The sequence below is a fragment of the Grus americana genome, chromosome 5 (assembly GCF_028858705.1).
Source record: "Grus americana isolate bGruAme1 chromosome 5, bGruAme1.mat, whole genome shotgun sequence".
Taxonomy (NCBI): domain Eukaryota; kingdom Metazoa; phylum Chordata; class Aves; order Gruiformes; family Gruidae; genus Grus; species Grus americana.
The window spans coordinates 48,628,900-48,700,988 of NC_072856.1; positions in this window are offsets into that span (position 1 = coordinate 48,628,900).

Here is a 72,089-nt window from a genome sequence, read left to right on the forward strand (position 1 = left end):
TGTGTCAGGTGGGACTCTTCTCATTGCATTTAGAAAACCCTGGAGACTTCTATGTTGCGATTCCTCCTAGCCAAAACACACACACACACACACACACACACACACACACACACACACACAAAAACTAGGAGACATTGTGTTGATAATTCTCCATTCATTATAAAGACAGTCTATCAAAAGTCTTTAAATCAGAGGAAGTGAACCCTTAAACTGGGGATTAATCCTCCAAAGGAGACTGTTGCTGATATAGAAGACAGCGTTGCATTGTACAGGTTGTGGACTTGATTTGTCTTTGACTTGGGTTTTTTTTTGGTTTGTTTTTTTTTTTTTTCCCCAGCTCTACCACTGACCTCTTGTACAACTGTGGGAGACTCAGTTTACCCTGTTTACTCCTATTTCCCTGAAATTCCTTCCCATTTTCTTTAGGCTAAAATGTCTTCAGGTCTGGGATTTTTTTCTGGATTGTACAGCAGTTTCTGTAGTTGGGTCTTGTCTTCTGCTGGGCCCTCTAATTACCTAAATTGTCAACAGAGCAACCGGGGGCAAAGTGTTCCTTGCAAACCTGTTTTCCTAAGCGAGCATCTTCAGTCTTGTAGCATCTCTGGCAAAAACTGTTTGCTGGAGGTCCTAAAGGTCTTTACCACCTATTGCTTCTTCCTCTGATGGATTCTGCTCTCCAGCTCATTCTCTTGCTACAGGCAATCTGGGATTCCTGTCTCTGCCTCTCATGGACTCACAGGAGAAAACAATCTTTCTTGACAGTTTCAGGATAGCAACCTTTAAAAAACAAGCTGTGGAACCATTTGCAAATTCCTGCTCAAATGGTAGTGTTTCCCGTAAGGGGCAAACTCCCAAACCAGATAAATAAGTATGCAGTTTGTGTAGGGGACTTTGTTTCAGCAAATAATTTATGAAAACATTAATAAAGCCCAGCTACCTTCTTCACTGTGTAAAATACAAACTCTGGCTTATAACTTGCTTGCTGACTTCATAATAATGTACATTTTTGTTTCAACAAATCAAACATCCCTGGTTCTTTTTCCTTAGGTTGCATTTTCTTTATTAATGCTTCCAGATGTCAGCTGAGACAAGTTTTCAGGTAGGCACAATGACACAGTGGTGTAATACAGTAAATTCCCCAAGCTTGCACTCTGTGTCTGCAGTACAGTGGATGCAGTGAACCTTGGGGGCCTTTATTTTTATGACAGCAATAAATTCACCTAGTGAGATGACGACTTATTTTACAACTCTTCCCTTTGATGATGGTAGCACTGTATAGTGCAAAGCCAGTGAAACTAGACATGCCTAAATATTACAAAGTTTGAAAAAGGAAAAAAAAATAATACTGTGATTGCTATGGAAAAACCTAAGCTATTCAGCTGTCCAAATGCAGCACAGAGGAAAGGTGGGTTTTTCTATATACCCGCTCTTTGGGCTCTGAATCTGCCAAAGGGCATTACCAAAGGAGAGTACTCAAGTCCCACAAGCTAAAAATGTATCTCGTATGAGCTCCAGTATAACATTAGGGTTAATTTGAACACTCTCTGTCAAGGATCAAGGCCCATGATTAAAGAAAATGACAAATAAGCAAAAGTGTTTCCCAGCCTGCTTAGCAAAACGTGGCATGCAGAGACGAGACCTGAGGTCAGGTTTGCTGTCAGAACTCTTTTGTTAGTTATCCATTATGGAATTTCTTTGGGCTGGGTCAGATCAAATCTAAACCAGTTTATTGGCTTAGATCTGTATAAGAATTTCATTTTGAGCTCTCTTTTTAGCTGTGGAGTGGGTCTTCAACCGACGAAATAAAACCCATAAAAATATTAGTTCTCTTTTAATATTAAAAATATTAAATAATTTTTAAAAATTTAATTTTAAATATTAAATTTTAAAAATATTTAAAATATTAAAATTATCTTTTAATTCTGGTGGAAAAGAATACACATTCAATAAGGAGCATTTATATGCTGATTACTAGTTGATTTTCTGTCAGGTAGGTCCTCTGCCATACAGATAGTGAATACGAGTCCATGAGTGTTACCTTCATCTAATTATAGGACAGTCAGTTTGCTGTTGAAAAAATAGAAAGGATGGAATACATCAGAGAGATTAATTTATTGCTGTTTTTAAAGCTCATGGATGGGGTGAGTCCCCTCATTTTCAGAAAGCTAAGAACCAGAACTGTGATAATGGAGAGCTGCTTGTTTCTCGTTATTCTGCGGCCACAGCAGTTCATGGTCTTGCTTCCCACCAAGAGAACGTATGCAGTGCCATCCTGCTCTGCAGCAGCTGGGGCAACGGCATCTGCTGCGCCATGCCTCTGTGCTGCCTTCCTCTGAGAACACCCCTGGTCACCAAGCAAAAGGATTGGCCTTAGGTACCAGAGAAAAGCAGTAAAAATACTGTGCCGTTTTGGCAGCTCATGAAGAGTGGAAGAGAATTTTAGTTCATAGCAGTGATGTTAGCAATGTATTGTTTGCTCTCAGGAATGGCATTAAATACTGCCCACTTTGGCAATCTCGGTTAAACAGGGTAAGGACTGAAGAGTGTAAAAGGAATAACATTTTCCAATGCCTTTAGGAAGTTCCCTCTTTGGGGCATTAGACACTAGGAGATGATTGCAGAGGCTTTACAGAATTTTACACTATTTCTCGCCATTTTGTGCCAGGTCTGTGGATGTTAAATACCAAAAGGATGTTTCAGATTCCAGGATCTTTTGTATCACTAAGTGCATTTAAAGCATTCATTGAAAGAGCAGATGAGGTTTGGGAAAGGCAGGTAGCTTAGAGTACTGGAAGCGATATTGTCCTAAGCCTATTTCTCCCTAGCTTTGACTCTTAGAAAAGATTCTTAATTCTTTCATCCTTCACTTTCTACGGTCAGCTTTGATTTATGTAATGAATTGCACGATACAATATGAATGTGTTATCAGTGTTTATAACTAAAGAATTACTCCTAAAATTGCAAGCTCTGCTCTTTCACGTCTGCACAGGTTGGACATAATCATGCACATAAATAAGGCATTTGTACAGGCTTTATCTCAGAATACATGTGTAACTGAGGTAGCAGGACACATATTGTCTTCTAACATTGGTATGTTACAAGACAATTGTTTTTAAAAGATTAACTCCCCAGTTTAGACACTGTAGAAGAGAAATATTTACCAGAATAAGGTTCAAGGGATGGCAAATTCATTACAGAAAGAGCTTGAAAAGCTAGGTCTGTTTAGCCTACCCAAAAATAGACTGAGCAGAGACTTGATTACAAGACATCAGTACTTTCAAAAGTCAAAACCACTAAATAATGAAGGCCTCTTTAATCTAGCAGGGAAAGGCATGAAGAAAACTAATAGCTGAATGTTTCATCCAGACAAATTCAAATTAAGAATTGGTGCCTCATTTCTAAGAGTAAGATTGATTAACCACTGGAATAACTATTAAGGTATATGGAATCCTTATTTCTTGAAGCCTCCAAATGAGACAGGGCAATGAAAAACATATTTTTAGAAGATATATTTTAGTAAAAAGAAGAAAAAAAATTGCCAAGCTCAGTACACAGGTGATGATAAAATTTAAGGGCAGGCATTACACAGAAGGTCAGACGAGGGGATCTGATAGTCCTTTCTGGTCTTAAACATGTGAGGGAAAGGAGACCAAGGGAGAGAGCTTATTCTCAGTATTTTCAAATGCTGAATAAATTGTTAACATTTGTCACTCTGCCTGTGATTTCAGCATTATGCTTGTGAAGTGCAACACAGAAATACAGGAATCCAGAACACTCAAACTGCAATTGCATTATATTGATGGCAGGCAAAGCTTTTATCATCCAGCACTAGGCTGCTGTTGTACCCTGGAAAAAATATGTCTGCTCTAGCAAACACCGAATCTCATCTGCTTTATGCAGAAAGAACAAGAAGGAAGAAAAATATATACACATAACAGCACTTCCTATCTGACAAGAAATATGTTTGTGTCTTACCCAAAGAAAAAGAGCTGCCTGCATATTCATGAGGTAGGTACGTTCAGGCCCCTATAGACACAAAATTTATTGATTAACGTGCAGCTTGTGCATCACTCGATGGAAGCTGACATTGCCTAGAAATTAAATGTGGTAAACCATTATCAGAATACCCTGCAATTTCATATGCATTATTGAGCAAATGTGAGAGTTGGGCAGGTGGACAAGTCAGGTAGGGAAAGGAATTGTTCAAAGTTGTCCAAGGGTATGTAAGGGAAAGGAATGACATGGCATTTATGGCATGGGGTAATGAAAGGTAAGTCAAGTGGAAGTTCTAGCAAGTTGTAACCTTGCAGAGGGTACGTATGGGATGGGAGAACAGCAGCAACTTCATGGATGGATCAGTTATACTTGAGCGAGACTTTAGTAAAGTTCAGTACGACATAAAAGGAAGAACTCCTTGAAAAGGATCTAACTATATACACTATGTAATTTTGAAGATAGGATACTGGTGGGTTTGTAGTAATGAATCACATAAACAGCTGATGTAAGAAAGTGAAGTATTTGGAGGTCAGCAGAAGTGAGGCACCAGTTTGTATTAGGACTGAATTTGTAGGTATGAGTCAAACACACATTTATGTATGAGCTGATGTTTATGTGTAATACCTGGAAATCTGTAGGTAAGTACATGCTTAGCAAATAGGGATAGGCTTATGCATGTGTTTTAAATACTGAGAAATGCCTTAGTCTGACAAATAAAAGATTTAAATACTGGACTGTTTGTGTGATATAGTGAGACTTGGTTATGCCTCCTTTATAAAGCAAACCCTATATCAAACCTGAGCTCCTTCAGTGACTAAAATAATGCCAGTTACACTGCTTCTATTTTGCTTATTTGGTTTCAGTATTTTCCAGGGGAATGCAGTGAATTTTGACAATGTTGATGATGGATGGGGGATACCAACAGTTTTAGTGGAGGCTGGTCACTTCCGTAGCAGCACACTTTTTTGTGATTCACGTTCTTCTTAATGCTCACCTATCTGTGTGAATGGTTGAGTTTCAAGAATTGATGTGAAAATTGCCCTGGTTTGTTTTTCTTTCTTGTCACAGTGCCATTTTGCTAAAGACTTTGATGATGTGAAGAGCTCCATAAGCTTTTAGAAGAGAAGTAAATATGTGCTCTTTACTTGTTTTTTGCAAATGTTTTGCTCAGGATCATATCACCCTGTTAGACTGGTTTTAATTTAATGTAGCTCTGTTTACTTACACTGAAATTTTTCTGGCCCCAAAGAAGGAACTGTCTCAAATACACTGGTAGAGAGATATATCTCTTTTCATGGCGTGATCCAAAGCCTGTTAGAAAACGAATGTCTACAGCAGGTAGTGCTACGTCTATTAAAATTCACAGGTTAGGTCAGAGGGAGAGTTTAATTTTCTATTCAATTTTATAGGGTTTTTCCAATAAGGTCCTTTTCATTTGGGAGCAGCACAAGAGGGCTGGAGGGAACCCAACAGAAAGCTGGAGACTGTTCAGCCACTAATTTCAGATGTATTTCTAGAAGCAAGTAAAAATACCATGGAGGGAAATGTACCCCACTGTTAGAAATGCTGTGAACAAAGTGTGACAAAGAGATCACCGTCCAAGGCAAGCACGACACTTTAGAGCACAGGCGGCAGGTGACCGTTCCGCATGATTGAACAAATCAGTTTAATAGAGGCAAGATATAGAAAACCAAAAAAATTAACAGCTCAACTAATTGGAGACTTACTCAGCATGCAGCAATACAGCAGAAAAGACTTTAATTCTCTGCATTTACAGAGGACTCACAATACTGGTGTTAAATTGTTAAGAACCCATTAACGTCTTAGCACAGTGCAAAATGTATAGCTCCCTGAGCTAAAATTCCCAGCCATGTGCATGGATAAAATAATTTTAATCCCCTGTAAACAAAACAGAATAAAAGTCAGAAAGATTGTTCCTTTCCTCTCTCTCTGCCTCCCCCCTCTATTTTTATTTTCTCTTACTAAACAAGGAGCACATAGTGAATAACAAGAAGTGTTTAAATCATGCATATTGTTTTCTCTGTTGTCTCAAGCTTCAATTTAATAGATGCATATGGCATGAATGGCAGCAAGCGCAACTGGATGTTTTTTTCCATGAGATTTTAACCACGTTATGTTAGATGGCATTGTATTTGTGTGTACACTGTGGCTTCCAAATTGCAACCTTTCAAGCAAGAGGGCAGTCTAATGAACTGCTTTTCCACCACAGTTTTGCCTTGAGTAGTTGTTACTCTGCTGTGCTTCCCTGGCCCTGTGCGGGCTCTCCATATATGTTTGTGCAGCCATTCGGTGAACTGGGTTGGGAAACTGGTCCACTTGAACAAGAGTAACACTAATAATAGTAAAAAGATGATTTCCAACTGGGCTATCTATCAGCTGGACCAGATTCCCGCTTTGGTTTGCAACCTGATTACATAAATGTTTTTACCACCATTACCTGGAGGATGATTCAGGGACAAAGGACAAAGCAGAGGGTACTAAAGCCAGTTTAAGCAACACTGCTATTTGGATGGCAAACCCAATTCTGGAAAAGAAAACCTGCTCTTACTAGTAATCCTTTATGGAGGTATAGATCTGACTACTGGAAAATCTTTAGTGATATAGCATTAAAAAGATATTGGAAAACTTTTTGCTGAGTGCTGAGGAAGCATCATGGTAATACTGCTATGCAGCGTTTAGAGCAGGTGGGTGGCAGCTGAATTGCAATGGAGCACTGCTCATGGTAGTGGTGGTGTCGGATATTTGCAGATTCTAAAGAGGAGGACAGGTCTGTTCACCATACAGTTCTATCCTATGATCCTTGAGATCCCTTCCCACTCAAACCATTCTATGATTCTTATAATTCTATGATATTCCTGGATCGGGAATTAATCCAGGAAAGTGTTTTTATGTGCACTTTTCTTGCTTTTAGGTGCATGAGGGGTATTTTTTTTATTTTCTCTATCAAAAATAGAAATTTATCCTTTTAGTTATTTTTTTTCCTTTTAAACTTGAAAATTCTCATGTAATTACATGCTTTCAAGATGCTTCAGCTTAATGAGAAATGCTACTGGAGGCTGTGGTAAAACTGCAAGCTTTGGTAATATTAGGAACCTTGGTTTCCTGTAAAATGTTACGTTTGTGGTCAAGCTTTTCAAATAAACCTCTAAGTAACAGGATAAGATGAGGACCAGGAGGAATGGTAGCAGCTTGGTCTTGTACATTACTATGCACAAAATGAATTGAACAGATTTGGACCGATGAAGCCCTACGTCCAACTCCTGCAAGTCCTGTCAAGAAAATTTTCACAGCTTGAAAAGATCTGACCTTTGTGTGGCTATTTTGCACAGCTGCAAAAGTAGCTTCTATGTCTGTGGAGGAGGGGATCAGGTTATATGGTATTGGAACCGTAGTATACAGTCTATATTAATTTTCTTGTTTTACTTGTGTGAATAATTAATGCTTTCATTTTCACATATTCACATTACAAAATTAGAATTCCTTATTCCAATATAATAATTTCCAGCAAAATAAATATTCTGCAGGTATTTGCATAGCATTAATTTCCTGCTTGGGTTGTTATAAATATTTAGAAACTGTGTGTAGGTGGAGCTCTGTATGGTTAAAGATGTCACCAAAACCTCTCAATGGAATGATTTTCTAGTAATTCTTTGAGTCATTTGTTATGCTGTGTACACTGGCTAGCTCTGAGGATCATATGTCCTAATCTCAGTGGTAGCTTAACTGTAAAAATAGCAAAACCCGTTTCTTAAAACATCGATCTTCATTGGATGGAATTAATAATACTACAGCTCATATCTGGTATTGGTGCTGGCAACTTTCATTTGAACATCTCAGAGCAGTTAAGGAATGTTAGCTGAATCAGGCTATCCACTTTGACAGCACAGTATCTTTTCTGTTAATGTTGATTGTTATCTTGATTTTTGAGCTAACCTTCTTTTTGCAGTTGAAGCGTGGGATCAAGTGACTTAGCCTAAGGAGCAGGAGCCCAGAATATAACACAGGAATCCTAATTAATTTGATGCAGGGAACAGAAGGTCTTTAATGCTTCCTCTGATGTGAAATGCTGTTGCAGTACAGAATAGGAGTTTGGATGGTCACAGGAGGTCAGACTGATATCCCATGAAAGGAAAAATCCTTTCATTTTGCAGATTTCTCAAAAACAAAGAAAAAATACAATTAAAACTTTAAACCTAGCAGAATACTGCTTTTCCCTTTCTGCAGGAGTTACTGTAACATTTCTAGCAGCTCTGAAGTTTGATTGCATTGTGAAAATTAGTTCCATTAAAAAAAAATTGGGTTCATAGGTCATTCAATGCTAATGCAGTCAACTACTGTACGTTTGCTAGTGTTTTATCCAGGCTAGTTTTGAATACCACAAAGGAAGGGTCATATAAATAAACCTATATTAATAGAATAATTAGGTGACATTTAAAGCAGTGACCTTCAAAAGGTGTTTAATGATTTACCAGGATTAGTTTTGTTTGTGCTTGGAGTAGGAATTGCAGATCAGGATTCCTGGGTTCTTTCACGGTTTAGGCACTGGTACACCAGTGTATGTCAACTCGTGATCGTGTTCGTTGGACAGTATGTTTGTGCATATACATACAGTCGTGCATGTAATCCCCAGGGGCCAAATTGCTGTTGCTGTTTGTTAAATGGCTGCAGATGTATAGTCCTTTGAACATAGCAAACATTCATCTTATTTGAGATTTTGAAGAAAACAAAGAGAAAAGAAGTATCTAGGTGAGAACTCAGTAGTCTTAGCTTGCCTAAAACATTTTGAAAGTATTTGTCATATTTATAATTTACTAACTACAGATAATTTTGGGGAGCTTTTAATCTAATCATATATCACTGAAAAGAACAAGTTTGCTCCTGCTGAAGCTAATAGCCAAAATACTCATTCATTTGTTGGAGCACAGTCATATCAATTTTAGGTGAAATACACACAGTCATGATAGGCAGTTCCAAGGGGCTTTTCAATTTTTCCAAATCTGCCCTGACCTGATTACTCTGAAATAAATACATGCTGACATTTGAGTACTCATTTACTGCAAAATAAAAAAATGAAGTCATTGAGATGCTCTATGATTCCATATTTCTGAGATCAAACTTAGCAACGACTAAAATTTCAACTTAGTTTTTTCTTCTTGCATGCTGTTGTCTTTTTCTTAAATGATTGCACTGTCTTAACACAATGACATTGTTTAGAGAAAAAGTAGTGTCATATGTATTGCCATTTTTGTAATTCAAAAGCTTCTTAAAGTTTTCTCTAGTTCTAGAATATAGCTACAGGTGCTGGTGAATATTTAATGATTGCAGACAATGCACAAAACATTTTTTAAATCAATATATACTGCATAACAGAGTTATTACGTGTTTAAATCTTTGAATCTTCAGTGAATAGAACTGCAACCTGCCGTTGTGGTGCTCCATAGTTTATGACCTAATTTTATGTGCTTTAATATTCTTTGTTCTTCTAAGTTTGTTTACTGCACTGAGTAAAATTATATGATCCATGGAACAGATTAGGGAACAGAAAGCTCAATAATGGAAGCTTTGTGTATCTGCTATCTGAAGACATTATGATAGGGCTGAGATGATTTCAGGAAGCCTACACACCTCTTCTAAATTCTGGTAGATTTTGTGTAGTCGTTTATAAAAATGTACCATGGAGTTTTCCTGTAAGGATGTGAAATCATCCCCTGGTGGGGAGCCCACAACACCTCGGCCAGTCCAGAGCCAAAAAGGCACGTTAACTACAGTGACTGAACAATAAGCGTACTGGAGAGACTTCAGGTCCCCAGTGAGGCAGATAGAGACTACCAGGAATGGAGAAAAGGAACATCTAAGCATGGAGAGACATACATGAAGCTTGGGCAAGAAGTCAGATGAGGTTACTCAGAGTTTTTTCCAATCTGGTCTTGAAAGCTATCATGGACAGACACTGAAGAAGATTTCTGGGTAATCTGTTGCACTGCTTGACTGTCCTGTTGGTGAAAAATGACATTTTTAAGACCAGTGAATATTACTGCATTTGTGAAACAAAGAAGTCCATGAAAGATTGTTTCCTCTATCAGTAACTTCTTTTTTCCTTTTAATACCTTTGAATGTCTGAGTGGTACATGCTGCAGCAGTCCATCTCCATTCCCTGATATGTAAGTTTATGAATTCAAAGTATCTGTCTTTCTGGAAAAGGTGCCCTTAAATAGTATAAAAGCCCTGGGGGTTAGCACCTTTCTAGGTGATCTAGATAGTTTCCCATGAGAGTGCCTTGAGATTTGGCCATAGGCAGCCCCTTGACTCCATTCAGACTGAAGTACTAGGGGTTTTTAGGTCGCAGGATCTGGGAGAGCCAGCCGAGGAGCCCATGAGTACAAGGAGGTCTTCCAGAACTGAGACAGGTCTGAAAGGAAGAATGTGAATCAGCCCTACATTCATAGATTTCCCTATGATTATTCTCCCTAATAAGATTCTAAAACACATGGAAAATATTTTTAAAAAATGGGTTTCTGGTGCTGTGAAGCATTAATAAACACAATAAGCAATCATAGTACCTCAGTATATACTGTCTTTCACATGAAGAGCTTAAAGTGCTTCACAGACACTAATTAATTAAGCCTTACAACACACCTGGGATGGAAACACTTCAGGCCAGTTTATAACATCAGTTCATTTTGCATTTACGTTAAACACAGGCACAGAAAGGTTAAGTGACTAGTCCCCAGTGACACAGCACGTCAGAGCTAGAGCAAGGAGCACAAACCCAAGGCCCTACTTGGATGTCACTCTGCTGGAACAGTGGAAAATATGTTTTACAATCATACAGTTCATAGCAAAGTAAATAAGCTGTGTAAATATTTATTTACACTGCAAGTTTGGGATAACAAAGTGTTACTGTGATTTAGTGAAGTTCATATTGTACAGACTGAGGAATAAATGCAGAGTAATGCATCACAGAACTCATTTCACATTAGCAGTGCAGAGGGATGCTACCAATCCTCTGCCATCTGCTTCTGCAAACATGTTGTAGATGCAGCAGCAGGACTAATCTTGCTTTAGGAATGACTGCAGCTGGAGGGAACGGGGTCCTCTGAAGTCCAAGGAATGGTAGTAATACAAGTTCTTGGGGATATGGCTCTCCATGCTGTTCTCAGGTCTCTAGTATTTCATTTTCTTAACCTGAGTCCCCTGAGGTGAAACTCCCAAAGCAATTGTGATTAAGCTCTTTTTTTCCCCATAGCCAATGTAAGTGGCTCTTGAATATGTTGTATGGACCATAACAATAGTAGGGGACTTAATTTCTTTTGAGTTTGTTTTGGAAATTTTCTAGGGAATCCCCAGGAGATTTTTTTCTTTACAAAGCAAATAGTTAAGATTCAGCTTTTCATGTTAAATTTTGATGTTTCTCAGCTCAATCATGTTGGGAAGTTGGATGGGCACATGTATGAATACAGAAAAAAAGAAATAAGAAAGCTCAATAAAAATAGAAAGTTCAATGACTTGTTTAGTTCAACCTGTGCCTAGCAGTGTAGACTCTGCATGGGCTACCAAATTTGTATTAATTTGAAATACACTGTAAGCCTTTGAACTTTCTGGCCTTTCCCAGTGAGAAGGTGCATAATGAATTTGCATTGTTTCCTCTGAGCCGTATTTCTGGCTTTTTTACCAGCATTTATCTCTTTCTGAAGTTAATTGAATACTATCTGTCAATTAGTGGAATCAATCTGTTCCCAGCATGAGTTGCTGAGTTTTCCAAATAATGAAATAAATACATTGGTGCAAGTTCACATGCGATAATCCAGACAGTGTCATATCTTGCATGATACGAGGTCATGGCCTTTGTCATCTTAGGATCTGAGCCAGCGGGTTTTCTCAGACTGCGTTCCATGGATTGGTATTCACCCTGAAGGTTGGGTCAATATGCGTGCTATACCCAACAGAACACTCTATATCCAACAGAACCATGGTTAGGGAAGTTGTCTCAACTATGGGATGCCCAAGATCAATTCATTCTTCCTTATCTGCTCTAAAGAAGAGAACTGACGCTAGGTCTAGTTTCCTTCTAAATACCCTGATCATCAAATTTTAAGTGTTCTCAAATGGGACTTGCTTATCTTTTCCTGCTGAAGTTTAGCTTGGGCTCAATGAATACATTTATATATATATACAGACACACGTACATATAATATAACTTGTATATGGATGTAACTCACAACTTTATAGTAAACTACCAGAACTGTAGACAACATGTATTGCTTCCACATTGCATGTATGTAAAACTTTTTCTTATGCCTGTTCACCTCTTTCTCCATCTTAGATCTTGACTATCCTCTAAAGAAACATTAAATACTACCATTCTTTAAGCTGCCCTTCTTTAACATCTTGTCTTTATCAACATGCATTTGAATTGTTTTGCTTCTTGTTTGCATACGTTCATCTTGAATGCCTAATTTGGAGCTAAAAGGTGGCTCCTGGTGGCAAGGAGAGTTAGCTGGGCTAACTCCATAAAAATGAGGCTTTGACTCCTTGTTTGTAACATTTAAATACACTGAGATTGATTGCAGGGTCATTCCTGAGACCCCCTTCATAGATCTTGATTGGAAGGTCACAGGAGAAAAGTTATCAAGACTACGTAGACACCAACATACGTTTCAAGAGAAAGTTGTTGACAACTGCTATGTGTTTTTACTATGTACTTTACTATGTACTATTATTACTATGCAAGTACTTTTCAACTATGCCATAAACAAACTCATTATAATTAGTAAGAGTTTACTTCTGGGTATATTACAAATAGTATAATGGCAGGATACTTCTAATTCTGGAAATACAATCCCCCTCCCATTCAGAATATCGTGCAAATCCTCAGAAAAACTCACTTGAAGTAGGACTGGAGGCATAGGAATGATTGTGTATGCACATGCATCAAGATTACAGCTAGTTTTGCTGTTAAATGAATAGGGCTATAAATATCTATCAGTATATTTAAATGAATCTGAAAACTTCCTGTCATTTATTGCACTGTAACTTTGAGTGTTTATATCCTTAAATTGCCTGATATTAACTGACAGTGTCAAAAGCAGCACAATCTCCGAGTGTGGAGCATTTATACCGTCGTTAATGGTGCTTTTACTGAACTTACTGTTGGAAACTTCTGGCTTGACTCTGCATATGAGTTGTTCTCTTCAAGCATGGTAATATTTATGTCTTAGAGTGCATTTCATGAGTAGTTTTTGGAGCAGTTTTAGAAAGGAAGTCAACATTTTTACTGTGTTTATACAGGCATGGACCAAGCGTCACTGAAGTGACTTGACATCTAGGAGGCTTGTGCTGTAGCCCAGGACAGAATCCAGATCTTGAAATTCGTTCAGTGCTCGACCCTCTAGGGTAAATGCAGGTATTCGTCTGGGAATGAAAGTCATGTGGGTAAAGGGCACCTGCACAGTGTCCTCACTGAGACTTGATTTGATCTAACTTCATAGAATCATAGAATGGTTTGGGTTAGGAGGGACCTTACAGATCACCTAGTTCCAACCCCCAACTTCCCTGGTAGATGTTGAAGGTGTGCAGAGAGCAGACTGGCCAAGGTCACCCTCACTTAGAGTTATGGCAGCCTCATACTGCTACTTGTTCCTCAGCAGGGGGTGTTATCCTTACTCAGCTGCTTGATCCAGGCTCTGTGTGCTTGTTAGAAACAGTTAGACTGATAGGGAAGCAGTGTGCTAATGAAAACACTGGAACCTTCCAAGAAGTAGTGGTCTGTGGTGGAATAAATTCAAACAGAGTTCAGCTTCTATTTGCAAGCATGGCAGAACAGGAGACTTCCACGTTAAGTGTTTTTAGTCCTGTTAAATTAACACACAACATTTTTGTAAGTAATTCAATCATCTTAGAAAACACTTTCTGCTTCATTGAGACCTGCATTCTAAAGTTTTTAGAGAAAGATGTCTTCCTATCCGGTTGTTAAAAAAATTTGTTTTGAAAGGGATTTGAGTGATTTCTTCCTCTTTGTGAAATGGTGGTGGGAGTGGGCATCTTTTTACGGTGCTGTTTTACTGGAACCAAACCCGACATCATCCCTTGCTTTCCAGTAGCATTTTCTACTGAATGCCATCAACCCACCAGAACACTAATTTTTCAAGTACTCATTTTGTTATCTTTTTAATTAAGACTTTATGTCCTCGCCCCCTCCCATCAGTGCAGGCAGCTCAAAGGAAAACAAGTCTTGAGATACATCCCGCTTTCTGTGCACGTGTGCTGTGCATACTTGATATCAGACCTCAGCAGGGCATTTGTAGGGTTGGGTAATGACAGGACGGGGGTTTGGGGTGAGAATACAAACCCATTGTTTTTCACGAATGATTTATTAGGCATTCGCAACTGCTAAACTCATTGTAGGCCCATAAATTTGCATACATTTTTACTGATGTGACCCAATTACAGAATGAATTGAATTTCATTAAAATGTATACGCTGGCTCTCCTTCCAGTAGAGTGCTTATTGTTGGCTGCCTTTTTGTACCTTACTGAGGGAGAGGCTTGTTTCAACGAAGTCTGTAGGCTAAAGCATTTTATGTTTAGACTCAGATCTTACCTCTCAGCTCTGTCAATGCTTTTTTTCCTCTTTGTAGTCAGCCTAGTTTTATTGCTTTCAAGTACTAAGGGTAATCCCTCTAGCTTTCACAGGCATTGTCAGCTGCTTTGATGCATGATCCACTATAACATGTGAGTTGGTGCTCATTCCAGTGTGAGAAGTTCCATAGTATACATCTTGTTCTTTATCTTCAAGGTGATGCTGGGGCATGCACTACCTTTCAGCTCCTCCTCATTGTTCCCAAATCTATGGGGTATAGTCCTCTCTTTATAATGCAGAATATATACCTTCTGGTGGTGGTGAGTTTGAAATTGGCAGAAGGATGTTGAATTGAATGCCTTGAAGATGAAAGTTCTTTCTTCACAAACGAGGAACAGCTGGAACAGTATACAAGTTCCACAAGCTCCTTCTCATAGAGCAAATTCATTTCTGCGCAAAGCAGCTACTTAAGTCTTACTTGAGACCTGCTTTAAAAATAACTTTTGAACATGTGACCTTTAAACTGTTTTTCTACCTTACCAGCATAACCCATCCCTGTTAATATATATCCCATTTCGGGGGGCAGAAGATGAAACACAGAGTGTTTGGGTTTTTTGCGTCGTATGTCTTGAGTTGGTGTATTTTAGGGGAGATGAATGCAAAAGCTGGTGAAACCTCACCAAAGCAGTTTAGTACCTAGTAATTGCTATGTACAGACACAATGGTGAAGAACGTATACACAGCAAACAACCCAAGGGAAGACTTGCGTACCGAAACCTTGTCTGCTGTTTTCTACTGTATCCGTTAGTCTGATTGAAGACGCTACCACTTGGTATGAAAATTGCCTAACTTACATCATATGACAGCCATCTTTAATTTCAGCTGGCTGTGCGCACTTTGTTAGACACCTAATAGGCAAGGTTTCATACACCAATAGCATTTGCTGAAGTCATCTGTTGCTCTGTAGTCTTCTGTCAAATACACAGACCAAATCTCATTAACTTTAAATGAAATAATATGAGGCATTCATCAAGAGATGTCTCTCCTTGAGTCTGTGCAGTGAACTGTGAGAGGGAATACTGTGATTTGTATTGCATGTTTTCCCAAGGTAATGTTGCTTTTAAGTGTTGTATATTTAGAATAATGTAAACAAACATTCATAGAGTGATGAAAGATGTATTATAAAACACTGAGGTAAATGGATAGAGACAGAATATGTACTTAAAATATGTAGCATTACTTGTTTATATCCCCAGTTGCATTACGGTGCAACTTAAAACAAGCTTTTCCATCTTTATTTCTGCATACCAGCAGCATCACCACTTCCATACCTTATAACCTCAAGAGACAGAAAAATCATCAGCCTGTTTGAATGCCTACTGATAGCTCTCCTCTCTGCAGAGATTAACAGTGAATGGGACATCCCATAAATGAACACTGATATTTCCAAGCTTTCATAGTGTTGACATGCAGCAACCTGGCTGCAATCATGAGGCACATACCTGTCCTCCAGTCTTGTTTTTGAGTGGTTTCAGTTTTAAATCCTTTCATGTTGTGTCGGGTTTGCGTGGCAAGGTTTTGGTAGCGGTGGGGCTACAGGGGTGGCTTCTGTGAGAAGCTGCTAGAAGCTCCCCCTGTGTCTGATAGAGCCAATGCCAGCCGGCTCTAAGACGGGCCCGCTGCTGGCCAAGGCCAAGCCAATCAGCACCTCTGTGATAACATATTTAAGAAGGAAAACAAAACAGTTGAAAAAAAGCTTTTGCAGCCGGAGAGAGGAGTGAGAAGATGTAAGAAACTCTGCAGACACCAAGGTCAGTGCAGATGGAGGGGGAGGAGGAGCTCCAGGCGCCGGAGCAGAGATCCCCCTGCAGCCCGTGGTGAAGGCCATGGTGAAGCAGGCTGTCCCCCTGCAGCCCATGGAGGAAGGATGAGGGGGTGTAGCGATTCCACCTGCAGCCCGTGGAGGACCCCACGCCAGAGCAGGTGGAGGCACCTGAAGGAGGCTGCGGCCCGTGGGAAGCCCACGCTGGAGCAAGTTCCTGGCCGGACCGGTGGACCCGTGAAGAGGGGAGCCCACGCCAGGGCAGGTTTGCTGGCAGGACTTGTGACCCCGTGGGGGACCCCACGCTGGAGCAGTTTGCTCCTGAAGGTCTGCACCCCGTGAGAGGGACTCCATGCTGGAGCAGGGGAACAATGAGAGGAGTCCTCCCCCTGAGGATGAAGAAGCGGCAGAAACACCGTGAGATGAACTGACCGTAACCCCCATTCCCCGTCCCCCTGTGCTGCTGAGGGGGGGGAAGGTTGAAGCCGGGAGTGAAGTTGAGCCCGGGAAGATGGGAGGGGTGGGGGGAGGTGTTTTAAGATTTGATTTTATTTCTCATTCCTCTACTCTGTTTTGCCTAGTAATAAATTAGATGAATTCCCTCTCTAAGTTGGGTCTGTTTTGCTCGTGACGATAATTAGTGAGTGATCTCTCCCTGTCCTTATCTCGACCCACAGGCGTTTCGTTATACCTTTTCTCCCCTGTTTAGTGAATGAGGGGAGTGAGAGAGCGGCTCTGGTGGGCACCTGGCCTCCAGCCAGGGTCAACCCACCACACATGTCAATGAGGGGAACCCTGAAGAGGAGAGTCATTTGTTTATAGTCAGAGTAGACAGTACAGAAAGTAGTAGAGCAAGTTATTTCTATATGCTCCGTATCTGTTGTTCATACCTTGGCTTTAGCAGGCAGCTGTATTTAGGGAGTTCAGCATTCATTCCTGCTCATTAGTTGTTCTCTTTACTAAAAGTGCCAACAAGGGAGCCAATTAGTGCTGGCTGTGACTGTGGTCTGGGTTTTTATGGAGGCACCTGTTCAACCCTCAGGAAGGCCAAGACCTACCTGCTCATTTCACACAGGGCATTGGGCTACTAGCAGATGATGATGGTAATGATGATTAGCCTCCATTGTCCTGCTCTGTACTTACAGTGAGAATGAAAAGTGTAATATTCACTACCATTTCTACACAGCCTTCAGAATTTATTGCTGGTGCAAAAGTGCCCCTCAGGGCTATAAACACTTTCATTTATTAGCCCTAGAAGAAAGACAACATGAGCAAAGACTGTATTACCACCATCCTTGTCATCAGTAAGCCTCAATCCTGCATTGAAGGGTTGAAAGTAAGAATGCTTTGATTGGAGTTCTTTCATTTTCTCGATGCATTTATTTGAGGACCTTCTGAGATTGTTGGAAAGCGAGATAATTAGCAGTCATAGTCATGGCATTTCTGTGCAGGTGGACACCTGTCCCAAGAAAATGAGCCATGACCAAGGAGCTGCTTTTATATGGGCTACTGAAATTAGCCTTGATTTTACTGTATTTAAATTATTTTTTACAAATGGCCTAAGATAGATTCATTTGTGACAACTAAATGTGAGACAATAATTACTAATGCATTTCTTTGTGTATTGTCTTAGCTTCATATTTCAGCCTTCATTGTTAGACGGACTTTATTCCTCCCCGGAAAGCTGACTGAACTTTTACTATCTTACTCTTGTGGCAAAAGCAATGTCATCGCTTTTTGTGCCTATGACCCTTCTTGTATGCATAAACTTCTTGAGATATTCCTTTTTGGTTGCTAATGATCTCTGCCTTTGAATAGTGTTATATTTGCTGAAGATGACAAGATATCTTGAAAATTTACGTATGAGTGAGAGCAGATTTGTTTTCTGTGCTTTCTTATCTCACAATTTCACACATCTAAAAAGAGGGGAACAGTTCCAAAGTGTAGGAGAAAATATATTAACCATGCTTGAACTGCAATTCTTGCAAATAAACCTGAAATAAACCATGTGAATTGAATGAGGGTTGGATAAGAGTTCATTGAAACTTCTTTCCTTCATTTATAGATCATGTTGTATCTGATACATCCTACAAACTATTCTTAGTATTCTTAAATCTCACTACCATTAATTAAAATGTGCAACAATATAGAATTCTCTGAGATGGAAGATGAGGAAAAAATGACCAATGCTCAGCACAAAATTTTGTATAGGGATTGAAGATTTTCAGAATAGTAAGAACAACAAAGAAAGTAGTCTAGAGTTTTTGTGTAGGCTATACTTTATTGAGATGCTCAAAGTAACATTATTTGCACAAATTAGGATACGATCCATGGTAGATCATCCTTCAAGTGTTTTAAGATTTTGATTTCATAACTCTTGATAAGGAATGCTTCCAACAATTCAGTGCCTCTAAAATCCAGAGTTGGTGCAGCCTCACCTTGAGTACTGTGTGCAGTTAGGGGTCCCACAAATTAAGAAAGATGTGAAGGTACTTGAATGCATCCAGAGGAGAGCAACAGAGCTGGTGAAAGGGCTGGAAGGCATGTCCTGTGAGGAGCAGCTGAGGACACTGGACTTGTCCAGTTTGGAGGAAAGGAGTCTGATGGATGACCTCATTGCTCTCCACAGCTTCCTGTGGAAAGGAAGTGGAGAGGGAAGTTCTGAGCTCTTCTTTCTGGTATCCTGTGACAGAATGTGTGGGAATGGTTCAAAGCTGCATCAGGTGAGGTTCAGACTTGACATTAGGAAACATATATTTACTGAGAGGGTAAAGATTGTTGTAGGTCTCTTCCAAATGCACTAGTCTTGTCTATGTTTCTCTATTTTGTTTTTTTTTTTTTTTAGAAAACCCACAAGGAAGACCATGGTACTTTTGGCTTCATCCATCACTGCTACTTTGTGCCAAAGCCAGATCCTCAGTGGAAATAGGAAACAGGTCAGTGAAATGCTCCTGTTTGCCTCCTAGGAGCAGACCTCGGCACAGCCACTGCATCACCGAGTTGCTGTGAGCATAGCGTGTTTGCGGCAAAGCAGTCTGGTGCACGGAGCTTGCCTCAAAGGCAGTTTCAGACTGCCTGTTGGCTGGCTGTGCTCTGACATTCCAAACTTCACAACAAATGAAGTCATTTAGAGCCTTGCCAAGTAGACAGGCTTTCAGAATAGGTAGGATTCTTTCTGCCTCAAATGAGGGTTTCTGTTTACTTGTGGTGCTCTCCTCCCTTTCTTCTTCCTTTTTTCTTTTTTTAATATTTTGTTTGGCTGTGCAGACGGATTTTGGTCTGGAGGGAAATATCAATACCTCAGCTTCATTTTCAGGCCTGGGGGGATGCAATTCAGCTCTGTTAACTAATTGTTGCAGAGTTGTAACTAAATCAGGACGTGGCTTGCCCGATATAGCTAGGACATACTATTGTTTGGCATTTACATTGCTGACTAGCAGAAAATGATGGCTGGATCAAGGCTTGTATTGCAGAGTTTTCCTGGGAGAAGGTAGTGTCAAAGATTATGACTGCGCTTTCCTCTGTCTGGAACATGGAAGAGAAATTTTCTATTAACATGGCCTCACATTCCCCACCATCAATTGCAATCAACCAAAAGAGGGTTTCACGGGTTAAGGCCGCTCTTTCCTTTGCTTCTCTCTTATATAAGTATTCTTTTTTTCACGATATACTAAGCTAAATAAGGCATAAGAAATTTCCTGCCATGTAAAAGGAGAGAAAAGCAGAAAGCAGAAGAGAAGAAAAAGCCCCTGAGCAAAAGCTCACTTATTAGAGTATTTATTTTTTCATTAAACCTTGACAGCTACTTTAAGAATTAAAATATTACTGGTTTTCAAATTTTACAACTGACTAGCCTGTGAATTTAAAAGCGTTTGGGGAGGGGTGAATAGTTCATTAGCTTGTTCCTTCAATGACACTTTCAAATGCTTTCCTTATGGTGACCTCTATTTTAAATTTATGGGAATCACTTCAGTGTCAAACAAGCTAAGTGCTGCATTTCATTAATGAAAAATTAATGGAGAAGACCTTGGGCTAGTTTGCAGTACTTGTTTACAATACATATAATTCATTAGAAGAACATCAGTCAGGCAAGGATCCTGCATGGCTGCAGTGGTGTTGTAAATGGGACTTTATTCTCTTTTTTTCTGGTTAATGAAAGTATGAGGCAGGGAAAAATACACATAAAAGAGATTTAATGAGTCTTTGGAAAAGTGTTGAAATAGGGTACACAAGTCATAAATTTCAATTACTAACTCTACTCCAACCATACTTATTAGTGTAGGAACGAGATATCAGTTCATAAAAGGATGAAAGTATTTGTGAGAGACAGGGACCAACTGACTTGCAGAAATTTGGGACTATAGTTAGAATAAGGGACTGGGGAGAAAGTTTTAATGCTCCGGTGTTGTCTCTGCCACTGAGGTGACACATGACCTTAAAGCAAGTAAGTTCTCCCCACAATGCTGCTGCTTCTCAAAAACTCACTTTCTTCAGAAGCTCCTTGGGGCAGCCTTTGGAGAGAATCTTGCTCTGTCCTTCTACAAAATGAACAGTATGGGTGACTGAAAAATCAAAGTCACGCTTTCATGCAATGTGAAAGGCATAGTTTATTATCTCAAATGAAAAGCTGTGCAAAATTGTACAGTTTAAATATATTCTCCAGCTCAAATCAGGCTGTAGCTACCCATAGGCTTTGGCTCAGAAATGAAACAAGTCTTTTCTTTAAAGCTGTAAAGTTGTTCTGGGACAAGCTGTATGATAATAGTAAAATTGCTTTGTAATAATGTCCTGGTATCAAATCCACATATCACTGTGCTGGACACAGAACTTCATTTTTTGAGTGTAGAAAGCTCCTATTGTAGGCCAGACTTGCTACAAAATACAAGACTAAGAGTGTAAGAAGCCGTGCCTCAGTTTCCCTGCCTGTAAAATAAGAATAATGGTATTTGTAAAATTGTTGTACCACCTTTTTTTTTATTCTTGGCACTGCTTACATCCAATCATTGAACCGTCATTGCGATTCTCATTGCAAAGTTATAAATGTCTTCTCTTTAGGAAAATGCTCTCAAATGCTCTGAGCACCTGACTAACTTCAGAGTGATCCTCCAGGCATGTTGGGGCTTGTTGGCTGCCAGTTTTCCAAGCAGAGCATTCAGATCAATCTGCACGAAGCAGTAAATGAGGAACAACTGTTATGGCTTTTCTGGCTTTCCATCAGTGGTGGATTAATAATGTAAAGTACTCTGCAAGACAAGTTATTTGTTTTTGCTGAGATTAAATGGAATCACTTGGAAAACTATGTGGGTTTATTACTATAATAACTTTCATACAGTGATAACAAATATGAGCACCATAATATCATCCAGATCAGTCTTTAATGGTCACAAGTGCTGTTTAATGTTCTTAAATCAGTTTTGCAATACCAGCTCTGAGGATTATTTTGTTTAATAATACTAATAAAAGCAACAAGAAAATATCCAGATGCTGGTTATATTAATCGTAAGGGGAGGAGAAGAAACCGTAGTTGTACAGTACATTGAGGCAGAACTGAGTTGATATTTGTAAGGTTTTTCCCCAACACAAACCAGTTGACTTAAAAAGCTTTTGAAAGAAGCTTTTTCTTCTCTTTCAGCAGCCTTCAAAAATTTGTTCAGAATGAACCAATATTTGGAAATCGACCAGCATGAGCTGTGCATGTTGCAAGATTGCAGTTCCCCTGTATTGTAAGCAAATTTATTTAGCTGTGGCTGTACCTGTGAAACACTACAGTATGTCCTGTTGAGAAAACCGGCTTTAAAATGGTAAAAAATTCCAGTAATTATGATATCATCTTTCTAGAGAAAGTCTGTGATTTCCTGATTGCTCATAGGCTTGGCATAGGACACGGAAGACCCTTCCCTTGACAACAAAGCTGATGGTAAAATAGCTTATATTTTTTCTTTTGAAATTCCTTAACAAGAAAATTGAATGTAACTGAATTTTTTTCATGGAGAATGTTTTCCACATTCTATGGGAAAAAATAAAAAATATACTTCCAGACTGTATTTCCTATGGCTATTTTCTCCCGTAAGGCTCTTTTTCTTCTTGAAAAGTTGAGATTGTGATACATTGTGAAAAATCTCCAGCCTTAGGAACTTGGGGTATGAAAACCAGTAAGACTTCATGACGCATTACAGCAGTATTTTCAGTGTATTCTGGGTATTTTTAGCTGTGGGGTTTGGGGGATTTTTGTAACCGTGTGTTTGCTCAGGTTTGGGTTTTGGTTTCGTTTGTTTGTTTTTGCTTTTGGTTTTGTATATCAACAAAGTAAACTTAGTTAGAAAGCTTGAAATCCTTGATTTACAGATCACCTGTATGAGGACAGCTGATCACTTGTGATCCCAAGTGGGAAATGTGTCCTTGTGACATCCAAACCTGTAGTATTGCAGTCCATGGTCTACATATGTAAATAATCACTCAAAAAGACCTTCTGTTTCCAGTGTCTTGAAAGGCAGAAATGTACTTTCATCAAAGGACTTTAGCATGTAGGTGTGATGACAGCACCGGTTCCTATCTGATTGTTTTCCATACAGCGTATCGTCCTTCAGTGCTTCCATTTTACTAATGAAGCTGTTGTCTAGAAAGGCTGTTTCACTGAATAATAAAGCTTGTAATTATTTATATTAACTTCTAGATTTCTCTAAACTTCTAGGTTACTCTACACTTATCACTGTTGTTTCTTCCCACTTCCTCTTTTGTTTTTCACATTTGAGTGAGTGCCATACTGAGATAATGAATAGTTCAGATATTTCTACAGCTGTCTTCAGGTTTGAAATTTGAGTCAGAGACTAGTAGACTGTACCTCTGAGTATGGCAGTGAAAACTGCTCCCTCGAACTGTCTCACTATTGTAAGTGAAGAAAAACCTACAAAATATACAGTCTTTGTAAAGATGTTATTCCTTTCAGTCAAAGATAAGTTTCCAGAAATAAGAGAATTGTTGAGTTAGACCATTAATTCACTTCTTAAGTTGTAACACACTCAACAAAATACCAATGAGTGACAATCAGTGCAGAATTTTCTTCACTTTGATGAAGCCATCAGGTAACCAACAGACCTTATGATAAGAAAGGCTGTTAGTTATGTGGACTGGGGAAAAAAATTCTCTAGAGCTTAAAGGCCATTCAGCCGCAAGTGATTTTGTCTCTATCATACAAGCAAGACAGTCAATAAAGCCTAGAAGCTAACATCATCGTTACTGAAGATTGGAGATATAGCTGCATCTCTTCTTGATATACCTGCTACTTGATACCACCAAGTACTGAAAAGAAACAATACTGTCTGAGTTTTTTTTAAAACTGTATTGAAAAGAGATTATTTGGCTTGCCTCTGGCTGACTGACTAGTTCACTTAATAGCTTATGTCTTGTCCTTTTTCTAGGCTCTCTGATTTTTGGCAGAGTATCAAAGTCAATTTAGAATCATCTCATTAATCTCTTAAATCAAAACACAGAGAAGAACAAAATATTTTAAGAGATTATTATCATTTATATTGATCAAAGACAGATAGGCACCTCTTGTATCAAAGACATATTAATCTGTTAAATCAAATTAACCTCTAAAATTTGCATCCTTTGACTATAATTATTAAAGAATATTTCATAAACACTGGGAATTTCCAGTTCAACACCTAAATAAGAAGTTGATATGTGAATGCAGTGTCAAAGTTCAAAAGAGCATTATAAAATGAAAGGAGAAACTATTTTGCAATCTCTCAGTGTCAGGATCTGAGATCCTTATGTAGTAAGGTAAAGTTCTGGTAAAGTCAACAGCATTTTTCACTCACTGAGGGTTTAAGAGCCTGGTACAAAAAAACCTGAAAGAGGTTTACAAAAAGAATAAAATTGCTCAGAAGTATGGGGACTAATTCTCTCTTATCTGCATTCTGGACTTTTAGAAAATATTTTGTGGGTTTGTTTTTTCCCCCTAGAATTTTCATTAGTTTCAGGAAATATATGAGAAAAAATGCAGAGTACACCACAGAGAACTGTAGGTGGTCTGTGGACATATTTCTTCTTTATTATTACATTTTGGACTGATTTGTGGAATAATATTCTTCTTAAGTGGAAAACATTTATTAAAGAAATCAATAACTATGAATACTGGTATTCTACACATGATTTATTCTAATGTTGTTCTTCTTGTTAAGCAGGAACCATATGCTAGTTAGACCTCCGTGCAGGACTGAAAAACATTTGATGACTGGCAGTTATGCTAGAGGTGAACATACAAGAATGAGAGACTGGAAGGTACATTGTGAGTGGAGGGCACCTACTGTAACTCACTCCTGTTTCAAGCGTTTATCAACTGCTTCCTAGAAGTAGCTTTTAGGGGTTTTTATGGTATTTCTGTCTTTAATATTTTTCCAGAACCTCACTGTTTTCTCTGGTGATTAGTACCCTTATGTCAGCCCACACATTTATTCAGATAAGAGAGAGAGCTGATAGGTCAAGGACAATTTGTGAAAAGCATAAAGGTCAGATTTGATGTTTTCCACAAATAATTGCCCCACTTAATTCTAGTGATTCAGCTGTGTTAGCAAACTTTCTTTGTAAAGTGCATTTAGCCAAGGAAGTGACTCTATAGCTATTTTTGTTCAGTGTGTTTCACAGATACACTTCAACATAAAAAATAGAAAAAGCACAAAAGGAAATTTTTATAGCTTTTAGATAAGGAGACAATCATTGTTCCTTTTTTGACTTCCCGTGGTCTCCTGAGATTAAAAGCAAGTCTCACCCTAATTTAAACATGTTTTGATCAGTCAGGTTTGAGAGGATTAACCTTCATTTGCAGAAGGTTTCTCCTCGTGATCTCTCTTTCCTCCTTGTGATCAATTAGGGAATATATAAAACAGTTCAAATTTGATATGAAATTTTTCTTTTGAAATTATGAGTTAGCATGAGTTATTATTTCCTGTCTAGTAGAGATAAAGTCCAGGCATTTTTTTTACTGTATATAAATATTAAAACATCTTGTGTACCTTATTGTCCTCTTGCAGTGTGTTTTATCAGTCTATTTATTAAAATAAATATTAGAAAGGAAAGCAAAGCAATAATTAAAAAGTTCACATTCCTTCTAATCAATTAGTTTTTCTATTCTGTGTCTTACACTGTGTGTGTGGTTCATTTCAGTGATAGCGCAAATGTCCTAAAAGCCAGCAGATGCTAAAGCAATCTCATGATCTCCATTTTGTATTCAAATGTGAGGGATGTGAGTGATGTAAGTAAGGGAAGATTTGGTGTAAACCATTGTTCTGCCTTGGCAGCTCTACCTTGTGTCAGTGAGTGACAAGTCTCTATGCACTTGGATATGTCGCTGTTTAGCCCCAGCAGCAACTAAGTACCATGCGGCCACTTGGTCACTCCTCCCCCTCCCCGTGACCCCTCCCTCCCCAGTGGGAGGAGGGGAGGAGAGTTGGAAGAAAAAGGTAAAACTCGTGGGTTGGGATAAGGGCAGTTTACTGGGACAGCAAAGGAAGAGGGAAATAACAAAACCAGTACTTATGAAAGAATATACAAAGTGGGTGATATACAATGCAATTTGCTCATGCCCCAGAACCTGATGCCCAGCCTGTCCCCGAGCAGTGATCTCCCCTCACCTTCTTTATATCCTGAGCAGGGTATTGACTATCCCTTTGGCTAGTTTGTATCAGCTATCCTTGCTGTGTCCCCTTCCAGCTTCCTCTTAAAATGAACTCTGTCCCAGCTGAAAACCAGGACATTACCCACCCCTTATTCTATACAATCTTCATCATGCCCAGATCCTACATTTTCCAATTAATCACCACCACTTTTCCTGTCCTCGATCTATCTATCTATCTACCCATCCATCCATCCATCTATCCACAGATATCACTCCCTTAGTTTATGGGCCATCCCTCTAAAATATCTGCTGAGTTCATTTAGTCCACGACTTTGGGCTCCATCTGTCATAACAGTCTCTCAGGGCAGGAGAGATGGTTTGTGCTGTTGGATTGTTACATGTTCAATCCGGAGCTCACGGCTGGTGTATCTGGCATAGCCCGTGCTCGCGGTCTGTGGGTTGAAGATGTCGATTTTGAGGAAGTTGCTGGGCGCTGGCTGCTGAAGCCAGTTCTAGTTCCATCATTGCTGAACTTTTCATCAAAGTTGACCCTTCATTAATTTGGGTGATTCTTACTGTGGCATATAGTAATTGTAGTGATGATATACAATAGCAGGGTTATTTAGCAATTAACATCATACAATTTAATTTATTGGGTATTCTCACCGAAAAATCAAATCCCCTTGAGGTACACATCGGACTCCTCCATTCTTCCTCGTCACCCAGCAAGTGAATCCAGGTCCTGTGGATGGGTTTGCCTTTGCTGCAGCAGGGCTAACCCAGAATGTCTTCCCTAACATATTCTTCATAAGCCCTATGGGGACTTTATCCCCTTCTACAGTATGTGGAAGTTTTGATTGGGCGGGGCCAGCTCAGTTGGCAGACCCCCTAGTGTTAACTAACCAGGTGGCCTTTGCTAGATGTGTATCCCAATGCTTGAAGGTCCCACCATCCATTGCTCTCACAGTACTCTTTAACAGTCCATTGTATCTTTCAATTTTCCCAGAGGCTGGTGCATGACAGGGGATACCCACTCAATGCCATGCTTTTTGGCCCAGGTGTCTATGAGGTTTTGGAAATGGGTCCTGCTGTCTCAATTCTTTCTGGGATGCCATGTCGCCACAGGACTTGCTTTCCAAGGCCCAGGATAGCGTTCTGGGAGGTGGCATGGGGCACAGGGTATGTTTCCAGTCACTCAGTGGTTGCTTCTGCCACTGTAAGCATATGGTGCTTGCCTTGGCAGATTTGCAGGAGTGTGATACAATCAATCTGCCAGGCCTCCTCATATTTGTATTTCAGCCATCATGCTCCATACCAGAGAGGCTTTAACTGCTTGGCTTGCTTGATCACAGTGCATGTTTCACATTTATGAATAACTTGTGCAATAGCATCCATGGTCAAGTCCACCCCTTGATCACGAGCCCATCTATATGTTGCATCCCTTCCATGGTGATTTGAGGTGTCATGGGCTCAGTGAGCTATAAATAATTCACCCTTATGTTTCCAGACCAAATCCACCTGAGCCACTTCAATCTTAGCAGACTGATCCCTCTCCCAGAGGTGATAAACAGCACCATAGGAAATACATACAACAAGTAAGGATTTACATAACACAACCACATGAACAAACAAAGCACCATTGTGATCAGCGACTATTTGACTAATATATAATAAATGCGTATAACAAATTTAACATGCTCTGGTCAGATCTGTCATTATCTCAACCCTTCAAGCCCCGTGTTGAACCCCCAAAAGGACTGTTGTAGTTTAGCCCCAGCCAGCAACTAAGCACCACACATGCTTGCTCACTCTTTCCCCCGTCGGTGGGATGAGGAGGAGAATTGGAAGAAAAAGGTGAAACTCATGGGTTGAGATAAGGTTGAGATAAGTTTAAGAGGACAGCAAAGGAAGAGGAAAATAACAACAACACTACTTATAAAAGAATATATGAAGCGGGTGATATGCAATGCAATTTGCTCACACCCCGGAACCTGATGCCCATCCCATCCCAGAGCAGCAATCTCCCCTCCCTGGCCAGTTCGCTGTCTTATATACAGAGCCTGATGTCATATGGTATCGAATATCCCTTTGGCTGGTTTGGGTCAGCTATCCTTGTTGTCTCCCCTTCTAGCTTCTTGTGAAAATTAACCCTATCCTAGCCAAAAACCAGGACAGGATACTATTGCTTGAATATATTGAATGCTCTGGCTCCATTCCCTCCCCAAAGGGATGCATTTCAACTTCCCTTTGCCCAGCTCTGGACTATAATCCGCTGGATATGGTCCATTACATGTGTATGGCTTATATCTGAATCTGAGTGATTACTGAGAAAAGCTTATGCTGTTGGACGAGATTCTTCTATAGCTGAATCACTTTTTATTGCTCTGCAGGATTTCTACAATGTTTCTCCATTAGTTCCAGATGGTCAATAAGACCAGTTTTTATGCTGTTTGTAAAAGAATCCAAACTTGGTAGTAGGATACAGACTAGACCAGTTCAGCCAGTTCTGCTAATTCTCCTGTAATAAAATGTGAGATGCTACAGGCTGGGAGAATATCTTTAACATTTGCCTTTAGTCTTAGAGGCAGTACTGCTCTGACAACCTCCCCTTCTGTCCTATGGATGGGTTGCTCCTGGAAGGAAGAGCTGTAAGAGAGAAGGTTCTGTTGACCAGAGTACAACGATGATATGTATGTTTTGAAGTTTAAAGTCACAGAGCAATGGCACATTCACATGGAAGCTTTCATATCTATTGTTTTTTGCCCATGTTCTCACCTCCAGTGATGCTCACTATTATGCGTGTCCATCAGGAACTCTATTCATGGAGGTTTCCAAAAAGCCCTCAGGTGGAAAAGACTTTCAGAACTAGTGAACTAGAAGAAAGTAAAATAGCAAACTTTTTCATGCCTGGGCCAAATTTATCCGATAACTAGTCCACAGAAATCCCACATATTTTTCTTCTTTTTTTCCTACAACACATTGTGTTCACTTTCCATTTCACAAGGGCTAGAAAAGCCTGTGATAGGCATTCAGTCTGACTTGTGGTAAAGAACTCTGCTTTCTTTTGTTTCTCTGATGTATGTTTTAGATGACTTCATATAAGTGCTTTGCAGTCAAGTGAATTTGTCTCTGTTTCTGAGAGCGCTTTTCCTCCAGAAAGGAAATCTCAACTTTTCCCGCAGGTGAACAGTGTTATCAATATTACTTAGTACAGGATGGCATAAGATTGCACAGCTACAGTAGAAAGAAATTGCTCTAGCAGGCAATTTACAATAGGAGGGTTTGAGAATGACACCAAATCACAAAGGCATGAGTAATATGGAGGAGGTGTTATCAGCTCTAGTCTCTTTTCCAGTTGGAACAATGGGAATTTTGAGGTGACCCCTGCTTGAACCAACTTAAGTTATGGAGTGCATACTCCAGTACATAACATAAAGAAGACAATTTTCTTTTACTGGCAGGAAGCATGGAAAAAATCACCTGAAAATGAGCAACTTGGGAACAGACTTTCAGAGAATGTGATTTCATGTAAAAGAGTAATAAACATATGAAAAAATGTTGAGAAGGGAGGTGACTGGAACTAGAATCAGTGATATGTTAAAAATAGAATTAGATGAGATTCTTAGCAGACACATCACAGGAAAAGAAAAAAATAGAAAATAAGAATGTGAAAATGAGGGACATAAAAAGAAAAAAAATGGAAAGACCTACGCTCCTGGATTGCCACTAATGTTTTTTTTTTCTATCCTATAATGATTGTATCATTCTTCTGTGATGATGGAAGTTTACATTGAAAGAAGTTGCACCAATGTTAACTAGCAAATCTTTCCAATAGAAGATTAGAATTGAGAAGCAAATTAAATAATTTGTATAGATTTGCATTCGGACTCAATGAGTGCAGAAAGGAATGGGGGAAATGACAGTAGGGGTCTTAGAGAATGGAGCTTGGGACATAGACTGTGAAGAAACTAGGTAGTATTTATTGAGTACCTATGGTGTTCCACTTGCCTCTTACCATTTACCCTTTTACATTGCCCTTGGTGGGAGAAGCCATGACGTGTGTTTAATCAATAAATAAAGCATATTTTCAGTTTGCTGGAACATCAGACTAGGAGTAGGAATTGCTTGGTTCTTCTCCTAGTTTAGCTACTGACTCACTATATGCCTGTCTCTCACTTACCAACCCATCTCTGTACCTTATTTTCCCCGTGTGGAAATTGGGGTTGATGATGCTTATCTACTTCACATGGTTGTAGTGAACACTAAAGTTTGTTTGGAGATACCCTGTCAGAGAGACACAAGCAAATGCAAAATGTCGTTAAGGATCATTGTCTTCTCTAGCTGATGCCAGTACTGATCTGGAAATAGATAAATTTGGGCTTGGTAGTCCTGCTGGCAAAATGTAATTGCATAATTTCTACAACAGTGTTATCTTCCTGATGCGTTTGAAGAATCCAGCTGCATTAGATGATCTTGCTGCAAGACCTTACATTAGTAAAAGTTGTTTATTTAAACATGTAATTTTCAGTAACTTGCCCAGTCCATCAGCAGATATTTTAAACTTCCATGTCATGAAAAACACATCTAAGGCCATTGGTATCCTGGGGTGCATTAAGAGGAGAGTGGCCAGCAGGTCAAGGGAGGTTATCCTCCCCCTCTACTCTGCCCTGGTGAGGCCATATCTGGTGTGTTGTGTCCAGTTCTGGGCTCCCCAGTTCAATAAAGACAGGGAACCACTGGAGAGAGTCCAGCAGAGGACTACAAAGATAATTAGGGGGCTGGGGCATCTCTCATATGAGGAAAGGCTGACAGAGCTGGGTCTGTTTAGCCTGGAGAAGACTGAGAGAGGGGATCTTATCAATGCTTATAAATATCTGAAGGGCGGGTGTCAAGAGGATGGGGCCAGACTCTTCTCTATGGTGCCCAGTGACAGGACAAGGGGCAACGGACACAAACTGGGACACAGGAATTTCCATCTGAACGTGAGAAAAACACTTCTTCACCTTGAGGGTGACCGAGCACTGGAACAGGCTGCCCAGAGAGGCTGTGGAGTCTCCCTCTCTGGAGATATTCAAAACCCACCTGGATGCAACCCTGTGCAACCTGCTCTAGGTGATCCTGCTTTAGAAGGGGGATTGGACTAGATGATCTCCAGAGGTCCCTTCCACTCCCTACCATTCTGTGATTCTGTGACTTTATAATCCAAGATGAAAAAAACATTTACAAAGAGAATTTTTCAAAATATTTTTCTAATGATTTCTGTGACTGTTGTGATTGCTGTGACTGTTTTTCAGAAATTTGCCATGATGAACATTTTTTTATTTGCCCATAAACATCTGCAGTGATTTCTTCCAGCAGCTGATTTAAACAAAGTAAACAGGTAGTAATGGATTAATTCTATCACTTTGCTAGTGCCACACTTTGAGGTTCAACTGCCAGCTAGAACTTCCCAAACCTTCATTTTTTCCTTCCCCTTATTTTCTGTTACTGGCATAGAATTTCTACCTATCACTTGTTAACATGAACATACCTTGACTGAATGTGAAATCCATTTGGTTTTCAAAAGATAGAATTTCTACAAGACTGAAAAATATTGGTTATGTAGAAGGAAAACAAGGCTGAAATGTTTATAGTAATTAGTAACGATTAAAACTTAGTTACCCATATAGGGAGGAGTTATTCATGATGTGGTTTAATACCCTTTCAGTTTTGCTTAGCTTAGATCTTCTATTTTTCTCAGCTAATATGATACAATCTAGTCAGTGAAATTCCTGCCTTACTGGTTACTGGACTGAAGCTGATTCCATTTTTCTTCATATCTGTAAAGCAAAGTGAAGGGGACTGCAGCAGATTAGTATTATAAAAGAATATACCAGCTAACATGTCCAATAAAGGGCTTAGCAAAAAACTGTGAAATACCGCAAACCTGTAGATTTCCTCTTGAATTGTGCTTTAACTTGAACTCACCTTCTGTCAGATGAATCTTTTACTTCAATTACTCCAGAAACTGTTCTCCTGATTATATTCCAGACAGAAGAAATCCCAGCTGATTCATCTCCTATCCCTGCCCATTTCAAGTCTTACAATATATATTAAAAAAAAAAAAAAAAAAAAAAGTGGGGAAAGCTCAAAAAAGTCTCTAGTGAATAACTTCTTTTTTTCCACCTTTTTCCTCAGTGGACTCTAGAAGCTTTTCTGGTAAGAGAGGTGGGACTATATATAGGTGAGGAAGTGGTGGGAAAATGCTAGTGGAAGCTTTGGAATTGGCTCTATTCTGAATTAAAACTAGCTTTCTATTCCTTATGTGGGGAACTTTGTAGCAGCCAAGAGCTGAGGTGCTGCAAATAATTAAGAGACTGCCAGAAGACCCAAAAGCAGAAGAAAAAAAGCCTTTTTCAGTCTGTTGAGTTGGCATGTCAAATCTTTTCTCTCCCACATCAAAGACCTAAGTTGTGTTCTTCAATTATTTGATTAGGTTGATTTAACCATGGATAACAAAGCTGTCTCTAGATAAAATATTCTCATTCTGATATGGCTTTAACTGCTCAGAAGAAGCTAGCATATGTTAACTCCTGCTTTGCTGTGGGTCTTGCCATATCACCCATTACTGAGGCGTATTTTCTTCTAACCTCCTCTAGGTATGGGAGACTGTATGTAATATAAGAAAAAGGACAATAGGGAGCTTGGGGAGAAGATTACATGTAGGAAGAAAAAATAAAGTTAAAATAAAAAAAATCCTTAAAGATTGAGTTTAATCCTATGTGTTTACTACTTTGCTCAGAGTACAAATGGAAGCCCTTTTATAGGCAGATTAATATCTACATCTACTGCAGGTAAACATGCAAGCCTGTGTTTTGGACTGCTACATGGATTTTTGGTTTCTATCCTTACTTGATTTTTTTTTTTTAATCGATGTATTTGCATTACTTGATTTATGATATACGGACCTTATTTTTATGGTTTGGATTCACTGCTGTACAAGCAGCATTGGAATCCTCTCATGTAATCTTGGTTTTGTTCAGATATGGTTTGGTTCAGAAAGGTTACAGTGGAGCAGCAAAGCGAGGGGCTATAATAATTGGTTCAAGAGTGAGTAACAAAGGGAACATGATATGGTGAGGTACTTAGAACATGCTGGTTTAGTAAGAGTGGATTCCACCATTTTATAGTAAAGTGTTGTTTTAGTAAGAGAACTCTTCACAGCAGGAGTTCTGGACATGTACCACTGGCTTCTCCAGTGTTTCCTCAGACTCTGTGCTTGCACCTTATGTTGTTCTCTTCTATGTACTGCAAGATGCCAGGTATGGAAAGGAGACACAGATAAAAATGATTACATAAAGAGTTACAAATAGTTCAACTACAAACATGAATACTATGAATATACAATAATCCCATTTTTTATAATTTCTATTGGTCTAAAAAAGCAGTAATTATTTTAGGTTTATGCCAACAGAAAGCTGATGTAACGTTGTGATGATCTCTTTTGCAATTTGAAATCACTAAATATTTTCCTTTTGGTCATCCAGCTCTTGTCCATATAGCCAAGATTGGGCCATTTACAAATGCTTGGCCTTTCAGCATTTACAGCTTCAGTAAATTTTAAACAGACTTCCTAGAAATCATTCCAAACAAGAAACAGACTTTCTAGACTGTGACAATGCATTTGAGTATAAGAAAGTGGGTGCAGAAGTGGTGCTTTTCCAACCACTACCTATTGGCCATAACCTGCAGTGGTCCATCTCAACCAAAACTGGCTTGTTTCTAGGGTCTTTCCTCCAGCATTTCTGGAAAAGATGCCAAGCTTATGACTGTGCCCCAAATTATATAAAATATGAGGCAATCCAGGCATTGGTTCCTAAAGACTTTTGGAAAAATGTATGTCAAAAATAAAAGCAGTGCCCTTCAAAACTGCAAAAAACCTTAGGAGGAGTATTGGCTCAATAGAAGAAATGACTTGCTCTGTAATGTTTATTTTCCTCAGTGCTTTTAAAAAGGCCTATAATGGCAATAACCTTGGCACAGAACACGGGCTTAATGATGGCTTGGCTTTCTTCAAGCCATCCTCTTTCCAGTTGGTCATTAATCTCCCACTGGTGCCAAAGGCTTTTGACTGCAGTATGTTTAATTCATGGAGGTTACACAGGCTGCTTCCTATGAAGATTTGCAAATGTAAATTCAGGACCAAATTAAATTCTTTACGTTTTTAGACAGAATTGTCCAGCTTTCTTGATATATGTGTTTATGGAGAAAAAGGACTCAAACTTTAGAGACTTTGAACGCATCTTATTGAAGGAGAAAAGACGAGAGAAGAAGGGAGTGGAAGGGAAAGGAGAGGATGGGAAGGGAGGGGAAGGGAAAGGAAAGGAAGGAAAGGGAATGGAAGGGAAGGGAAGGGAAAAGGGAAAAACCCTTGCATCTCTTTGGCACCCTGGTTTTCCTTTTATTTGCCCACACTGAGGTGGGATAGCTGTGGTTTTTTGTACCCCTGTCAGGGCTTTACCTTGTCTGTAACTGTGGTTCTCTGTGTCTCTAGTGTGGCAGGTTTAATAAATAATTTGTTTGGTTGTTTATTTGTTGGTCTTTAATTTGTCTTCAACTCTCTTGCCCTCTCCCCTGAGCTCCCCACTGAGGGCACAGGCTGGGCTCTATGAAGGAGTTGGTGCAGGTGCCATGTTGTCCTTCATGGCAGGTGACATTCTGGCCACTGGCAGCTGAATCAGAGATGAACTTATTAATGAGTGAACCTCTGGCTCCACAATATAAAGTAACAAAAAGAAAGAGAGGGAGCAGATTTTTGATCAGGAGACTGCTTTATAAAGAGTAACATAACCCTCTAGTACCAAGGTCGAGAGCTAATCTTTACCGCAGCCATAACAAGACAGCAGGAGCATGTTCCAGAGCTATTTAGCATTGCAGAGCAACACCAGATGAAATTCATGGTGTAATGCATATTATTGCAGAATTCCTTAACACTTCAGTGCTGTTTCTTTAGCAAGCACTATCAGAATTCTCACTAAACTCTTTTTCTGTTGATTTCTGTATTGCCTGCTCTTCTTTTTAAGGTTACAAAAGGTATTTAGTGTGTGTAATTAATAAAACATTTCATCCTCTTTATTTTTGAAGTGTTAACCTATAAATAAAGAAGATAAAGTATGTGACTTTCTATTGTTTCAGAGCTGAAAGTCTTTGATCTAAAGCTTGCTTTTATCATTTTCTATATATCAGTTACCATATCTCTCAGAGGAAAATGAAAATTAAAAAGCCTACATTTACCACACCCTTCCAAATCCAGTCTTACACATGAATATCAAGACTAAGTACATTAAAAATGTCTCATATGTTCAATTGACTATCTGACGAAGTCAGTCGAGGCCCTTCAGAATGTGTTGGGTTTGCGTGGCAGGGTTTTGGTGGCGGGGGGGCTACAGGGGTGGCTTCTGTGAGAAGCTGCTAGAAGCTCCCCCTGTGTCTGATAGAGCCAATGCCAGCCGGCTCTAAGACGGACCCGCCGCTGGCCAAGGCCAAGCCAATCAGCGCCTCTGTGATAACATATTTAAGAAGAAGAAAAACACTTAGAGAGCGAGCTTTTGCAGCCGGAGAGAGAAGTGAGAAGATGTAAGAAACTCTGCAGACACCAAGGTCAGTGCAGATGGAGGGGGAGGAGGAGCTCCAGGCGCCGGAGCAGAGATCCCCCTGCAGCCCGTGGTGAAGGCCATGGTGAAGCAGGCTGTCCCCCTGCAGCCCATGGAGGAAGGATGAGGGGGTGTAGCGATTCCACCTGCAGCCCGTGGAGGACCCCACGCCGGAGCAGGTGGAGACACCTGAAGGAAGCTGCGGCCCGTGGGAAGCCCACGCTGGAGCAAGTTCCTGGCCGGACCGGTGAACCCGTGAAGAGGGGAGCCCACGCCAGGGCAGGTTTGCTGGCAGGACTTGTGACCCCGTGGGGACCCCACGCTGGAGCAGTTTGCTCCTGAAGGTCTGCACCCCGTGAGAGGGACTCCATGCTGGAGCAGGGGAACGATGAGAGGAGTCCTCCCCCTGAGGATGAAGAAGCGGCAGAAACACCGTGAGATGAACTGACCGTAACCCCCATTCCCCGTCCCCCTGTGCCGCTAAGGGGGGGAAGGTTGAAGCCGGGAGTGAAGTTGAGTCCGGGAAGATGGGAGGGGTGGGGGGAAGTGTTTTAAGAGTTGATTTTATTTTCTCATTCCTCTACTCTGTTTTGCCTAGTAATAAATTAGATGAATTCCCTCTCTAAGTTTGGTCTGTTTTGCTCGTGACAACAATTAGTGAGTGATCTCTCCCTGTCCTTATCTCAACCTGCAAGCATTTCGTTATGCCTTTTCTCCCCTGTTTAGTGAATGAGGGGAGTGAGAGAGCGGCTCTGGTGGGCACCTGGCCCCCAGCCAGGCTCAACCCACCACACAGAAGAAGAAATGTGATTGATAGAATTGCATTTTCTTTCATGTTTCATTCTGCAGTTGAATCTGATTTTGTCCTAAGTGTTTAGATGCTGTGCTAATGATGAAGTACAAATTGAGATGTAGAGATTCTGCATACCTGGAATATAATTCCACAGCCACATTTGTAACCATAGAATTGCAGATGGTGTGAAAACAGTGCTGATTAAAATAATCAGTCTAGCACTTAATAGCACTTTACATTTTCAAATACAACACATTAATGGATTGATCTTTGCCACACCCCATGGGGTATTTTCCTTTGCATTTCTTATATACATAAACTGAGAAACTGCACACAGAGGAGGCAAACTCTAATTTAATTTGTTGTTATAACAGCTCTTGATCTCATTGAGTACTGCTCTATGACAGGAATAACTGCTTTCTGGTGATTTTAATTTCTTACTGAAATCAGGCAGCTCTGGGAGCCCTCAGTTACTTCATAGGCAGGTTGGATAAAGTAATAAAGGTAAAGAAGTTGGCGCTGTCATGAAATAACTCTTTTTCTAGCCCCTTTCCTCTCTGTTTCTTAGATTGTTCTCCAGTCAGCATAGCAGAGAAATATGTGCAGCATGGGCCAGTTAAATAAGGCCTAGCCAGTTTTAGCTCCTGAAGCTTCAGCTAGTGCATTGGCCACAGGCTTTACATGTTACCCTCTTCTTCTTCCTTATATTACTTTTTGTTAGGGCAGTTGGGAGTCAACAGGAGAGCAGCTGTGATGGCTGAGGCAGCTGGGTTATTTACAAGGAACAAAATAAGGGGATGTTGTGTTGCTTAGGTACCAGAATAATCTTTACTGTAGTTAGTGCCTTAGCGGGGGGAAAAAATCAAGCTGAAAACCAGACATTGTACAGTAAATGGAGGTGGCTTTTGGACTGTAAAGTGTGTTTTTATTACATCATTTATCTCAAATAAGTAATTGAGGTTCAGCATCTCATGACAGGAAATGACATGCAGACCAGCCTTGTTTTAGGCTGAAGTAGAAGCATCTATCATGTAAATTAACTCTGAACCCTGCCAGCAGGCTGCATACATTGAAGGGATAATGGGTGGATGATATATTTTGTTATCCTAGGCCTTATTTATCTAATTCAATTTATTTTTTTATTTATTTTTTTTTAACAAGCAGCTATGGTGATAATTGCCAAATGTCTATACAATAGAAGAACATGATTATCTAAAAGGCTTGAGGAAAACTGAAACCATACTCAGGTACTGAAAGATTAGATGGAGGGACAGTCTCAGGCCTGCTTATACATCTATTTTCTTCCTCATTTCTATTCAGCTTTGTTCTCCTTTTCTCTGTAAGAAAACGACACCAAATTTAGGATGTCCAAGACTAACCTAAAAGGTGCTAACACGTCTCTGTGGTCCCTGAATACTATCTTCCTTTATTTGCTATTTAAATCACCAGGAGCTGATGGTCTAGAGGACATATCTGTATGGTACAATGAAGTGTCCTGAAGAGACACCTGAAAAATTGGCATAGCTGGTACTAGAAGCAGTTTATCTGCACTTGCTGGAAATTGCTGTCACAAAACCTTATGGAAGGGAAAATTAATACTTATTTTCAGAACTCTAAATAAGTTGATATAACCGACTCCCACTCTCACACCCACATACTCACAAATACTAGGATGTGTGTGCCCAAGATCAATTTTGTGCCCCATGGCGGATGAGACATGCCAGCTATGAGTGCTCATCACATTCCAGAGTTCTTGTTTGGTGATGCCAAATGAATTTTGGGACTGGTCTTTTATATGCATTAGGAATCAAGAGTTATTATGGGGTTGCCCTCTGATTCAGAATCTTGCATAAGTCTCCATAAATCTTAGGCAAGGTTACTGCTCATTGTCCATTTTGTCTTGTTTGTAACACATATTTGGAATATATACACATCTACGTGGCTGTAGCCTGTTTTCCTTGTGGGCTAACAAGAAGAGGAATGGCATATGTAATGTACAGGCTTTCTGGTCTTGACATGAACAGAACATTTCTCATTTCTATTTCTGGGAACAGTATCCTTTGTCATCAATGCAGACTATTCTTCTAGTACTATTACTGTTTCTGGTGCTTGTTCACATTCACTTCCATTTATACTTAATTTGTGTTAATCTTAATATTTCTGTTACAAGTCTCTATACATTCATCAGGGCAGCTTAAATTTAGAGTAAGTAAACTTGGGCAGAATACCAAGCAACAGGGCCATGGATGTACATATTTGTTTATTTCCTGAGACGAACCTAGAGTTTAAGTCCTAATTAATTTGAAAGAGTTTAATGTTCCAACTCTGAAACATGAATTTTCCTGGTCCTGGTTTTGAAACTATTGTGCTTATAAGGTCAACAGAGCATCAGCAAGAGACTGGCCCGAGCTTACCTGGTCATTTTGCAGTTGCAGTGGACTAGCTTGGATGACTACCTTTGTTCTCAGGCTGTTACAGTTTGTTTTGCTGTAAGTTTTCCCTGCTGTGCATATATTCTCCAGACAGTGCATGGTTTGCAGCCTCATAGGTGCTCATCATCACTTTCACAAGTTCTCAGATGACAAATCAGCAATGAGGGCGTTTCCTCGATAGCTGAGCCGGCCTCACCGCTCACTGAATTGATGTGCAGCGTTACTGGCTGAACAGTCACTTTCTGAACTGGGTTAATGCAGCAGCTAGTTAAAGATAAGCCATCACAAATGCCAAGTTTGTTAATAACAGTACAGACCTAGTATTTTGCAGGTCCTATCAATGGTTAGTAAAAACAACACTGTATGAATCTATAATCTACAAAAACAGCTGAAACTACAGAAGCAGCTTTTGATACATAATGGTTGTAGTTATGTTAACACACTGTTAGCAGAGAGTTAAACCCCTTTACCTCTAAAACCCACTAATACAGGCATGTGCAGTGGTACAGGGTTGCATCCCAGTGAATTATGCAACATTAAGTGTATTCTCCACTTCTGTCCTCTTAAATGGCATGCTGTAGTATGTTAGAAAATTCTGTTCCAAATCCACATCTTATTTTTGCAGTAGTTCAGAAACAATAGGAGACTCTTATTCTAAGCCAAGCAAGAAATGTTGCTATCCACATTAGAAGGGAGTAAAACTCGCTGCTTTGAAACATAAGGAGAGTGAGAGAAGACAGCTGGAATTATAAACAGTCTCATTGACCCATTCATAAATTACTTGAAGGAATGTCCAGAGAGACCTTGATTTTAAGAGGTGACCGAAATGACCACAGGGAGCTATTACCAATTCTTAAAAGTGAGTAAATCTGTATTAAGTGAGTTAATAGCATCATGAGCTTGAGATCACAAGGTTGCTATTATATCCAAGAGAACTAAAGCAAATCAAAGTCAGGTCTGGTATTAAATTTAGGAGGAGTGACTTCCAGTACTAGATCAATCTGTCCTGTGTTACATCTATCTGTCTCAAGTTTATGTACAGTGCCTGCCAATGATATCTTACATAAGGTGACTGTTACTATACTGATTTCAATGGGATTGCATAGGTATGACAGTAATTGCACATGGTAAATCACGCAGAAAGATTCAAACTAACTGATACAATCTTATTCAAGCAGTACTGTATTTCTCATGGGGGTCCTTTGGTTACTGATAGCATGTAGAACCACGCGGCTTTGAGTCTGAAGTATTCAATACTAAGAGTTGGGGGATCAGAATTGGACCCTAGCAACAAATTCATTTCTGTGTCCAGATAATTTACAGTGCTTTTGGTCAATTTGCTTTATGTTGACTTTGGGGTCAGGAAATATGCATTTTCCTTGAAAAAAATAATTCGTGATTATGGTAAACAACTGAAAGAAATTTCGCATTTAAAATCAGTATCTTTAAATTATTATTGAAAACATTAATTTTACATAACTTCTTATGTGCTGATTTATTATTCTTGTTACTCCTTGCTACTCCATAGACTGCCTAGCAATTTCAGAGAAAGAATTCCAAGTTGTATTGCAAAGTATAGCCCATCAGCAGCATCTGTGAAGTGTCAGAGGATCTGACTCCCTATGTATGCAAGTACATGCATAGATACAGAGATTAATTTACTTTTGAAGAGCAGCTTCTTATTAATAGATATATATACAGCAGCTGTTAAAGTGCATCCAACTTTATTCTGTACTGATATTGGAAAAGAGAGAAAATTATTATCCAATTATAAGGCATGGGAATTCAGAGATACAGATAGTTATCTAGGCTGTGACAGAATGTAATATCTACTAGTCTTAAGTCTCTTTACAAAAAAAAGGCACTGATGATCAGTTTTCTTTTGGGCCTTGGCTGTGCAAGAACATAGCAGCTCTACCAGCCTCAAGCTCCTTGCACTGTTCTAAGGCATTGATTCACTACAGTGAGGAACAGAAATGCTTATTGAATCATCACAGCTACCTTTTGGTGCTCAAGAGAGGACTTGAAAATGCCTCAAATTTCAAAAGGAGAGGCAGACCTCTCCTTGCATGAGGGACTCTCTGGCTGCTATTGGGTCATGGTAGGAAGAGAGACAGATGACCTTTTGTAAGAAGCACTAAACCAGCCCAGCTTACATTGTCCTTTCAGAAGAAGGTGAAAGGCTTTAGTAGTTCATTGACACTGGAGAAAAAGGTCTCTCTCCCCTTTCCTACTCTTCTGTTTCTGTCTTCACCTTCACCTTCTCTGTCATGTACTCCCATCTTTCCCTCCGTCCAGTGCTTTACTGAGGTAATCCAACTTGCTAACACTTCTCTGTAGGTTTGTTGTCTTGCAGTCTTGAAAACTGAATCATCTTGTGGTGAGTCCAACAAGCACTGCTCGTGGGTGTATATGGGTGGAGAGTAGTGAGGAGGAAGAGAGGGAGCCCTCCCAGTCAGCTTGAGGCAGTTCTGTCACCCCATCTCAAGTAACTATTGTATGAGTTGCTGGTACTTCTGTGAGAGGTTCAGACTGTACAGCAGCTGCTGTGTAATCTGCCTGTTCCTCTAGAAGGTGATGCAGAAGTAGATGAGGCAGCCCTCTAGAGCTTCGGAGATCAACTGATCAGCGAAGGTCCCACCTCTATGTTTCTCACACAGTAATTCAGTTACACCCTTAAGCTGAACACTATCTTCTAGATTTCTCATCAAGTCTCATCAAGACATGACGCTTTCTTTGCTCCTTCAGGACATGTTCTCTACATAGAGATTAAAGCTGAGATAGGCTCTTCCACGAGGTCTGCTTAGAGATGACAGACAGGAGCTAGTGAACCAGAATGAGGAGGGAGTAAGAAAATATACTGTTCGGTTCATCTTATACCACAGAGGTGTAAGTGCTTGTGGCTTGAAGTGCTGAGAGATCCCCAATGAGTCCTTTCTCCACATACATTTTCAATTTTAACATAGTATGTATTACAGTTAAACGCAGTGGACAGTGATTGAAAACCTTTGAGCCTGGCAGTAAGAAAATGCAACTGATCTGCTTCCCATTTAAAATCTTGCTTCTACAGTTTGTCACTGCTCATTAAGTGTCCAGATACAGCATTTTGTTTCAATCCCCAGTCTTAAGCAGCAACTGTTGCACATCTCACTTTATGGACAACACATCTGCTTAAGGAAACGCAACTTTGTTTTTGACAAGGTTGGCTGATAAGAGGAGCTGTGCTGACATCTACCTGCACTTCTCAAAAGCATTTGACTTCATACCACATAACATACTGATTAAAAAATTAGAACTATGCAAAATTAATGTAGCGCATAATAAATAGATTATAAATGGCTGATGGATTTCAAAAAAGGAATTGTAAATTAGGAATCATCATCCACAGAGGGTATTTCCAGCAGGGTTCCACGGGGATCTTTTCAAACCTAATACAATTCAGTGGTTTTGTTAATGGTTCAGAAGTGAAGAAATCAGTGCCTGTAAAATTTGCAGAGGAGACAGTATTACTAAGAGTAAACAGTGGTAAAATTGGATCAGTTTGACAGATCAATCATCTAGTGCATTTGGGAAGTGGGTCTTGTTTAACCAGCACAAATGTTAATGTAGCCAAATGCAAGGTGGTGTGTTTGGGAACAAGGACGATAGGCTACACACGCAGAGCGGGTACTTGCTTCCAGGGAAACGGTGACCCTGAAAGGAGTTAGAAGTCAGGGTGGCTAATTGGCTGAACAAGAGCTCTCAGTGTGATGCTGTGGCTGAAAACTAATATGACCTTGGGTCAATAAGCAGAAAATTATTGAATAGGAGCAGGAAGGCAGAGACTATGACTCTACATACTGATGTGCTCTTATGGAGTCTTGAATGAGACCATTAAATGCATCGCTGATTTGGGCGTTGAGCCCATGCTGTGGGAGGTGAGAACAATGCACAGCACAGCCCCCTGAACCTGATTTGATGAAGTGAAGACACTGGAGGAACTTCTCTGTCACCAGAGACCTGTTTGAGTTGCAGCCTTCCTTAACATGATATAATCTGTGTTTAAAAGGTAACATCCAAGTTGCTCCGTGTTTTTGCTCTGAAGTGTCAGTCCTAGCTAGGGAAAAATAAACAGGACTGTCCAGCACAGAATATAATGTTGCTGAATAATAAAAGTGGTGAAATCATGACTCTTGATTTGATTCATGTTCTAGAAACCTCAAGCCAATGGCCTGCTTGAAAAAGTGGGGAAGAACATAAGAGAATGGATGAGGAAGAAAACCATTCATCACACTACATTGCTAATCAGCGACCTCAGGGGATGACAAATGTGTTGTGAGCCTTTTCCTGCTCAGCACTGACTTCAGTGGTTACTACTTCCATTCGGATGCTAGCACGTCTATTGAGTTTACAATATAGATGCTCAAGAAAACACTACAGCTAGTGACAGAACTCAAATGTTTTTCTGTACCTCTTGAGATCTCTATCCCACCCAGTGTTTTGGGACTATAGTTGCAAAACTGGAAAAAGGACACTTTCTAAAGATGTGGGCTTCCTCTTTCTCCTCCCTCCCTCTTCCTTCCTTCCTGCCTTCCTGCCTTCCTGCCTTCCTGCCTTCCTTCCCACTTTTTCTTTTCTTGTCTTGTCACACTACCTCCATCTTCTACATTAAGTAATTGTTACTTTTAATTCTCCTTAAATATTTAAGTGACCTTAATATGATCTTTGATGTTTAGATTTAGGGTGATGCTGTTGAAGCCTACACCCATGTGGACAGCCTGGCACTGAGACAGCTGTGTTACTATGTACGGCAAAGACCCGGAGAATTTCTTTTTCTCCTGTTGAAAAGAAGATTTTGAATAACCATAGCAACAGTAAAACCTGCTGTGGATCTTACAGCACAAAGTGTTGCAGATATCTACTTCTGGGGATCAAGGGGTTAGTCAAGGGTGTTTTCTGTGTGGTGGTGTTCTCCCCCGTGCCATCCCTCCCCAGTTAACACTGGAGAGATCAACATAAAACCAAGTGAACAGTTTCTGACAAATAGCTTATACTGCAATTTTCTTCTGTTCTCATTTTCTCAGATTGCTCATGCGTTGGCTGTGGATTTTTTCTATGACTTATTTAAAAAAAATCGTTATGAAATATTTAATTTTTAATGTTGAGTATTCAAAGCAAACCACACAAACGCTTGAAGAAGTGTGTGTATTTTGTGGGGGGTGAAAAGGGACATCCAGCTCATACGAAATGATTTGCCTGGCTTAATTAGATCCCCTTCAGGGAGTTCAGTGGGAATGTGACTAACCTGGTGAGGGGAAAAAAAATCACATATATGCTAAGGTTACCAAAAATCATCTGGGCTAGGTGTTCTTTTAGCCTACAGCAAACACAAAATATTTTGGTGCAACCTAAATCTTATTGACTGTGAGGTAAGTAGAGCTTTCCTGCATTTGCCTTGAGCTGAGAGACTCTGAACAGCCACTGGGATGTAGATGCTTTGTGGCAGCTTAAGTCTGAACTGACTCCGTGTCTGAGTTTTCAGATTAAACTCTTACGGCTTTTAAAATGGGAGTTGGACTGCGTATTGGAGTTGGAAAGTACCTTAGACTTTTTATTACTATTATTATTTTCTCTGTGTAGCCAACTTGTTTCAGTCTTACCCTCACCGGTGAGGGAAGAGAGCAAGTTCTACGTTCAGTTACATGTTTGTGAATTCAGATGACATCTCTTACTTGTCTCATTGCTTCAGCTGAGTTTCTCTGGTGTAAAATTTACATGATTGTATTCAGGAATTATTGGTTGTGTCCTAATAGCTATTTCTTCATTTTAAAATGTTTAATTCTGTATTCAGTATAGACTGAAAGCTGGGGGCAGGTGCTGCCTGTCTGCCTTCCAAAACAGTACTATCACATGTTGTCACATTCCTGTGGCAGTACCCACCTTGCTGAGGTTAGTGTTGCGTTGAGCATGTATATATATATGCAGCCTCTGCTTACGGCCCAGTTTGCCTTCGCTTGATTCAGTACAGAGTCAGTGCAAGCTCAGGTCTGCCAGAAAAGCCCTGGCAGAGGTGCTGAGAAATTAAAATACTTATAATTATGAATATATTAGAAATCGTCCCTCACTGTAGCAAGGAAAGCTTGCAGTCTGTTCTTGAAAAGTCATCTTGTTTGTCTGTCTGCCATATAAATGAAGCAAAACATATTACCCCCTCATGATGGACAGCTACTCCCTCTAATGGGTTGTTGGTCAACTGCTTCTGTACCCGGCAGTGAGAACTCCTTTAAAGCATCTCAGTGGCCAATACAGATGGGTTTGGATTTAGGAAAGGCTTGTGTGCTATGTGTGGTGGGTTGAGCCTGGCTGGGGGCCAGGTGCCCACCAGAGCCGCTCTCTCACTCCCCTCATTCACTAAACAGGGGAGAAAAGGCATAACGAAATGCTTGTAGGTTGAGATAAGGACAGGGAGAGATCACTCACTAATTATCGTCACGAGCAAAACAGCCTGAACTTAGAGAGGGAATTCATCTAATTTATTACTAGGCAAAACAGAGTAGAGGAATGAGAAAATAAAATCAACTCTTAAAACACTTCCCCCCACCCCCTCCCATCTTCCCGGGCTCAACTTCACTCCCGGCTTCAACCTTCCCCCCCTCAGCGGCACAGGGGGACGGGGAGTGGGGGTTACGGTCAGTTCATCTCACGGTGTTTCTGCCGCTTCTTCATCCTCAGGAGGAGGACTCCTCTCATCGTTCCCCTGCTCCAGCATGGAGTCCCTCTCACGGGGTGCAGACCTTCAGGAGCAAACTGCTCCAGCGTGGGGTCCCCCATGGGGTCACAAGTCCTGCCAGCAAACCTGCCCTGGCGTGGGCTCCCCTCTTCACGGGTCCACCGGTCCGGCCAGGAACTTGCTCCAGCGTGGGCTTCCCACGGGCCGCAGCCTCCTTCAGGTGTCTCCACCTGCTCCGGCGTGGGGTCCTCCACGGGCTGCAGGTGGAATCTCTACACCCCCTCATCCTTCCTCCATGGGCTGCAGGGGGACAGCCTGCTTCACCATGGCCTTCACCACAGGCTGCAGGGGGATCTCTGCTCCGGTGCCTGGAGCACCTCCTCCCCCTCCATCTGCACTGACCTTGGTGTCTGCAGAGTTTCTTACATCTTCTCACTCCTCTCTCCGGCTGCAAAAGCTCGCTCTCTAAGTGGGTTTTTTTTCCTTCTTAAATATGTTATCACAGAGGCGCTGATTGGCTTGGCCTTGGCCAGCGGCGGGCCCGTCTTAGAGCCGGCTGGCATTGGCTCTATCAGACACAGGGGGAGCTTCTAGCAGCTTCTCACAGAAGCCACCCCTGTAGCCCCCCCGCTACCAAAACCCTGCCACGCAAACCCAACACACTATGAAACATGGAATATTGGTGTACATGTCCAAGGTGGAAGGACATGCATGACAAGATAAGAAGAAATGGGCACAAAATGAAATACAGAAGGTTCCGTTTGAATATCAGGGAATACTTTTTTACTGTGAGGGTGACAAGCACTGACACAGGCTGCACAGAGACTTTGTGGAGTCTCCATCCTTGAAGATATTTAAAAACTGTCTGAACACAGTCCTGAGTAAGCAGCTCTAGGTGGCCCTGCTTGAGCAGGGGATTTGGACCAGATGATCTCCTCAGGTCCCTTCCAACCTCAACCATTCTGTGATTCTGTGATTCTGTGCTGATAAACCCTTCATGGTCTGCAGTTGGTGACTCAATTAGAAGAAAATCTGAGAGTCTGGTCTGTGGCTCCTGGTGTTTGCAAGTCTGGCATCACTGGTAGGAGGCAGAGACCAAAACCCAGTATTTCCTGCTGTATTTCAACTTGCACGTCTCTTAGCCTCTCTACATCTATGCCCCAGGTATATGAATATTTCCTCTACTATGATGCTCTAAACTTCATCAGAAAGCTGTGTGAAGTGTTTGGAGATCTGCAGATTACAGGCACTATGGGAGTGACTGTTCTGTGTTATGCTGTGCCAAGAGTTTTCATGCTGGTGAAACAGGCATGTGGGCATTCACTTAGAGACAAGAAAGTATTTGGGTTTTTTACTTGTGGCACCCATTTCTTTACAAAAAATGTGCTCATGTGACAGAGCAGAAAAGCCTTTGCTTTTCACAAAGCTATTAAAAATAAACACTGTTGCTGTGCTGAGAATTTTAATTGGAGTTTTATCTGCATAACTCTTCCACGGATTTTAAAATGCATATCTGTGCTTTTCTCTATATTTGCTTATGCTCCTAGACTTCATCACCTCGTGCCGACACGGAACAGAAAGGCTCGGAATTCAGCACAGCCACCCTTTTGCAGGCTGGGAGGGTGGGTGAGCATTTCATCTGCCACCAGAGAGCACTGTAACTATACGCTGCAGCCAGCCGGGCCGGTTTCCAGGGCAGGTCCTGCCTGATGCTGCCTGCTTCTTTCATCAGCTTTCCCTTCGAGCTGGCAGCGGCACAAAGGTTTTGGAAGGAGATCGGTGCGGGACGGCTCTGTGCCTGCCTTACCTCTACCCTCTTTTTTGCTCCCCGTATCCATGCTGACGGGCTGAGTCGCACCCTCACAAGTGCCGGGCGAGGAGGAACTCTGCCTTGTCACAGGGCAACCAACCACTTGCACAGCCCTTTGCATTGAGCGTGAACCCGGGGTGTACCACCTGAATGCATCTGGCTGCGGGCTGGGAAAACGGCATCGCTGTCATTCCGTCCTCGCACTGCTAGCCCTCACTGTTGCTCAAACACAAAAAGAAAGGGCAATGCAGCAGCTGCCCCAAACAAGGGAGTTTTGACACCCTGCTCGTGCTCCTCTACAAGGCCTTTACTCAAACCAACTTAATTTACACCTGAAGCAAATGTTCCTTATTTTTCAATATCTCAAAATCTTATTTCTTCTGTTTCAGACCCGAAGAAGGACTTTTGTGTTCCTGCAAACTGCCCTGTGTTTTTTCTGCCTTTATTTTGCACACAAACATAGCCTCACTTACATCCTGCAGCAACACGGCTGCAGCAAAGCTACCGATGCTTCAAGTCCTTGTGCCACGAAGGAGCAGAGCACTGCTGAGGCGTTTCGTGATCATTCATGTGGTTTGCATGCACTTTGTCTGACTGAAACCACTGCACCATGCAAGTCTAATAATTACTTTGAAATTGGATGTCTCCTTTTTTAGGGATAGCAAAGAACTTTCTAGATGGTACAGCTGTACCTGAAATAAACATACCTACAGATGTGAAGACAGCATTTAGGTACTCCTTCTGGGAAGGCTGCCAGACCAAATTATATTCATGCTTAGTTTTATGCCTAATTGCTGTGGGATATTTACCACTGGATGAAAGTAGTGTTGGAGATTCCAAAGACACCGCATCAGAGCATCATTCTTTGTCCATTTTCTGACTGAGTCTTTCTCATAGTTACAGGCAGCGTCAGAAGGCTTCCTCCATCTCCTCAGTAGCAGGCTAGCAAAGGGCTAAAGTGTAAGGATTCCTCAGAGAATGTGGCAGAGAGGTGAGCTGGCTGACTAGACCTCCTTTTTCTGCAGTAACTCCAGTGCTGTTTCTGAGCAATGCTGGCTCAGCTTCTCAGAGCAGTGACCTACAGCCTTGTGGAGATGAGCTGTTGTCAGAGCTGTCGGTGCGTGCTTGGGCAGCATCTCTTATAGCCTGATGCCATAGCAGCACAGTAGGAGATGCAGCTCTTATGGATGGAGACACCCATGATACAGAGTCTTGAGGGAATAGCATTAGGTGGCATCCTAATGCTGCGGCTCATTCAGTAATGCACAGGTTAAAATAGTCTGTGCTGGGGTAGTAGTCCTGTCCTGGGTCAGACGGAAGAGAATTTTCCCTTAAATAAGTCCTGTGAGTTGAGGCAGTATCTTCCTGTTTCCTACAGCCCTCCCTTTCATGTAATTCCAGGGCCAAATCCTGCTTAATTTATAGGCTCTGACAAGATCTTAGAGCAAGAATGATAGCATGGTTGCAGAGCACAGGCTATCGTTTAGTATCTAAAGTGCCAATTTTCTGACAAAGTGTGTAATCTAATACAGTGTTGTATAGTGTCTGTGTTTGATAGGGAACCTCTGTAAGTCACCTCAGATTAAGAAGGGGAGAGTTTAAACTGTTATATGGGTAATGACAAGGAGAAAAGCAAACAATTCAGGCACAAATTTCCATTGTCTCCCCCAACAGAGATCAAACCAGACAGGAAAATACAATCTGCCTGAAAACTGGCATAGATTTTTTACCCTGTCTGATATCAATGTGTATATAGTTCCTGTTCACTTCCCCCTCCCCAGGGCTGAGAGGGTCTTACAAACAGGCACTTGTACACAAAGTGTTTTGAAGGAAATTTTTTTGTTTGTTTTGCAGTGTCCCTTGCTGGCAGGATTGAAAATAGCTTTATCCAAATCTCAAGTTTCAGAAAGGGTTTTAAGATTATGCTGTGAGGGTATCATGAGGGGGATTTCTCCTGCTGGTTAAGCCGGGGATCTGTCTCTTCAGGACTTGCCAGGCTCTGATAACAAAATGGCATATTCGAAAAAGACATGAAAAACTATTTCTGATTGATTGAGTGCAGGCTGAGCCTCAAACCTGATGAAATGGCTAAAAATCCCACTGCAGAATTTGATGACTCTCAAAGAAGCTGGGTGATTGGGGGAGGCGGGGGAGGGGGTGGAGGAGAGGCTGAAATTTGCTCTGATTAATTTACTCATATGTATAACTTGCAAGCTTAAATTAGGAATCTTAACTTTCTATAGAGCCAATAGACTATATAGCAGCTGCTGAAGAAGACAGAAAGCCCAGGGCTGGATCACGTGGAGCTGATGTGAACTAGAAACAGGAACAGGCACTAACTCAAGCGTTGAAAATAAACTTGATGGTTAGGTGGACAAATAGCTCCCTTCCATTGTGGTACTTACCTGTGATGTCATGCAGTTCAGCCTGGAAGATGTACAGAAATCCCATTCTCCTCCACAGTTATTTGCAAACTTTAGCAGAGCACTCAATAAATTGCTGTGCCATCAGTGAATGCAGATTTCCAAATGACTTTGAGAGCAAGGAAAATCTTGGAAGAGGGGATCTTTGTGAGCATCACCATCCTCTCACTTGCATATTCAGGAAGAAAAACATGAATGAACAGTAGTGGAAGCACTAGGAAATTTCATTTGCAAGAATATTTACAACGCAGCTTTGGTGTACTTGCCACCTGCATTGAAAGAAATGTTGCATGAAAACCAGGTGAACTTAATGGGTTAGATTAATTCTTCACCACAGCAAAGTGCAGGAACTTAAACAAAACAAAACCACAGGAAAGGTGAACAGCAACATGGATCTTTTTTCATTTGCGTCTTTTCAAAATCTGCTTGAATCACTGGAAAAAATACTTTTAAAAGATAAGAGGCCATGCCTCAGCTTAGAGTGCCACTGTCAACCCAATGGAATCTATGAGCCATTTTTATTCTTCTGGGCATTTTGTTCTTTCTGCTTTCAAATAACATATCACTCTAAAAATATAAGCAGGAAAAATATTTCTTATCCTGCTCAGAAGCTGTGAAAGCTAAACAGTTAAACTGAAACCATCCTTACTCTTAAGAGATGCAAAGAGTTGAAACTAAGTTGAACTGTGGCCATTAATTTCCCACAATTACTCCTATAGGTAGCAGTAGAATACCTTATCAGTAGTACATGGCTAGAATAATGGCTTGGTGATATTTTTAACCCTTTTTCAGACATTTCATGATGACACTCAAAAACTGTTGTTTGCATAGAAATCAATGTGTGTAGTATCAAAGGGAAGTGACCATCTATTTGCCCAAGGAGGCAAAGTAATAATGTTTTGGTATCGGTACATTTCCCTGCGATCTCAGACTAGAATAATTTATTGACATTAATAATAGGTTAAGCCAAGCTGGGGGAGGTGAGTGTAAGGTAGGTCATGGACAATCATTGTACATTGTTTTGCAGATGAAGAATGAAAGACACAGGAACACTTCGGCCAAGACTTTCAAATGAGGACACTAAACTTTAATGGTTCAGTTTTGGGTGTTCATCTTCAGAGAACTCAGTGCCAGATTTTCAGGACTACTGATCATGTCCAGCTACAGCAGAAGTTAAGGATATTCTCTCCAGAAATGCAGTGGCCATTTTATCAGCTGAAATTGGTGCATCTGAAATTGGAACCCACCTTTGAAAATCAGCCTCACAGGCTTTTATCTTAAAGAGAGACTGCCAAGACTGCATGTAATCAAAATCTCTGAAAAAAAACTTTTCTTTTTTCTTTTACTTAGTGACAAAGCTGTTTTCTCTAGCACTACTCAAGATAAATGTGTGAACAGTAACAAGTAATTTCACAGTAAACTGGACTAAGATCTCCTGCATTTCCACCCCTTGTGACTTTATTGAAGTATCTTTCCCTTACTCCCAAACCCAGAAATTCCTTTCAAGATTCTCTAGGAGACTGAATTTGCATCCAGATTTGCAAAATTCAGTCTTTCAATAATTCTACATTAAGCTACCAAAGTGCCAACATATGTGCTAGGTCTCCATTGAAATAAGAGGTTTTAATCTTCACAGATCCAGTGAAAATATTGCCTATTACGTTATGTTATGTTATTCCATAGTGGCAGATAATTTAGAATAAAAACAGGTGAGTTTACTATGGAAGATACTCTTCAGGAAAGAACAAGAGCTGCCTCTTGGAAGTATATATATCAGCACTAGTTTCAAGAGCTGGATGTAGGTTGCCCATCTGGAAGGGTCTTAGCTCTCTCTTTCTGGCTTATCATTGAGGCTTGAAGATGAAGGATGAAGGGTAAGCCCAGGACCCCACATTTTCTGCAGTGGAGTTACCAGGCAAGAGCCAGTTTTATTTTATCTCTTTCAGAAAAATAAATCGGATTGAAAATTCCTCCTAGATAAGTACTTGGCAAGCCAGAAGATTCTTTTTCGGTTGTTTCTACATGAAATTCTATTTTTTTATAATTAATGACAAGAGAAGGAGTTACAAACTCTTCACTGTGGATTGAGACTTTTTTTCCAAAAGCATGACAATTTTCATACAAAATTATCTTCAATTTCAAGCCAGTTCCATTAAGAATCACCTTTGAGTTGCAGAGTCTCGTGATTGATGGAAGATACACGCTTTCTCATTCTAAAGAGCTGATGGCAACTTTTATATCCTCCAATTACTGTCTCTCTAATTCATATTGCACTTTATGCTGTTATACAAAGCCTCTCCTTGCAACGGGGTACAGAATATAGATTCCAATTTCTGGTGCCTCAAAGGCAGAGGACAAATGGGATTCAGATTCAGCTCTTTGTGTAAAACATACAAAGTGCGAGATATTGACTGAAATAAATTATCAAACCCTCCACTAATTCAGAAGCATTGTGATGGAGAAGAATCTTCATGAGAAAATGTTTTTGAGGTAATGAGAGACACAAGAAGAAACACAGTTGCTTGTTTCCCTGCTTCTTTCTTTTTGATTACTTAGGCTGTGAAATCAAAACACAGTTAGGATTCAATTCCTGTGGATTAAAGTAAATTTTCCTTCTGCCTTGCCTCCACTCCAAGGTTAAGGGGACAATAGGACACTTTATTATTCACTATCCCACCTGTAGCCTACATCTAGATATAGATGGTCCCTGGTGGGGTTGTGTGATGATCAGTACTGGATTGCATTTTTTGCATCATTACACGCTTGCATTATTTACAATCTTCTAGCAGTAAATATTAAATCCTTGATGATTTCAAATTTAATGATGACACAGAGAACTGACTGATTGAATTCGTTGTCTGATTGACTGATACCAGTGAGAAGAGGGCAGTCATGAGAAGTGGTGTGAATTACCTCGAAAATAAGTCCCATTCATGAGAGAGATAAAAGTTCAAATAAGCTAACTCAGAACTGTATGTCTGGAAAACTGAATGCCTGCAGGGGTTACAGAATCAGGCTCTGTTCCCAGGAAAGTAGTGACACAGGAAAAGACATAGGGCTTAGAGTTGAAAAGCAATGTGACACAAGACTCCCAGAACACTCCTGTGGGGGAAAAAAAACCCCAAACAACAGAAATGCTCAGTCCCTGGAAATGTAAGAGGGAGTAACAAGTAGGATTAGGGAGAGATTTACTCTGTACACAGTGTAGTGAGAGCCAATACCAGAATACTGAGTACAGCCAAAGTGTCTACATTTTAAAGAGAACATTGAAAAAATAACTGAAGTGCTAGAAAAAAATGTTATACCGAGAGACTTAAGAGCTCGATCTCTTTAGTTTTTCCTAAAGGAATGATTTGATTGCCGTGTGTAAGTACCTTCCTGAGAGGAAAATGCCTGCTAGTAAAGGGTTCTTTAATCTAGTGGAGGAAAACATAATGAGAGTCAGAAAGTATAAACTGAAGCCAGAAAAAAATAATAAATCAAATCAAATTAGATATAAAGCAAAAATGTGAGCAGTAGGAAAAAATAACCAAGGATAGCGGTGGATTCTCTGTTCCTTGATGTCTCAAAAGCAAGACTATATTCCTCCCTGGAAAGATTCTTTAGCAAAAACGTGCTTTAGTTAAAGAGAAGCTGTTGGGATCCATTCCAGCCTAGATCAAAATAAAACCAGAAGTAGCAAGGGATATTTGCTTTACTGGAAACTAAACACCCTGGGAGTACCAGAACAATCAGGTCTCAGTTCTGATAGGACGTTTTGATAAAAACACAGAACAGTTGTCACATGTTGTTTTATCTCAAAGTCTGTGGGTTTTTTCTTAACTAGTAACTAAAAAAAAGAAATCCCTAAAGGGTTAAATAATCTAAAGATGTTTCCAACTCCCATATTTAAAGCTTTCTAGTTGTATCAAACAGAATGCAACATGACTGGTTTGAGTTTTCTGATTTCTAATGCTATCCAGCTGCATCCTCTACAGTTAAGCAAGCTTATTTTACTGACTGGTCCAGCATTGTTTCTGATTTGTGGTTGGGGTAAATCACTGCTATCCAGTGCCTGATAATTCTAAACAACATGCCGTCTTTTGGGTAATGATCTGGGTGCTCCAAAAACTTTCATTGCACTTACCATTCTCTATACTCATTTCAGATGCTCAGGCTCTGGTGGATCATCAAAAACATTTTCTTGAGAGATTTTTGATATTGTCCTTTTCCTTAGTGGTTCATCTCTAACATTAATACAAATGGTAATCACGTCCTTCTAGCTTCATCTCGTATCATGATGTACAAATAGAGATGTGGGCATTTAAAACTAAAGAAAATAAACAAACTGAATGAGGAAGATACTCACCAAATGTTATCATTAATCACATTCTAAACAAAAGTGAGTTGTCTGCAGGGGAGTTCTTATTTTATCCTAAAGGATATTCAGCTATTCCTATTGCATTTTCTATGTTCCTTGGTCTGATTACTGACGTAAGAAGATGAAAGTGGTGCATTTATTTTTGACCAAGACTATTGCTGTACTTTTCAGTGATAACACTGGATTTATTAGGTAACTGATGTTTGGCATGCCTCTACTTGTAGGAAACACTCTTTCCATAGCAGAAGTTTGCTTGCTTTCTCTGATGTCAGATAGAGCTGGAAGTCCAGCCACCAACCTACCTTGAAGCTGTACCTGTACTGTTGGACTACTGCTGACAAACCAGGCCAGCTGGCTAATTAATTAAGGATGAGCTAGTTGGTGATGTGCACCTGGAAATCATTAGATGCCTGAGGGTTACATATTCATGAGTCCTCCCCTGGAATTTGGAGGTTATCTGTTGTGTGTTTGTTTTTCTGGGTCTCTGTTGTTAAAGTTCAAAGAAAGTGATCTCTGAGAATCTGAAGGATAATTTTTCTTTTCTGGCTAGGTCCAGTTAGTTGTATTTATTGGTAATAGGAGTGCAAATTAGAAGGTGACAGGGAGTGAAAGTGGATAAAGCAGCCTGGATCATTGTGTGTGTTTAAATTTCTTCTGCAAAATAACTTCTTCTGTGGAAATTAAAGAAATAATAATAGAATTGAATTATGTATCAGAGTTATGTTCTTGTAAGTCACTCCATGGATGGAAAGAAAAGGTTTACGTGCCATGATACTTCATACGTCTCATGGTCTCATAACAGAGACACAGTGAGAGTTACTCCAGAGTTGTCAGCTTTTGAACTGTCTTTTTTACTCTTCCTGTTATGCACAACAGCCACATATGTTTTTCCACAGTGTAAGGTTTAGTATGTATGTTGTGTCATCATAATTTGAGGCTGGAAAATTTTGATGCTAATACACAGATGATCCAATAATACTCTTCTGTTGGTCAAAAAATGCTTATTTTTTGAGATAAAAGTTCTCATAAGAAGTTATCTGATTCAATGAAAATTGTAAGGAGAAGTTTTTCAGGTCTAAAATGTTATCTGTAACTAGAAATAAGGATAAGAACAAGTCACTTACTTAAGAATAATATGTCAGAGAGAAGCCTGGGAATACAGGAAGAACGATCAGACTATATCTAGTGCAAATGTTATTTATTTATTTATTATTTTCAGAGAGTAGGTATTTTTTTCCTCTATTAATAATGTTTTCTTGCTGGACTCAGGTAATGGGAATCTGTCTTGGAGTCAAAGATTTCTGGGCTGCATTGCACAGTGTAAGAAATTAGGCAGATAATTTAAAAGATGTTAGTGAATAATCAGTCATGGAGGTCAACAGGGCTCCTTTCCATCTGTTCTGTTCTAGGCCAGAACAGTTTAGTGCATTGAAACATTCCGTTGGATTAACTAATCTGTATTAGAGTTTACCTTTACAATTTAGTGCAGCTGAACAAGGTCCTTAAAGTCAGCTGAACCATGGTAACTCTTGCTTTTAGCTTGTCATATCTGAGATCATTTTGCTTTGCCCACCATGAAATTACTAGTAATATAGTACAAACATATGCTTCTACAGTGAACAGCTTATTTTAGAGGCAGATTATAGGAATATTTTTTTTCTTTCTTTTTTCTGTTAATACTAGTGGTTTAAACAACACTTTTCACCCTTTTTTTTCAGGACTGTCTGCAGAGGTCTCCTGTTAGTCTCTGCTACCATCTGTTCTTCTGTTTCAGCAGCCCACAACATCAAACAGACTTTTTTTTTAAGTCATTGCCAGTTTCACTGAAAGAAAAGGAATGCATAAAAAAGAGCAGAACAGAATAACCGAGAAATTTACAGGAGGAAAAGTTGCAAAATGATAGAGAAGGTTTTATGCTTGTTGACAAGTTTCAATGGCAGCTCAGATGTAGTAGGTGGTGGTGTCACTCCTATCCCCCCTCCAGCTGACATTCTGGGTTTCACTTGACTGGAGTCACAAAGCACATTCCTAGGATGCAGAAAGATGGAAAGTAATTGCACACAGATAAGAACAGATTCTTTTGGGTGACACCAGTTCATTATTCTCCAACAAACATGATACTGCCTTTTATATCTTCAATAACCCAAGGAAAGAGAGACACAGATGATGAAATGCAAAGAGTTCAGTATCAGATACAACTAAGATGTCTTTGTTGTTGCTGTTGACTTCTTCCCTCCTGGAACAAAGAAGGAATGAGACAGACATGTGACACCCATGACAAATATAGGTTGCAGCCACAGCAGTTTGGTTACATTAATTTTCTTTTTTAATTTTCTGCATTAATTATGTTATTTATTGTCTAGTAAACAAAGGGTTGCCCCCCCTGAAAGGAGCAAATGAGAGGCTGTACCCAGGGGAGGAAATTTAAAATCAGTACCTCCAAAGAGAAAAACTACATGGGGAGGTCTCTGGGGAGGTGTTAGCTTGGGATGCTATCTGTCTATCTGTGCGTCACATTGAATTATGTACATGCCATACACCGATGAAGATTAAGGTTTATGATCTTACAAGGAAATAAGTCTTTAAGAAAGATTTGAATGTTATTTGACGAAGGCAAATTCATTGGGAATGAACAATTATTTAGGTCTTAAAGACAAGCTGTGTAGGTAATACAGGGTTAAAGAAGAAAAACACTGATGACAGTGGCATCACTCAGAAAATGAGGATAAAATGTGTGATAGCTTTGCTGAACTTTCAAGGCAGAGATGATGGAGTGAAGGTGATCAGAGAGACACGATTCCTCCATTTTTGTGGGATTAGAGATACTAATAACCCCAACTCTGAAACCCTCTGAATTTTACAGCCTTCTTGTTTTGACTGTGATTTGCAGAAGAAAGGAAAGAAAAATGTCTAAGTGAACTTGCTTGTGTGTATGAAGATCAAGGCCTGTGAAAATTCACTGTGAAGGTCAGGAAGCATTCTTAATGGTAAGATTAGTGCGATTGTTAAATCATTTTCCCAAAGGAAACCTTTGCAGCAGACCCATCGCCTGGCCCATTTAAAACTGGGCTTCCAGATCTACTAGGGAGTCTCGTGTAGGGATCAATCCTGCTGGAGCCTGGGAAGCAAGGCACTGGCAGCCCTGATGCACCTCCCCTATTTCTAACATCTGCTAACCTGTTAAAGCACTTTGTGTAGCCCGCTTGGTTTGGGAAGAAGGTTTGAATAATTTTTTCTTTTGGCCTAACTAGTCTGTCCACTGTTAGTGATCTTCCATTTAATTTCCTAAAAGCAGTTTCATTTTGACAGTTGTAATCCATGGATTTCTTTGGTATCCTTGTGCTCCACTGTTAATGCATCAAGAGAATAGATAGGCTTCCGGCACAGCTGGAAAAGAATAGTCCATTACAAATTCTGTCTCTGTTAATGCTACTTTGACACTGTGAGAAATTATGTAAAGAGTCCTAGGATTCTTATTTCTGTTGCTAGCTGCCTACAAGAGAGCTTAGATGGGGAGTGGAAAAGTTATGATTTGTGGTGCCATGCTATGCCAAAAGAGGTGGGAAACAACTTTCACTCACACTTATACTTGGTCCAAAAGTTGAAAAGGGAGAGACTGGGTCATTACTTGCAAACCATTTGTGTTACAAGCCTCAAGTAGCTGCTTGTGCTTCATCTTAGGTTTGGAGGAAATAAATTAATCCCCAGAGAGCTGAATGCTGTGAGAAGAGAGAGTTAGATTTCCTCTCTTGTTACATCCTGACTGAGATCTGGCTAATAATGTGCCTGCTTATTCTCCTCAGTGCAAAAACATAAATGTCAGCAAGGCTGTCATAACAAGGAGTGTACCCCCTCCACAGCAATGCAGCAAGCCAAAAATGCGCTCCATGTCACAGTGATGAGTATATTAGAAAATGCTGAGATGGAGACACAGTTAAACGCAGCCCCAGTCGAGGCAGCTGGGTCACAAATTCCTGGTGGTGGGTTAGTTCGCTCACACCGCTTCTTGCTATTCATGAATATTCAGGCAACTGGATGTCTGAAGAAAGTCTGCTCCTAAGATGATCATTGGTATTGCATTGTGAACAAGAGCGTGTGTGTGCATGGAAATGTTTCTGTATGCCTTATTCATGTATTTAAACAGTTTCCCTCAGCCAGGGATCAGAAAGGATGCCATGAGATTCAAGTTATTCACCATATCCTGTGAATGACAAACAGCAAGGGAAACCTGTGTACAACTTGTAGACACAGATTTACCTGTGGAAATCAACATCAGTTTAAAAAGAAGTTCCTACCTTGGCCAGTTAATGTATTCAAGTGATTACTTGGGTTGGATGAATAAAAAGCTGATGAACCTTTTGCACTCATGTTTCTTTTAATAAACATTGGAAATGAAAAAAGGTCATAAACCTATAAGCAGAAAGAAAAAAGCATGATGATCCCTACAGAGAATGGCATCTTTAATTACCAAGTATTCAAAGGTTTTACGAACCATATATACTGTTTTGCTATTGATGAAAAGCAGCTTCCTCCAGTGAGGAATGTGCCTATGCTTCAGTCTTCTTTCTTTTCTTCAATATTTCTTCCTATTAGAAAGTCTGGAGTTAATTGTCTCACATTCTCCTGCCATTAAAAAACCCCCAAAACTATGAATTTGTTTTTTTCCAATTATTTGGGCACAAAATGCACCAAGAGCAGAGCACATAGACTGAACACCTATGACAGGCTCAGATACCTTCATCTATCAACCAAATGTGTAACATTAATTTCTGTGTCCATTTAAAAATAAATAATCCCTTAATAATACCCTGAAATGGAAATGACTTCAGGAGTTGAAAGGGTTATATTTCAGTTTAATCAAGTGTTGATCAAGAGTGTATAAATGTTTTCATCTCTGTAAAGCATGTGTACTCTGTTGGGCAGTCTGAGGTCTGAAGGTGATGATGAACAGTAGAGTGATTTCTGCTTTAATGGGATGTGTTTTTAAATTCGGTCTAAGACCGTAACACAGTTATTAAGGCAAGTTGTGTATATAACCACATGTGCGTCTCTATGGCAGCTTAAGCTGATACAAGCCTGGGCTGCTCCACATGTTCCTGCCTTTCCCCTCCGCTGGTATTTAGTTTTCTTGTGACCACACAAGGAACCAGTTCAGAAAACTGATCTGACTGACAATTAATCTTACAAAATAGAAATTAATTTTCAAACCAGGGTAAGTTGCAAATTGTGAACTATAGGGACCCCAAATAAGCAAGCATAGCTGTCTGCTAGGACTTCTGCTTATGTCTGCACTTTAGGTAGCCTCTGTTCCTGTCATCAACATAAGCATCCTCATATGGCAACAAAACCTCATAGCTCAATGATATTACATGGGCCTGAAAGAATACTCAGTAACTTCTCAACAGTCCTTTCAGAGGAGTAACAAACACTCACATGGAATCAAAAGGAACAGCCAAAGCAGACAATTGCTAAAGCAGCAGTAGTTGACAGCGGCACAGCCTAGCTGCCTGTGTTTCCTGCGCTTGATACCTGAAAAGATCTCTGCTGAGAGAGACAGGTAGGATGGTGGCCTTACTCAGCAACAACAGCCATGGCCCTGGAGAAACACCAAACCTTGGTCTCCTAGCCCCCACATCTCATCCCATTTCTATCTCATCTCATCTCATCTCATCTCATCTCATCTCATCTCATCTCATCTCACCTCACCTCACCTCACCTCACCTCACCTCACCTCACCTCATCTCATGTCAGTATCTCTTTGTAAAGGAAGTGGCCTGACCATGCTCCAGTTCTTCATTCTGGGAGGAGGCATTGACCACTACTGAGAAGCCTTGACCTTACATTGCTTCAGCCTGAGCAACCCAGAGGACACCTAGATGCTTCAGTTAAAGTAACCCAAATCTGTAAATTAAACTGTTGAACTCAAGACAACCAGCATGAAGTTCGACCCCTTATAATTGGACTATGGTTTCCATAACATGAAGACAGGAGAATGACTATTAAAAGATCACTAGCTGAAGTGTCAAGGAAGTTCTTGTGCACTTTAAAGGTGCTCAGGGTCTACTGTGCTGGCATTTTCCCCTCAGTTTGTATTAGCGCTTTGAAGATGAATTTTAGTACTTTTTATTGGTAGGGCGTCGAGTCTTGTCTGCAAGAATGAGGGTCACTGTAGCCAGAAGCTGTGAAAGTCAATTTTGACTTAACATCAACCCTGCTGCTTTAGCTCTGGGACTCTGCTATTCCAGACACACATTTGTGGCAGATTGACTGGGGGATTGTGAAGCAATTACAAGAGCACTTGGATACTTGGCCAAAGCTGCCAAACTCTCATTACTTTCCATCAAAGTCAGAAACCCCAGGTGAGATGCCATGGGCTTGCAGGCTGGTGCCTTGTCTCACATACATCTCCATGCCCAGTATCTGCATTCATATACTTTTGTACAAGGAGAAAGCTCATTAAATACCATGTTGATTTTCTTTCTTTTATTGCTGGAATTGCTAACAGCATTTACTGACCATAATAACATTTTCAAGCCTGTGCTGAGGCTAACACTTAATGTTTCTGTGGCTTTTCTCTCTTGACTGTACACAGTGATTATCCAGGGGCATCTTGAAGAATCGTTTTTGGACAATTACATGAAAGCAAGCTGGCAGATACCATAATGAATTGGCAAGTGTTTATATGCCTACCCGACATGACACATGCCCTCCATGGCTAACAGCTGGTTGAGATCCTCCCTGTACACGGGGACAACTACAGCACAGGGATATTTGTTTGAAGGCTGCTGCTACACAAGAATTGCAGTGGACACGATGTACAAGCATGGTGAAGGGGAAGCTTTGAGTAGGCACGAGCATTCCAGTGAATGCAGTGTCTTTTCTCTTGTGAGAAGAAAAAATGTGTGGATTTAGAAAATTAATTCTTAATTGGAAGGGACTTTTATAGCAATGTTTACCATATGCATGAGCCTTACATGACTAAATAATTTCTCTGCTGGCATATGAAACAATGCCTTCCCCTTTCTCTGCCACCATGCCCCACACGCATCTCTGTTTCCCACAGACACTTCACTAGGATTTTCACCATGAGAGCTCTAATGTTTTCATGAGTTGAGATAATGAGAATGGACTAAGGCATTAATGTATCAGAGGCAGATGATCATCCCCTGCTGCTACATAACAGCCAAAGCATTTATTGTCAGAGCAGGAGACACTGATCCTCTGACAGTGCTGTGTTATGATGTTATCCCAAATGGCTGAGATAATTCCATCTGATGAATGTGGGTACATTAGAGTGACAGTTGCCCTGTGTCTTACCTCTTTTTTAATTCCTTAGGAGAGTAGTGTTCGTTCTCAAAAATACTGCATTTGCTTCTGTAACAGTATTGGTTCCCTGCAAACAGATTTTGACCTCAAAGTCTTCATGTATTGTGCATCTCTCATCAATCTTGACAGTGGCCCAAGAATATGGCTGTTATTTGTGCCCAGGGACTGTACAAACAAATAACAAAGAAATACTGGGTAAAAATCCTGGATTAGGAAGATGTTACGAGCCTCATTCACTTAAAAAGTCCGAAGTGCTAAAGCCTGGCTCACTCCCATATGCCTGCTAGTGTGTTGCATGTATCTCTGAGCACCTTACTTCTACCCTGAACAGTGTAACCCTTCCTCTTTGAGACACTTTATTTTGGCACCTGAGTTGTCAGCAAAGAGACTGCAAGTGGAACTTAAAAGCATAAAACAAATATTTAGTGGATAACACGCATGAGAGAAAGGATTTACAGAACTACTAGGCTAAATGTTTGCAGGCTCACCACCCTGGTAAAGCTCTCAAAGAGCCTTTTCTGGCCAAGCAGCCATCAGTCATGAGGGGAAGGGTCAATCCCTGCTGCTCCCTCAAGCCAATCCTCTATGTTGATAAGATGCCATTTCCCTGTTTTTTTCCATTAGGATTTTATACCTTTCCAATTTGATGTTTTTCTTCTTGAGTCTCTGAGCTACCTGCAGTCCCTGGCCCAACAATCCTACTTCTGTCTATAATTTTACCTTTCTTATTTTGCAGAACTCTGTTCTGTAGGCTTTCTCACAGCTGTTTTTCAGAGGTAAGTGATTTCATGAGAAGTCCACACCAAGATGGCACAGCCATGTCAGAGCTGGGCCTCGGATCCTTGGAGAGCAGAGCTGAGCCCCAGAGGGAGGAAGGCCACAAAGGGAGTGGGTTAGAGCAGGGTTGGCCTACAAAGACCAGGATCCATAGGTAATGGCAACTCTGTATTTTATCCAATCGCTCCATATGCCAAACCTGACAGAAATGGGCAGCTAGGAGGTTTCATGAGACACTGCTTATATGAGCTGATGCTGTGCATAAGAATTCTGTGTACTGGATTAAGCTGCAGACCATGATCAGTTGGTCTTCTCTGGTGCATTGGGAAATGTCACCTCTCATGTCATGTAGATGTTTTTTGCCAGTTCCTTAAGGGGCCAAACTAACTCTTCCAAAGGCAACCTCTAGCATGGAAAAATCCATGGAAAATTCACCTGCAGCTGCCAGGGTGCTGTTTGCTAGTCCTGGTTACTAGTGTCTACAACAACATTTAACAGAAGCAGTTGGTAAAAGCTGTGTGAAGATTTTCTGTGTGATTGGTGTTCTTGATGGCTTGTTGGATGGTGTGTCACAGCATGGCATTGATCTGTCTCATATGAATGAGGAAGAAAGGGAAGAAGCTAAGCTAAGATACGTTTGCATCTCCCAAACCATGCCAGGGTCTGTGAAAGCAGAGAAGACTAACAGAAAAGTTTATACTGGAAATACGGGAAGACGAGTAATAGAAAAATATTTCTTCTCTCTTTCAGGGCTAGGTAAGCTGCAAAGCTCCATGCCACAAGTTGATATGGATGCTGAAAGCTTGCATAGATTCAAGATAAGATAGGATAAGTTGTTGGAAGATAAGTCCATTGAGAGTCACTGTATAGAAACCATGCTTGGCTTCAGAGGTCTCTGAGTTCCACATTACTAAAGCTTGCAAGAAGCACTAAGGAAATTTCTTACATTTGCTGCATTCTTACACTCATCCCTAGGTATCAGCAGAGAAGGACCTTTCATCTGATCCAGCATGTTTGCTCTTATATTTTCGTGTACCGTTATGATTGCACTGTGATATAAAAGGACTATTTATGAATGTCCTTTGCTGAAAAAGCACTTCTTATTTGGAAAAGTAATGATTAACATGAGGATGCTGTGCTGTAGGGAGACAGCAGCTATGGCCACTCGTCTGTTTTCAGTCCATTGCTCAGCAGGTTACCAGTTGAGGAGACTGCCTCATATTTCTGCTTCTGGTTCATGGATATTTGGGAGGTGAGAGGGTGATACCTAACATGTGAATTCTCTGAACTCATCAGGGACACAGATTTAACCCTCCCCTTGCCTCTGCCCACCCTGGCACTCATTCATTCTCCCAGGTGAACATGGAAGGGAAACTCCAAATTATAGGGGATAACGTGGGAGATTATTCTGTGGAAAGCACCTGATTATCAGTGGACTATAACCTTTGTATATAGTGAAATGATTCTTTTGAAAGCATGTCTGATCCTGATCTTGGTTTTGTATTTCATATGTGGTTTATACCACCAGACTGCCAAAATCTGGCCTAGCATCTCCCTGCCTCACTTCCTTCCCTTAGCGGCCTAACGGCCTCCATTTTCTGACCACTATCACTAGTGCCCCTCATGCACAAATATAACTCTTTGTAGAGATCCCTTGAAATCCTAATGAAAACCTTTGAAAAAATGAAAAAATATGCCACAGAACAGAACTTTGAACTCTATTACTTATAATGTCAAGCTATTTACAGTTATCTGCAGCCTGGTTACATCTCAGTAGAAGGGTAAGAAATAAGTCCAAGAAGTAGGAAGAAATTTCAGGTTCTGTGGGCTTGACTGTCAAATCTTCACATCTCCAGTCTCAGTAAAAGTGCTACTCCTACCCTTTTTGTTTCCCCAGAGGTCTATGCTTCTCTCAGATCAGACAGCACTGCTGACATTTCTAATTATTCCCAATGGAAGAGATTTTTCAGGGTCTACACAATGAGCTAAACATTCCTTAATAGGAGAAGGGAACGCATGAAAGATGAGGTAGGGTGCGAATCTGTAAGTAAGATACCAGGAGACTACAGATAGGTATGAAAAGAAAGGTCAGCAGAGCTAAAGACGTTTGCCACTGTTTTCACTCTGCTGATGGTTTGTCCTTCCTACACTTTAGCTAAAACTTCAATTCAGCTAGTAGCTCTGTAACACGTCTCTTGGTCCTACATTACCTTCCATGTAACTTATGGTGGGTATAGACAGCACAGCAAATCCGTCAGCAGGCATGGGTCTCCCTGCCACCATGCTCTCCACTGTTGCCTCTGAGGAAATCTGTGAGTTCTCATGAGCTGCATCAGCTGGTGCAGAAAATTCAGGGGGAAAATGGAAGCCTTGTCTTCATTACCAGTTCCTCGTGACAGAGGAAAATGACTTACTTGTGTAGGGGGAGTGACATTGGCTTGAAGCTACTGGCTCAGGTTAGGAAGTCTGAAAATCCATAAAAGTGGAGCAGGTGACCAGGACACAGCCTTGCTTCTTACCACACAAACCACCTCACTGCCAACGGAGACCCAGCTGTTCTTGGTCAGGGTTCTTGTGAGTGCTTGCAGATGGGGTGTGTGATGTTCTAGTACGTAGAATAGTGCTGGTGATAGGGCCCATGTTTGCTGGTGCATTGTCTCCCTCTCATTAGTCTTCCTCTCATTAAGTTCCAGGGTGACGGTAGTGTTTCTTTACATCACTAGAGACATGTGAGGATACATACTTCAATCAGTTTGTGAGCCATTCAGATTCTGTGGTGATGCAGGTCTGTAGTAGGTCAGTCAGTAAAGTACCAACCATTCATGGCTGCATGGTGATGTGTATAAGGATCATGGTATTCCTGCAAAAGCAGAGAAAAATCTTACAGCCCACTATTGCATATATGAACATTTTGTAGCCGTGAGGAAACACCTGGAAAGATGGGCTGCTGAGATAAAGCTGAAAGTCTTGTGCTTCCCAGTCACTTGTTGCAAGAGTACTGCATGTTACCTGCTAGTTCACTTGAAAAAAGGGATCCTCTATTAGGCTTTTGCTACTGCATCATAACTATTGGCAGGTGACACTTGGTTTATGTGCCAGCCAAAGATGATGTTACTAGTCAGTGCAGGGGACCACCTACCAATTTCACAGCAAAGCCAAAAATCTAATGGAAAACAGGCTTTGTTGTAAAATTTCTGGCACTTTTTACAGAGAACTGTTGCTAGAACACCTGGAGAGCAACTTTCTCTCAAGTACTTATGCTCATCTTTTTAGATGGAAACCAGAAGGGATGAAAATCACATCTGAGCTTTGCACTTGTAAGTGAGGGTGAAATTTAAAGTCTTTTGTCTTGATGGAGCTCACTAGAACTTCGCTGTTATTCAAGGAGCCTTGTTTGTACTTGATGGTGCATGGGCCAAAAGAGAGTTAAGCTGCCTTTCTTAGAGTTGTGCTGCTTCTGCCATGCTTTTCTGCCTCTTCACTGGACTGGATGTTGTGTGATTAGCAGGCATGCATTAAGCAGATGTGTTGAATAAGATGACCTCATTTTCCTGACTTAAAACCATGTTCTTGGTATTTAAAATGGGAAGGCATTGGCCTTGGTTTAGAAATGAAAGACTGGATACTTGGGGTTGAAGATGCCTGTATCTTAGATTCATACCCTGAGCACTTAACAGTGTTGACTCAGGCCCTCTTCCTTTCCAGCATGGACTTGTTGAGCTTAGTATAATGGGGGACTTTGAAGTACGAGATGGTTTGCAGATGCATGTTGTACACGACATCTGAGGTCAGTGCGTGTAATAGTCTCCCTTGGTATGTTTGGCCCAGGATATGCTTTCCTGCCTCCCACTGCTGTGTTGATCTTACATTTTATGGCCTGATTTGTCTGTCCCAGATTTCCACCTTCCATTACGAGACTTTTTCTCTCCCTTTATAGTATTTCTAACTTTTTTTAGTTCAGCAAACAGTTTGTTCCCCCCTCTGTCCTTCAAATAAAGTTTTCTTTGGCAATCCCTGTCAGGATAAATTCAATAACTGTTTAACTCAGAAGGATCCCTGAGGAGGAAGCCGAGAGTCAAATGCTACAATTATTCACATTTTGGTGAGAGGAATCAGACTTCTCAGGAATCATTTCAAACAAAGCGGTAACAGTTTATTCCTGCTGTGTGGAAGCAGGAAGTGTGCTGGAGGGACCCTCATGGCCTCCTGAGCACCATCAGGAAGCATAAAATGGATGGGCAAGGAAAGGAAGAGAGAGAGGCATTAAGGAAGAAAAATGTCTCATTTCCTCCCCCAAACTAATTGGAAAAATGTGTTAGTGGTTGTGGCAATGGTAATTTCTCAAGGTGGTAATAGCTGCAGCCTGTCCTGGAGTGGGACTGGCCACAGGTTGGACCTCTACCCAGAATGGCTGTGATTAGTGCAAATGACAGCAGCTTTGCTTACAATGTAAATGTATGCACACACACACATATATATAAACGTGCCTACATATACATATGTAAGGGGTATTTTTCAGCTCAGGATCTACGCCTTATTTCTAGTAATTCTTGACTATGCATACATTTGCAGAATAAGAATGATAAAATGTAGCAGGAAACCTTTCTTTTTTCTTTTTTTCCCCTTCTTTTTCTTTTTCTTTTTTTTTTTTTTTGAAACTGTGCTTTAATTCACTGCCTGTTCTCTGTTCTCATACACACTTGAGAATACCGTCATGAAAATGTGGGGAGGTTTGGAGAGAAAACAGAAGTGGTGTGACCATATTGTTCATAATATTTTAGAATAAAAATGGAATTGCTTGTAAATACTGATGCAAGTTCTGGGCAAAAAATGGAAATTGAGGGATTTCCTTTGACACATCAAGGCATGCTCACATCACCCACCCTCTGTATTCTTACTGCAATATTGATAAACCCATTTACATTTCCCTTATGAGCAGGGCCAGCCCAAATTTAGATGTCACTCACCTGGGCTGCTCTAATTCCACTGCTTAGCTGAAATCCTTTGATGGACTCTGTGCCAACAGAAATACTTAGCGTAACTCCTAACTCCTCTCCGTCACAGCCTCTGGCCCTGAGATATCACCTCTCCCAGGCCAGGGGAGAGACACAGGGCAAGGGGCAGCTTGCGAAGGCTGGAACTGAAAGGGAGTTTCCTACCAATTGGAGAGTGTTCTCCTCATGGGTGTTTCATTCAGCCCCTTTATGGTGCCCCAGTGTTGCAGGTCTCTTGCACTGGATGGGAGGATTGGAGAGAGAGATGAAGAGATGCAGGGCATGCATGTTCTTGACCACTACGTTATGTGGGAAAAATAATTCTCAAATTCTTATATGGAATTTCTTATAAAAGTTTGTTCAGTTCTGCATTTCTTCAATTGTCTTCAATTGTAAAAGCAAAATGTACAGTCCAAATGCAACGCATAGGTTCTCTTCTCAATAAAGTGATTGGCACCTGGCTTTCAGCAATCAGATTCAAAATATTCAGCCACTCTGAAAGTACTGACCCATATTCTGTCATCATTTTCTTGGCTCTTCATCTTCCTGAGATAGATAAATGGATCTCTATGTAGTTTGCTGTGTATACACGTCTTTTTAGGTGAAACCTTTTTAACAGGGATGTGGAGTGAAACTATTAAATGAAGCCATGAGTAGTGGGTTATACCATATACCTAGGAATGTTAATATGAGACAAGAATCTAAAATTACAGGTGTGGAGGTTTAACCTGTGGAGGTTTAACAGAGGCAGCAGTGTACTGAAAATTCACAAATCACCTACCTGAATTCTTAGCATAGTTTTGCTTTTATTAAAGACAGAAAAGACATTTCAAGAAGAGATCAAACAGCAACTCTCTGTGGCAAACTTTCCAAATGCACTCAGAAGCCAGCAACCTTTTAACACCTCTGAGCATAGCCCCTTTCTAAATTGAACATATGTACAAGTTATAGAATACCTTGCAATAATGCTTCACCTTCCACTTTCCTCATTCTCTTCTGGCAAATGTGAGCACAGGTACCTCGATTCTAAGCGTGCAAATACACAAAAAGATAATGAGTTCTTCAAGTATCCATAGAGAAACCATATTGTATAACACTGTATAAAGTGCACATGGAAGAAAATCCAGAAAGAGTGGATGGCTCAGCAGCTGGGGAATTAGCAAACTGAAAAAAGGAGATTTAATTTCCAAACCCCAGTGGCTATTTCATACCATCTAGAACAGATTTGGAGATGGAGGTAGAGCTCTCCTAGAGGCCAGTGATTAAGATATTATCTTGGAAGGGCGTGGGAATTGTGTTCAAACCTTTAATTGAAACAAGCAGAGCACTGCTACCCATGGCTTCTACATTGCATCTGGGTACCAGAGGTCAGCAGTTTGTAAGCCATTGGAACAATTTATCTCAGCTGTGCTCATTTCAAGGGCAAACTTGAGAGCAGGATCTAAAACAGGTGAATTATCTTTGTGGTAGCAACCTCCTCCCATCTGATATCTCTTTCCTCCTCTTTCTCTAAATGGATTATGTCCTTTCTCTTCTTGGTTTTGCATACCATTTACACAGATGTGTATTTTGTATTTGCTCAGATATGATGACACTGGTTCCTATGCCCTGCATTCCCTAGGACTCGCTAGCCAAGTCTTCACTTCTACAGATGGCTGCAATGAGATCTATGTGCTGCGACCCTGGTTCATCCAGCCAGCAACCAGCCAGTTTGGGTGTGGTGTGGGAAAGCTCTTGTGGATGTTTGGGAGAGTTTGACCTCTACGCATTCTCGGAGAAGTTGCACAGTTACTCTTTCCAGGCTACACAACTACTTTTTGCTCACTGAAGCAGCTGTCTGGATGGTAAATGCAATGATTCGGATGGACAGACAGATGGAGAGATGTCTTTGAGACGATCAGAGACACTTGCCTTCACAATTTCTTCTTCCTTCTTCTTTGTTATATGGTGAACCACTCACCTGAACTGTTTTCTCTCACGGAGACCTCACTTCTGCTCTTCGCATGTGCTGATCCTTTTGTTTAATGCAATGACTGTGTTAGCCTGGAAAGACTATATATGGAAGAATATACCAAAAAAAAAAAAAAAAAAAAATTAGGGCAGAACAGAAAGGAGGGTACACCAGTACTATTGTTGGTTTGGGGTTTTTTTTATATCTTAGTCATTTTTTTTCAAAGTTACTTGTCTCTTGATTGCAGATTTCAATGTTAATTCTACCAGAGATTTTCTACAAGCCTGTTTCCTGGGCAGACCTCACTCTGGGAGATTCTGTCTGGGTATGCTGTATGACACACGCTAGTGGCCCTGCCTGCTACAGGCAGTGTACACACACAGAATGACTCTGCTTCTGTGTAAGAGCAAAGTTTGGGGAGTGGGAAGTTTGGGGAATGGCCATTATGCAAACATATAAGAAATATGGTGTTAATTTAATTTTCTCTTACCTATTGCACAGCAGAACAGTGGAAAATACTAAGACTTTCCCTGAGGTGGCTGTCTTTCTGATATAGATGAAACATAACATAAATTAAAGCAATAAAAATAAAAGTATGTATCTTTTAACTCTAATCTCAGCTAGTACTTGTTCTGAGAAAAAAGAAGGGAGGATAGTGATTATGGGAGGGAAGAGGGTTGTTTTATTTATGCTGACACTAACTTAAGTTAGGGTGAATAAAATATAGCAATTTGTTTCTCAGATTACTCATCTTATAGCTTTTGGCGTTTCCTTCCTTACTCAATTAAAATCCAGCACATCTAGAAGATGCTTCTGTCTTGCACAAAACTGAATTCAAATGTAGCTGGTGAGACATCAATGCATTGCTTAGCTTGCTGTGAAAAGTAGCAGAGGCTCTGAGGTGCTGTCAGTGTTTAAGAGGGCAAAGTGCTAAAAGAAAAACCAGTCAAATTCTCAGATTCATTATGACCCATAAGCTGCCTGCCAGAAATGAAATGCCTGGCGGAAGTCAGCAGAGTGTGTTTGTGTGTGAGTATGTGTGTGATGGAAGTCAGAAATGCGTTTCTGTGTGTACAAGTGGAGTAAGAAAAGTAGAAATTGAAATTTCTGTCATAAATTCCCCTCTATTGCCAGGTACAGGATGAGAGGTAGAAAGGACAATCCTCTATGCAGAACAGAATCTGCTTTCTTCTTTAAGAACAGAGTTTTTCTTAGTATATTTCAGTGTTCCAGGGTGAGTTATAGTAAGAACACCACAACTTGGTCATAGGTTTTAATATTGATCCTCCTTTATTCCTTCAGAGATGCAATGGGAATCCTCTTATATGCCGACTCACTCATCAAAACCATCCACACAGTGCACAGAGAGGGAGTAAGTTGTCCTGTCAGAAGCAGCTACTCACTGCCAAGAGGGAGGTCTGAGGCTTGGCTGCAGCTCTCTGGCATGCCCTTTCTGCACAGCTGGAGCAGCCAGGCACCCCTGTGAACAGGCAAAGATGACGCTCATAGCAGTGCGTACATCTTTGGGTAGTGCTAGTAGATACTGTCTTGCACACAGAGGTTATTGCATGAGCATAGCTGGGAACTGAAAAGGGAAGACCTGCAGAGCACTGAAATCCAGTCCCAGTATCAGACCCCTCATATTCATTGCTCGTGGTCAGTTATATGTAGGTTACAATAAAGTCTTCTGCAGAGACTGTGTATAGAATATTTTCATTAGGGAACATGCATTTTCCATACCCTCTTATTCTCTGTCCAGAGTTTCCTAGAGAAATGGGAGGGATGGGAGATCCCATCTCTACTACTGATAGAGCAGCTCTGCAGTCAGCAAATGAAGTACTTCCCCTGGCCCCTGTATAATTATCTCTATCTTGAGTCCTGGCCAGCATGACTCATCTTCATTTCACTAAGGGGACAGGCTGGAACTGGGAATGGCAGAATTCATTTATCACATTTTAATAGAGAGGCAGCTCAGGAAGGGAGGGACTAATGAGACACTTCTAAAGAAATTAGCCAGCTTCTATCACAGGGTTCTCTCCTGTGAGGTGGCTGCAGAAATGATGGATGTCATAGGGCATAGGCCCGTGCTCCCTCCCTGCTTCTTCCCTTCTCCTTCTGGGGGCTGCCCTCCAGGGCACCATCTCCCCTGATTATTTCCCCATCACTGGAGTGGAGAATTCTTCAACGTCCAGCTCACATATCTTCCTGAGCTCAGCATGTAAAGCAACTGGGGTGTTCGGCACATCTTGAGCAATGAAGAGTTCATAGGTGAGTCTGGTAAGATATCTCTCAACCCTTGGGGTATACGTAGAAGAGCTGGGTTTTGCTGTTTTCTGCCTAATTTCTAGAAGCAGGCCCAGGAGTCCCAGAAATTCTGCTGACTCAGCATTCACTCAGGATCCATTTGCAATTGCTCAAAGGTCATTATTGAAGATTTGGTTCACCAAGGCACTTAGAGAAGCAAGATTTTTTTTCCCCCTCTCCATTCAGGAAAGCATGTGCAAACATGCTTATCTTAAGTAGGTGATTAAGGCTTGTTGCCTTTGAAAGTATAAGTGGGCACTCTTGTTCTGTATTAAATCACATCACAAGACCTGATTTCCTTCAGAAGTGATAGTCTTGTACCATCTCATTTATGTACATTCAGATATTTGCACCTAGAAAGGTTTTTTGTCTTTTCGCTTGCACATTTTTGTCTCCAAACATTTTCTGAATTTTGCCTCAAAATGGAAAAGTGGAACAGAAAAAAAAAATTGTAACCATTGAAAACAGTAGATTCAGCTCAAACCTCACAGGTTTTGGATGTTGCACTCAAATCTGCTGCAGAAATTCCTAAAACAGACAGT